This window comes from Chiloscyllium punctatum, chromosome 27 (assembly GCF_047496795.1).
Source record: "Chiloscyllium punctatum isolate Juve2018m chromosome 27, sChiPun1.3, whole genome shotgun sequence".
In the NCBI taxonomy this organism is placed as follows: Eukaryota; Metazoa; Chordata; class Chondrichthyes; order Orectolobiformes; family Hemiscylliidae; genus Chiloscyllium; species Chiloscyllium punctatum.
The window spans coordinates 78135694-78207782 of record NC_092765.1 but is presented as its reverse complement, the minus strand read 5'-3'; the positions used below and the strand labels follow the sequence as shown (position 1 = coordinate 78207782).

The following is a 72089-nucleotide window of genomic DNA, read 5'->3' as shown; positions in this document are numbered from 1 at the left end:
GGAGAATGGAGCATGGCAGCTGGTAGTAATTAGATTTGATGAATAAAACTGGAATATAAACCCGCTCAGAGGAACAGTGACAAAAGGTTTTAATTTGCTGAAAACCCATTCATTCATTTCCCTTCAAAAAGGGAAATCTGCCATCCTTAACGAGACCTGCCAATATATGACTCCAGCCGCACAATAGTACGGTTCACCAATAAATTCCCTCTGACTCAGGTCAAGGAGAGTTAAGGGTGAAAAACAAGTGCTGTTCAGATTATGATGGTCACACTCCGTGGGAGAATAAGGAAGGATAAAATAGATACATGGATGACGGGGATAATTTGGAGTCGTCTCAGCGTGGACTCAAATTTAGCTGCTTATCCAAACTAAACTGACACAAGGATACCCACACCGTAATGAAGTCAGGTCCATGCGGGCGGGGTCTGCAGGAAGGGATTCAGTTAAAGGCTGAAGTGTAATCTCACTTGCTCAGTCACAACTTGGACAGGTTATTCACCACTCCCACATGTAAGAAGGAATCAGTCAGGAGACCAACCTGCAGAGTCACCATCAGGTTTACAAATGACAGCAAGGGTCCGATTCTGCTGTTATTTTAGGTATTCATCCCATCCAAAAATGCTTGGATGCCTATTTCCAGTGGAGTACCACTGTTTTTAGAAGTTTACAGAAGATACAACAATTGTTTGTATCGTTGACTATGATGAATAATTTCAGGGACCGCAGGGATGTAACAATCAGGTAGAAAGGAAAAATGGCGAACGTAACTGAATCCTACCAATAAGTGGGAATGAATTTGGTGAGTTGAAACAATAACAGTGGGGATTCTGAGTGGTGTACAGGAACAAAGAGATCTTGGAGTGGACATTCACAGATCTCTGAAGATTGTTGGACAGGGAGATCAGTTGATCGAGAGGATTTTTGGATATTTTCTTTTGTTGACCACAGGCTGAGGATGATATTCGATCTTTAGCAAGTTCCAGTTTAGGAAACAACCAAAGGAATGTGCACAAGTCTGTTCAATGCAATGGTCATTTTATTAAAAATTGTATGATAAAAGGTGGAGGGCTGAAGTATAACTCTTTGACCATCAAGACCGCTTCATCACTCATTGAATTTACCACAGACTCCTCTCCAAGTCATGCTGATATGTTCCTTGGCGGGTAATTTGCAAACGGTGACGTTTCAGTGCATCTTCAAACTTGTATTTTAGTCGGTAAAGTTTTTGAACTTTGAAGGTACTGTCAACACACCTGAATGACGTACTCCAGTGAATCTTCTAGGTGGTGCACTCTGCTGCAATTGTGCCTTCGCATTTAAGAGAATAAATATTCAGGTATTGAAGGATGTGCAGTTAAGTGACTGCATCATCGTGGAGGGTGTCCAGTTCCTTCAGTGGTATTGAAGCTGCACCCACCTCGGTAAATGAGTGAGTTCTGTTAAAAATCTAATTTGTGCGTTGCGGACAACGCAGGCTTCACGGAGACGAGAATTGAGTTAATAATCAAACAAAGTCGACCAACGGACATATTATTGTAGTCAACTTCTTCATATGGGCGGTCAGGTTCCATTTCTCCTAAATACTCCCTCCCAGGACGATTTCACGGAGGAATTCAGTTACAATGAAGCCATTGAATTTCAATCGAATATGATTAGATTCTCATTTGTCAGAGTTATCATTGCTGCATTTGATCCTTCTGTGGATCAATCCGATTTCAATCGCTTTCTGATTTCAAGTTCCAATTCCCATCTGCGCCTGAACTTTCAACCCGTTTCCTCACCGAAATTTCTCCACCTGTCTTATAACTTCGTAATGACGCTGTAAGGGCCAGCAGAGATTTACAAACATGTTGCTAACTCTGTATAAAATGGAGCTTCGTGGAATGATTGTTTAGGCTGGGATTATTCTACTTGAAACAAAGGAGGTGGAGGGGAGCTCTATAATCACATAATAACAATTATAAACCTTCAATATATACTGGATGTTGGCAGGGTAGATACAGGCAGGTGGCTTGCCCTATGGTGTGAGGAGAGCACCAATCGAAATGAACACAGAATTAGGTATTGCCAACTTATTTCAGAAATGATGAAAAATTTCTTTGCTCAGGGGCCAGAAAGTCAGTGGCAATTTGTGGCACCCACTGTTGAGGTTGAATTGTTGGGTATTTTCAAACTGTGCCAGATAGTTAATCAGAAAGATGATGAAACTTTGTCGAGGGAAGTGAGCAGAATCGAGTTGTAGATTATCAGATCAACCATGAGTTCATTGAATATTGGGGCAGACTCGAAGGGCTGAGTGGCATACTTCCACTTTGTTTAACATTTGGTCTAATGCCTTATTTTATTCATAAGCTCAGAATTGTGAGGGGATGAGCTGAAGTGATAGGAAACATTTATCAAACAGATCAGACAGATCAGGAACAAGGCTCAAAAACTCAGGAAGAAGAAATGTGCTGTGGCCTGGGTGCAACAAATGACACTGGGCACAACACAGGTGGCTGTGTCCAGAAGCTGTGATTGCTGAAGAAAGTTGGTAGACCTTATACAGTTGGCAAGTCAGTGATCACGCTGGATGATGGATCGTTGTATGGTTCACACACAGCAGAAATTTGTGGAAGAACGAAAGGTTTATTTCATTGGAGAAGCTTTCTGCGGTTCCAATTCCGAGTGACTATTTGAAATACTGATCAAATCATTTTGTGAAGTGTTAGGTTAAAATACTCATGTGCAACCCCATTGGATAAAGTTGTGCTTCTGATCTCTTGTTATCTGTTTCTCTTTCTTTCGATGTAACTTCACAGAAAGAAAAGATGGAATGTGGGGCAGAAAGAAAAATGCTTTCACTCTTATTACAACAATTTAATGCACAATTGAATAGAATTACTGCTCTCGCTCTTCATTTCGACTTTAATGTGGTGTCGATTGCGCGTCAATCTCCCGTGCAGTGAAGGGCAAGAACAAGATTCTCGACACAATCTGACGTGCGAAGGAAAACTGCTGGAGCGGTTCGTGAAGTTAGCAACCAGAGTGTGACTCGAATCCGTGAATGTGGAGAACAACAGTATAATAACCCATCACCATAATCGCTCGGTCTCCTCAGCAGATTTTGTAAAGCGGTGACATGTGACCTCATCAGGTTACATGCAGTGAAAGTCATGGATGTGAAATTTCCAGAGCGGAATCGAATCCACGCCAATGTGTTTCTGCTTTCACCAGAATTGTAATGACAGCAAATTCCAATAAATAGCCATGCTGGTCAGAATGAATAGCTGTGATTGATACATTCTGAGTCTGAACTGTGTCAGAATCAAACAGAGAACAAGACGTTTACGTCATATTCTCACCTTCATTTGACTCATAATTTCTTCAATCACTTTCTCTCTCACGTGAAGAAGCAGCCGTGGAGAGGGAGATAAAGACGATGTTGCGGCTCAATGGCCTTTCTGATATGGCTGAACCTGGATTGAATTAAACCGCAAGAAACGCTGTTTGTTCGTTTCATCTTAATTTTGCTGCAGCCTGACAATATTCATTGTAATATCACAAGTGAATTAGATTTATCTCATTGGAACGTTTAATGTTGTATTCAAATTTACTCCGACTTTATTTCAGCTGAAGGAGAATACTTCTTAGAAAAGCAAAGGGTTAAAGTGCAGTTTTGTTGCTCGTTACTTCGGCAGATTTCACCGAAAATTAAATGGACCAAACATCCTGGTTTTTGTCCTCACATCTTTAACGCATGTGATTAAAGCACGAAGTCGATCTCCAAGCAACTGGTCACTTCTTATTCATTATGTAATATCTTCCCATCGCAATAAAAAAAATCCGCTCAGTTCCATTTACAACGCTTGAAGTGGCATATTATGCCAAATCTTTCTCAACTTAGAGTTTTGGAATCGAATCTTATTCAGCTGCACATCTTCACGAAATGTCTTTACATTTAAAGTCAACCAAATTAGACATTGTTTCCCTGCAACTTCCGACCGACTACACCCCAATCCTACTCCTTTACCTCGCCACACGCTGTCTCTCTCCTTGTGAAATTTATTCCTTGTATGTCACCAAATGTACCTTTTCGAATATTTTGAAAAACAGATTCTCGGAGTGACAGCGATTCTGTTCTCATCACTTCTTTGTCCTTCAAAGGTTTTATTCAAAGGATTTGAATTCCTGACATCTAGAAGTTTAATTACTTGAAAGAGGGAATTTTCCACCCAGTTAATCTGTCCAAACTATTCATAACTGGAAAAACACCCACTAAGACTTCCTTGGTTCCGCGATAACTGTCCTCAATTTTCCAAGAAGACAAGTGAATAAAATCTCATCCTCACTACACCCCGTCAGCATCTTCTCTAATGGCTTTACACCCCAGTAAACACCAACATTATCCTCTCCGATCGAATCACAGAATCCTACAATGCAAAAAGGGCGTTTCAGTCAATCGAGCCGGTGTCGACTCTCTGAAGGTCATCTCACCCAGACCAAGCTCCCCTCCCTATTCCCATATATTTCACCTGAGGAAGAGTGATCCCTCCCCCTTATGGTTTCAAATAAACCTGTTGGACTATAACCTGTCGTCCTGTGAATTCCGAACTTGTTTCCACGTTACCCATGGCTAATTCACTGAACTTACTTAATTCGCTCCCTGGACACGAGATGGCAATTTAACTTTGTCAATCAACCTAACCGTCCCAATGAACAGTAGTGCAAATTACTGAGACAATGTTCCATCAGAGTGAACAACTGCTGTTTCATTTTTTAATGGCTTTATACCCTGGTAACTCAGCCTCATCAAAGCAAATCAACCCAAATTCAATGTATCGAAACGCTACTCTGTCCTTTAGAATTTCATTCGTGCTGCGGGATATGTTTCTGCAATCATATTTAAATGCGTTTATGTTGATTCTTGCTCAGCTTCCTGCTTCTAGTAAACACTTCAATCCGGAACATTTCTGTCAAATGCTTTTCATTCCAACACAGTCACAAGGTGTAGTTTGCAGAAGTCACGTGTTTGGCCGTTCACTGACACTCTGTCTCCCTGAGAGCTGCAGTCCTTCCCCACCTTGATTCAGTCAACACTGTCCCTCCCGTGACATGCCCCATCGAGAATGGAAGGATAGGTATCAATACACGCACTTGGGAATGGAGCGACAGTTTTAAAACATTTACACTGTCCCCAGCGGAAAATTGAGCCCTGTGACAGGCGGGGACACTAACCATTATACTACCGAGGACAAGAGTGTCAAAGAAGGGCCTTCAACCAAATGTGTCCACACTTGTCAAAAACAACTGCTTAATGAACTGAATCCCCTTTCAAAATGCTTACCCCAGAGCCTTATATGTTTTTGCATCAAAAATACACATCTGAATATTTATTCAGATAGGTTTCTGCCACTCTGAAAAATGCAGACAGTGTATTCCAAATTCCAACCACCCACTGGCTGATAACACTTTTTCGCACATCTTCTCAAACCTTTCTGTCTTTCTCCTGAAGTCTCTGGCCCCTGCTGATCGATCACTCCATCAATGGGAAACTCGTTCAGTCTACCCTGTCCATACCCTAACTCAATCATGTCTTGTCCATGTCTCCTTTGCACTGCAGCAAACACTCCACTCTGTCCTCTCATTCTTCACAACGGAAACTCTTCAGCCCAAACAGTATCCCAGTAAATATCTCCTGCAATTTTCTCAGTGTGATCACATCCCTACGATAATATGACTTGCAAAACTGCACACAACACTTGCTTGAGCCTAATAAGCATTTGTTTTAAAATTTCTGCAATAGTATAAGCGCGATTCTGGCTAAGCAGAATTTATTACCCATTACGAATTGCCCAGAGGGCAGTTGAGATTCAACCATATTGCTATGAGTCTGAAGTCACATGCAGCCCAGACCAAGTAAGGATAGCAAATTCCATCCCGAAATGACATCAGTGAAACAGTTTTTGTTTCAACAATTGTCAATGGATCTATAGTAGTCATTAGATTCTTCCTTGCAGATATTTTTGAATCCTAATTTGACATCATGGCATGGTGGGATTCACGCTCGAGTACCCAGACCATTACCTCGGTCTCTGGATTATCAGTCCTACAAAATTATCACAAGACCAACGCAGAAAGCCATAAAAGCTGATCTTTTCCGATAAAATGTCTTTTCACCAAAACTGCCCTGGGTATTTTCCATGGGCCTGACGCTCCAATTGTCTCTGTCCTAAGTCAGTAAAAGCAGCAATTTGGGGATTGATTTCACAACCGCGGTATCCAAATGGATCGACTTGTTTGGAGGTCCCGATGGTGGGATTGAGGCACGTTCACCCAACAACAGTGACCGCAGCAGCACAGACAGAACAGTATGAATGTGAAAGAGAGTGATAGGTTGTGCATTGCCTCAGAGAACTGGGGGGACGGACGGAAAGGAGGTTTAATGATCGTGGGAAGGAGAGAAATCTCCGACAACGGGTGTGTTTCAATCTTGATATATGAAACGCAGAGATGTCAGAGAGCGATATTTGAAGGTAAAACAATTAATTTCTTAGCATGTGTCACAAAAAGGACAACGGAGAGAACGCTTAGTGCCGTGATTTGGTTTCAAATCGAGGTTGCTGTGGTCACAATGCACGACAGCCACGATCACAGTAACGACAGAACAGGATGCTTGCAAGCAGCAATAAGTATACGAGCAGAGGATATGTTCGGTAGAACAGCAAATGTACAATATCAGTGCTCAGCGAACAGTGACAGACATGTGGGAACTGAGAATGAGCTGAATCTTTCAGTTCGATGTCCTCAGAGGCTGTGGTGATCCCTTCAATGAGAATGTTGAAAGATGAGCTTGATCGATTTCGACAAAATATCAAAGACTCGGGGGACAGTACAGGGTATTGTTGAAATGTATGCTTCAATAGCATTTTAGCTTAACATCGGCACAGCCGCCCAGATCCACCCGGAAATGGGGATGGGAATGAGTGCACAGAGTTACTCTCTGTCTCTAGTGATGCAATAGGTGAGCGTCCTGTCCTTCTGTGATGGTATAGAGGCGCACAAAATTTCTCGGTTGATTGTGCTCCTGCTCAAGGGAATGGTTATACCCGTTTACAGTATCATATCGATTTACAGTGGATCTTTCTAAGACAGCTGTGTGGCACAAGTGGATCGTGTTGAGCCCTTAACTTTGCAGTGGTGGGTTTAAAAGATGATTTTGCTGTTTGGATCTGTGTTTCCGACACTGGCGATGGCAGCTACATTTGCTCGCATCAGCTCAGTATCAGTTTCTTCCACACAGTCAAGACTTCAACCTGCAGAAGGTAGTGTTGGGGTGATATTTTAAGCTAGTCATCCTTGGGGGTTGGGACACGGAAAGGGTGATGTTTACGTTCGACGAATAAAAACTGAAATACAAGCCTGACCTCAGAAACAGAGATAATTACTTTAATTTCCCGAAATCCCATTCATTCATATCCCTTATGCAGGGGAGACTACAATCTTCACCCAGCTCTGCCTACGAGAGACTGCAGGACCAGAAAAAACATGAGCTGACCCTTAATTCAGGAATCCCCACCATGTGGGGAAGCAGGCTTGTCGGCCCTTCCAGTCCAGACGGTACATCCGAAGCGCATCCCACCAGACCCCACGGTATTCCCTGACCCATAAGCCTGCATTTCCCATTGTTGATCCCTGTAACTGGCACATCTTTGGTCAGAGGGAGAAATAAAAACGCAAACACACAGAGAATGTGCAGACTGCCCACAGACTGAACCCGAGGCTGGGATCGTACCTGGGTTTGTGTGTAGCCAGACAGCAACGAACGAGGGGCGAAAAGTAACTGTTGTCCTGACCAGTGATACTCCCACCCTGTGGGTGAACGAGGAAGAATGAAAACACATTCACAACATGGAAAACAGGATTTGTAACTGTGTGTGGACACAATTTGAAAGGATAGTTCACCCTGTGTACAAAAAAGGTCACAGATACCACAGAGAAAGCAGGGCAATGTGGGAACCACTGGATGGGATTCAATTAACCACAGAAATGGAAACTCATTTAATCAGTAACACTGGGGAGAGACCGTTCACCAGTCCTGTGTGTGGGAAGGGATCACTGATCAAAACAACCTTCGGAGCCTCCAGCAGGATTACATATCCCATCAGGTTTTCGATTATGCTGTAAATGCAGCTGTTAATCCCAACCAGCTATTTGTACCATAACGTCAATCATAGAGTCATACAGCATGAAGGCATATGGGGCCGTCAGAACAACCAATCCATGCTGAACATACTGCCAAACTAATCTCGTCCCATCTGCCTCCTGCTGTACCCGCTGAGTGGTATTAATGCCCTTGTAATTTTATTACTGTGTTGTTAATCCAAAAAAAAGGTAATATTTTGGGGACAAAGGTCCTGGCGTGACAGATAGTGGAGTTTGAATTCAATAAGCACCTGGAATTGAAGACTCTTGTGATGGCCTGAATCAGTTGTGTGGAAAATCCCATCTGATTCACTCATGCCAGTTCGGGAAGCAAACTGTCATATTCATCTGCTCTGTCCCACAGGAGACTCAAGATGGATAATACCGTGGTTGACTCTTAAATGTCCTCTGGGAAATAACTGATGTACGAGGCATGAATAAATTTATCTTAAAAATTCCACTTTCCCATTCATGTTTGGAATGAATTGTCCATTAAATGTTGCAAACGTACCCTCATCCATCACTTCCTCAGCAAGTTAATTGCACACGTAAAACACCTTCCCTAAAGAAAATGCCTCACATGATTTTTTTTTTAAATCTCTCTCTTTTCATCTTAAACATATGCCCTCTCACCTTGAAATCCATATCCTGGGAAAAGGCAGCAATTGTTAACTCTAACTTGCCTCTCAATAATTCATAAACTTCTGTTAGGTCGCCGTTCAAACTCCTAACCTAGACTGAAAACAGTCTCAACTAGGAGAAAGTGAGAACTGCAGATGAGAGATCAGAGTCGAGAGTGTTGTGCTGGGAAAGCACAGCAGGTCAGGCAGCATTTGAGGAGCAGGAGAATTGACGTTTCGGGGAGGAGCCTGATGAAGGACACTTGGACAAAAAAAATATTCTCCTGCTCCTCGGATGCTGCCTTACCTTTTGTGGTTTTCCAGCACCCCGATCTTGAATCTGAAAATAGTCTCAGCATATCCAGCCTTTCATTATAACTCAAACCTTCCACTCACGGCAACATGCGTGCATACTTTACTGAACGTGCTCCAGCTGAATAATATCATTCCTACAACTGGTCGACTCTAACTGGACATAATATTCCAGAAGAGGCCTTATCAATGTCCTGCAAAGCTTCAACATAACGTCCCGACTCCTATACACAAAGGACTGACCAATGAAGGGAAGAATGTTAAATTTCTTTGAACCATCTTGTCTGTAGATGATGCAAACTACAAGGAATTATGCACCTGCACCCCTGGCTTCAGTGCTCTCCAACACTACGCAACTTGTTGTTGTACCAAAATGCAGTACCTTCCATTTATCCAGATTGAACTCCATGTTACATTGTTCAGTCCAACGACTCATTGGATTAAGATCCTTTTGAAACTTAGATAATCTTCCTCACTGTCTACAATTCTGGCGTTGCCTGCAAACCGACAAAGCATGCCTGCAGTGAGTTCCACTGTTTTCTCATATAGATCAATGATTCATATTTACTTGTAGTGGCCGTGATTTTGCAGTGTGCAGATCACACAACAGTTAGTCATGCAATTAACTATGAGGAAGAAAGCCGCAGACTGCAGGGAGATATTAAACAATTGGAAATGAAAATGGTGAAAGCTATTCATTCCAGGCAAGTTGGTGATAGTGAAGCAAGTTCAAACTTCAAACCAGCAGCCCACACTCCAGTTGTGGCATTCAACTGTCTCAGCAAGATGCACTGTAGATTGGTATAAACGGGAAAAAATTCCCTTCTGCCCCGCCTTTGACCAGGAGCACTCCCAACCTCGGAATTGCTTGCTCCTCGAAACCGTCATAGAAATACCGTGCATTCACCGGTTGTGTCACGGTCGTCCTCGAGTATCTATGCGACCTCATTCCCATCCCGACTTCCAGTTAGATCTTCCCGACTGCACCACTCAGTTCCTCCGATTCTGGGGCTGGGAATTGGGACTATGTGGCAGCAGTGGTTCCTGCCTTGTGGGGGGTGGGGGGAAACTCGTGAAATAGCCGATGTTAAACTGCATTACTTTTGAAGCATACATTTCAACAAAACCTGCACGTTCCCCGGAGTCTTTGATGTTTTGGAGAAATCTATTTATCTCAGCCTTCAGCATAATAATGATGGAATCACCACAGCCACTGGGGGAACCCATATTAAACCGTCAGCCCATTCTGAGTTCCCACATATCTGCGACTGTTCGCTGAGCACTGATATTGAGCATTTGGTGGGCTGCCTAACATTTCCTATGATACTGTACTTATTACATTCTGTCAGTGTGCGCGTCTGTGGAATGACGTGATCGTATAGTGGTTAGTACTCTGCATTGTAGCCACAGCAACCTCGGTTCGAATCTGTGTCACAGTAGTAATTGTGCTAGCTGCCCCAGTTTTTGTGAAACACAAATGAATCAGTTGTTTTAACATGTTAATTTTCTCCAAGGTGATGATCTTTTCCCTTCAAATTCTGCTCGCTCGCATCTCTGTGGTTCATATGTCAGAATTCAAATCCACCCGTTCTCAGAGATTTATATCCCTCCTTCGATCATTAACTGAACTTTCCGTCCCACACCCCCATTTCATTAATTTAGAGATGCCGGTGTTGGACTATGGTGTACAAAGTTAAAAATCACAATCCACCAGGTTCGAGTCTAACAGGTTTAACTGAGCACTAGTTTTCGGAGCGCTGCTCTTTCATTCTGTGCTTGTGGAGTCTTCCTATTTCATTTAGGCACTGCAGAATCTAACACTGGCTCTCACATTGATACTGTTCACTCTGTGCTGCTGCGGTCACTGTTGCTCGGTGAACGTGCCCCAACCCCACCATCGGGACCTGCAGACCAGTTGATCCATTTGGTTACCGCTGTTGTGAGGCCAATCCTCAGGTAGCAGCTTTTACTGATATGGATTTGCGATTATTGGGGGTCAAGCTCAGAAAAATGACACTGGACAATATCGAGGAAAAGCGACTTCATTGGGAAAGATTAGTTTCACGGGTTTTCTGCAATGGCCGAGCGCTCTTAAAACTGAACTGTTAGTTCTGGTGTCAAAAGAGTGAAAGGATTTTGTTAACATAGTATGCTTTGTCACCAATGAACTACTTTTCAAATGTAGTCATTGCTGTAGTCGAGAAAGCAAGGAATCAGTCCTGGGCGATCGAATATTTGATTGTCTCTGATTCAGCATGCAGCTTAGAGAGAGAAATAATTGGAAGCAACTTCAAGGAGAGAATTGTTCTTTTTTTAAAAAATATGAAATATAAAGCAAAGTCTAGTGCTAAAGTTAATTCAGATTCTGTAACATTAGAATTTGAGAGTTAATACTTGGAACTGTGTAAATAGTACCTGTTATAAGGATGATGTAAGAGAACTGATGAATGGAAGACTTAGAGGAAGAATGCTCAGGTTTCAACAGTGTAAAACCTATTCATGTGAGCTGTATACAGTTCCTACAATTTATAATAAACTAGTTGTTGCTTGAAAAAAAAACTGGACTGTTAACTCAGATACCAAGCAAATGAACCAGGAACCCGGGTTTGACTCCAACCATGCCAGGTGTTAGAATTGAGATTCAATACGTATCTGGAATTCCGAATCTAATAAAACCTATAAATCCACGGTCAATTGTTGAAAAAGCAAAACCATCGGGTTCGCTGACGTCCTTTGAGGAATGAAACTGCCATTCTTACCTGGTCGGGTCTCGATGTGACTCCAGACTCACTGAAATACAGTTGAGTCCCAACTGCCTGCTGTGCAATTAGGGATAGCAATAAATACTGCCGAACCAGCGACGCCCTCATACTGTAACAGAATGGAAAAAAAAAGTTCATTCGGCTCTAGCTGGATTACTGTGTGCAGTTCTGCAATTCAGAGTACAGCTTGGATGTGATCGCACTGGGAACGTTGCAGGAGAGATTCAATGGGATATTGTCTGGGCTGAAGATTTTCAGTTACGAGGAGAAACTGGGGTTGTTTGTCGCCGAGGAGAGGAGATTGGAGAGGACATGACTGAGATGTACACAATAATGAGGGATATGCATAGGATAGACTGAAAGAAACGTTTGTTATTGATGGAGGGAACGAACACTGGGGCCAAGAGATTTCGGAAAAAGGCAGAAACGTTTGAGTAGATGTGTGGAAACGGTCAGAGAGGCGGAAACTCTTTTAACCTGAAAAAAAATGCAGATGTGAATTTGTGATGCCAAAACAAAAAGAGTATGGGCTAAATAATGGAAAACTTGATTCAGGTCGTTAAGCAGTTGTGTTGGACAACTGCGGCCACAACAGGCTGAAGGGCTTCCTTCGATGTTGTTGTCCTCCACAGTGTCGTGGTTAGTGTCCCCGCCTGTCACAATTCTCCACTGGGGACATCGTAAATGTTTCAATCCTGTCGCTCTGTTCCCCAGTGAAGGTTATTAATGGTTGGCCTTCCATTCTCGATTGGATATGTCACAACAAGGACAGTGCTGTCTGAATAAGCGTGGAGACGGACTGCAGCTCCTGGGGAGAGAGTGTCAGTGAAAGTGCAAAGACGTAACTTCTGCAAACTACACATTGCGTTTGTGCTGCAATGAAAACCATTATATAGAGTTGTTCCTGACTGATATGTTTTTTTAAAGCAGGAATCTGATCACGAAAACAGAGTAAACACATTCAGATCTGAGTGCAGAAACATTTACAGCTGCACTAATATGGTTGTACAGCGCAGAACCGCGTTTGGATGCATTGAATTCGCGTTGATGGGCGCAGCTTGCTTTCACCAGGCTGAGTTACCAGTGTGTAAAGCCATTACACATGATACAGATAGTGTTGAATGTGTTGGTACATTTGCTCAGTGGTTCGCACTGCTGTTAAGTCTGTAGGTTAGGTGGATTGGCCGTGTTAAACCGCGCTGATGTGATCAGGGCGTGAATTCAGTAAGTTAAGTGAATTAGCCATGGGTAATGCAGTGATAAGGTCAGCATTCACACGATGTCAGGTTTCATTCCAGCAGGTTTATTTGAAATCACAAGCCAGAGGCCTGCGGGGATAGAGAGGGGAGCTAGGTCTGGTTGAGATGCTGTTCAGAGTCTCCCTACAGACTCGATTGGCTGAACTGCACTTTCCGCATTGTAGGGAATCTGTGATTCTATCAGAGAGGACACTGCCAGCGTTTACTGGGCTGCTAAGACATTAGAGACGATGCTGACGGCGTTTAGTGGGGATGGAATTTTATTTAGGTGTGTTTTGGAAAATTTGACACTGAACTAAGCAAAACGGAATGGAAGTTTTCCAGAGAATTTGGAGAGTGTAAATAGGTGGTAAATTTACTCTTTCAAGTTCGTAAATTTCTGAACGTCAGGCGTTCAAAACCATCGATGTTGGACAAAGAAATGAAGGGAGCAGAATTTCTGTTACTCAGAGAATCCGTTTCCAAAATATTTGGAAAGGCACATTTAGAGACACACAAGCAGTGAGTTTCACCAGGAGAGAGACATCCTGTGGCCAGTTAAAAGTGTAAAAGTGGGGTGTTGGGGTTGGAGGGTGCGAGGAAACAGTGTCTAATATGGACGACTTTAGATGTAAAGAAATATCCGAAACGTATGCAGCTGAGTAAGATTCAGCAAAAAAGCCTCAGAGTTTTTAAAAGATTTATATTAATATTCTACATGAAGCATTATAAATAGAACTGAGCAGATTTTGTATAGTGCCAAGGAAAGATATTCTAGAATGAATAGAAAGTGATCCGTCTCTTGGAGATCAATTTCCTGCTTTCATCCCATGCCTTAAAGATGGGAGTACAATCGCCATGATGTTGGGTTCATTTGATACCCACTGAAATCTGCCAACGTAACTGCGCATCAAAACTGGCATCTTGTTTTGTAGTTTAACCTTCTGTTTTTCTCATCAGTATTTTCTTTAAGCTGACATAAATTCGGATCAAAATTGAATGCAACATTAAACGTTCCAATCACAAAAATCCAATTCACTTCCGATCATTGCAATGAACAGATTGAAGATGCAGCAAAATTAACAAAATGAAACCGTCTACATTCCACCCCACCACCTTTATCTAGCCACACGCTGTCTCTCTCTCCTTATGAAATTTATTCATTGTATGTCACCAAATGTGCCTTTCCAAATATTTGGAAAAACCGATTATCGGAGTGACAGCGATTCTGCTCTCATCATTTCCTTGTCCTTCAAAGGGTTTATCAAATGTGTTGAATGCCTGACGTCGAGATATTTACTAACTTGAAAGAGGGAATTTTCCACCTATCTACTCTGTCCAAACATTTCATAACCTGAAAAAGCCCCATTAAGTCTTCCTTATTACAGGGATAACTCTTGTAAATTTTCCAAGGCAACAAGTGAATAAAATGTTATACTCAGTACACCCCGTCAGCATTGTCTCTAATGGCTTTACCCCCCAGTAATCACCGCCATTGCCCTCTCCGATAGAATCACAGAATCCTAAAGTGCAGAAAGGGCATTTCAGTCAATCGAGCCAGTGTCGACTTTCTGAAGAGCATCTCACCAAGACCTTGTTCTCCTCCCTAGTCCCGCATATTTCACCTGAAGAAGGGTAGGCCTCCCCCTTACGATTTCAAATAAACCTGAAAGACTATAACCTGGCGTTCTGTGACTTCTGACCTTGTCCCCGCGTAACGCATGGTTAATATGCTTCATTCACTCCCTGGACACGAGAGGGCAATTTAACTTTGCCAATCAACCTAACCCTTCGATTGAACTCCAGTGCAAATTACTGAGTCAATGTTCCGTCATAGTGAGCAAATGCTGTATCATTTTTTAAATGGCTTTATACCCTGGTAACTCAGCCTCATCAATGCAAATCAACACAAATTCAATGTATCGAAACACTACCCTCTACTTTACGATTTCATTCGTGCTGAGGGAAGTGTTTCTGCACTCATATTTGAATGCTTTTACCCTGTTTATTCCTCACCTTCGTGCTTCCGGTAAACACTTCAATCCGGAGCAAGTCTGTCAAATGTTTATCATTCCAACACAGTCACATAATTCAGCTTACAGAAGTCACATGTTTGAACGCTCACTGACACTCTGCCTCCCTGAGAGCTGTAGCCCTTCCCCACCTTGATTCAGGCAGCAGTCTCCTTCCTGTGACATGCCCCATCGAGAATGGAAGGAAAAGTATCAATAGCCGCATTTCGGAATGGAGCGACAGTTTTAAAACATTTACACTGTTCCCAGCGGAGAATTGAGCCCTGGGACAGATGGGGACACTAACCATTATACTACCGTGGACAAGATTATCAAAGGAGGCCCTTCAGCTAATTGTGGCCACACTTGTCAAAAAGAACTGCTTAATGAACTGAATCCCATTTCACTATGTTTATCGCACAGCCTTATATGTTTTGGCGTCACAAATTCACATCTGAATATTTATTCATGTCAATAGGGTTTCTGCCTTACTGGACAATACAGACAACGTATTCCAAATTCAAACCGCCCCCCCTTCCCCCCGCGCTGGCTGATAATTCTTTTCCGCACATCTTCTCAAACTATTCACCCTTTCTCCTTAAATCTCTGGCCTCTGCTGATCGATCCCTCCATCAATGGGAAACTCGTTCAGTCAACCCTGTCCATACCCGAACTCATTCATGTCTTCTCTACATCTCTTTTGCCATGCGACAAACACTCCACTCTGTCCTGTCTTTCTTCCTAACTGAAACTCCTCAGCCCATGCAATATCCCGGTAAAAATCTCCTGCAATTTTCTCAGTGTGATCACATCCCTGCGATAATGTGACTTGCAAAACTGCACAACAACACTCTTGTGTGAGCCTTATGAGCAATTGTTTTAAAATTTCTGGATTAGTATGAGGGCGATCCTGGCTAAGCAGAATTTAATACCCATTCCGAATTGCCCAGAGGGCAATTGAAACTCAACCATATTGCTATGAGTCTGAAGTCACATGCAACCAAAAACCAAGTAAGGATAGCAGATTCCATCCCGAAATGACATCAGTGAAACAGATTTATTTTCAACAATTGTCAATGGATCTATAGAAGTCATGAGATTTCTTCCTTGCAGGTAGTTTTTGAATCCAAATTTGACAATCGTGGCATGGTGGGATTCAAGCTCGAGTACCCAGACTCTTACCTCGGACTCTGGATTGTCAGTCCTATGAAATTATCACAAGACCAACGCAGAAAGCCACAAAGCTGATCTTTTCTAATAAAATGTCTCTTCACCAAAACTGCCCTGGGTATTTTCCATGAGCTTGACGCTCCAATTGCCTCTGGCCTATGTGAGTAAATGCTGCTACATGGGGATTGATTTCACAACCACGGTAACCAAATGGATCAATTTGTTTGAATGTCCAGATGGTGGGATTGGGGCACGTTCACCCAACAACAGTGATCGCAGCAGCAGCACAGACAGAACAGTATGAATGTGAAAGAGAGTGATAGATTGGGCATTGCCTCAGAGAAATGGGGGGAGGGACGGAAAGGAGGTTTAATGATCGTGGGAAGGAGAGAAACCTCCGACAACGGCTGTGTTTGAATCCTGATATATGAATCTCAGAGATGTGAGATAGCGGAATTTGAAGGTAAAACCACTAATTTCTGAGCTTGTCTCACAAAAAGGACAACGGAGTGAACACTTAGTGCTGTGATTTGGTTTCAAATCGAGGTTGCTGTGGTCACTATGCAAAATACTGACAACCACGATCACAGTAACCATAGAACAGGATGCTTGCAAGCAGCAATAAATATACTAGCAGAGGAAATGTTCGGAAGAACAGCAAATGTATAATATCAGTACCCAGCGAACAGTAACAGACATGTGGGAACTGAGAATGAGCTGAATCTTTGAGTTCGATTTCCTCAGAGGCTGTGGAGATCCCTTGAATAAGAATGTTCAAAACTGAGATTGATAGACTTTGACAAACCATCAAAGATTCGGGAGACAGTACAGGATATTGTTGAAATGTATGCTTCAATAGCATTTTCGCTTAACATCGGCGACTTCACCAGCTTCCTCAAGTTGTAACCAGTGTTGCAGGTAATCACACATAATCCCAGTTCCCATTTTCGGAATCTGAGAAACTGCAGCACAGCCGCCCAGATACAAACGGAAATAGGGATAGGAATGAGTCCCGGAGTTACTCTTTGTCTCCAGTGATGCAACAGTTGAGCGTGCAGTCCTTTTATGATGGTGTAGAGACGCAAGAAATTCCTAGTTTGTGTGTGGTCCTGTTCAAGGGAATGGTTGTCCCCGTTTAAGCTATCATAGCGATTTCTGGTGCATCTTGAGCGTGTTGAGCCCTTAACTTTGCAGTGGTGGGTTTCAAAGATAATTTGGCTGTTTGGAGCTGTATTTCTGACACTGGCGGTGGCAGCTGCATTTGCTTGCATCAGCTCAGTATCAGTTTCTTACACACAGTCAACACTTCAACCTGGAAAAGGGGGTGGTGGGGTGATATTTTAAACTTGTCATCTTTGGCGACTGGGACACAGAAACGGTGATGTTTAAGTTCGATGAATAAAACCTGGAATGCAAGCCTGACCTCAGGAACAGAGATAATTACTTTAATTTCCTGAAATCCCATTCATTCATCTCCCTTATGCAGGGGAGTCTACAATCTTCACCCACTCCTGCCTACGAGAGACTCCAGGACCAGAAAAACATGAGATGACCCTTAATTCAGGAATCCCCATCGTGTGGGGAAGCAGGCTTGTCACCCCTTCCAGTCTACACAGTCCATCCGAAGCGCATCCAACCAGATCCCACGGTATTCCCTGTCCCATAAGCCTGCATTTTCCATTGTTGATCCCTGTAACTGGCACATCTTTGGTCAGAGGGAGAAATAAAAATGCAAACACACAGAGAATGTGCAGACTGCCCACAGACAGACACTGAGGCTGAGATCGCACCTGGGTGTGTGGTGCAGCCAGGCAGCAACGAACGAGGGGGGAAGAATAAATGTTGTCCTGACCAATCATACTCACACCCTATGCGTGAATGAGAAACAATTAAAACACATTCACAACATGGAAAACTGAATTTGTATCTGTGTGGACGCAATTTGAAAGGATCGTTCACCCTGTGCCCTGTGTTGTAAAAACGACACCGATATGACAGAGAAAGAAGGGCAATGTGGGAACTGCAGGAAGGGATTCAATTAACCACAGAAATTGAAACTTTTTAAATCATTAACACTGGGGAAAGGCCGTTCGCCAGTCCCGTGTGTGGGAAGGGAGCACTGAGCAAAACAACTTCCGGAGACTCCAGCAGGATTACATATCCCATCAGGTGTTCGATTATGCTGTCAGTGCTGCTGTTAATCCCAACCAGCTATTTGTTCCATAGCGTCAATCATAGATTCATACAGCATGAAAACAGGCACGTCAGTCCAACCAATCCATGTTGAACGTCCTGCCAAACCAATCTCGTCCCATCTGCGTCCTGCTGTAGCCGTTGAGTGGTTATAATGCCTTTGTAGTTTTATTAGATTAAATTAGATTACTTACAATGTGGAAACAGGCCCTTCAGCCCAACAAATCCACACCGACCCGCCGAAGCACACCCACCCATACCCCTTCCCCGACATTTACCACTACGGGCAATTTAGCGTGGCCAATTCACCTAACCTGCACATTTTTGGACTGTGGGAGGAAACCGGAGCACCCGGAGGAAACCCATGCAGACACGGGGAGAATGTGCAAACTCCACACAGTCAGGCGCCTGAGGCGGGAATTGAACACAGGTCTCTGGTGCTGTGAGGCAGCAGTGCTCACCACTGTGCCACCGTGCCGCCCATTACTGTGTTGTTAATCCAAAAACCCAGGTAATATTTTGGGGACAAAGAGTTCAGGTCCTGGCATGACAGATGATGGAGTTTGAATTCAATAAGCACCTGGAGTTGAAGAGTCTCGTGATGACCTGAATCAGTTGTGTGGAATCTCCATCTGATTCACTCATACCAGTTCGGGAAGCAAACTGTCATATTCATCTGCTCTGTCCCACAGGAGACTCCAGATGGATAATATCGTGAATGACTCTTAAATGTCCTCTGGGAAATAACTCATGTACTAGGCATGAATACATTTATTTTAAAAGTCCCACTTTCCCATTCATGTTTGGAAACAATTTTTCATTAAATGATGCAAACGTACCTTCATCCATCACATACTCAGCAATTAATTGCACAAGTAAAATACCTTCCCAAAAAAAATACCTCACATGACTTTTTTTTTAAAAAAACTCTGTCTTTTCATCTTAAACATATGCCCTATCATCTTGAAATCCCCATTCTGGGAAAAACCAGCTATCGTTAACTAACTTGCCTCTCAATAATTCATAAACTTCTGTCAGGTCGCCGCTCAAACCCCTAACCAGAGTGAAAACAGTCTCAACTCGTTGAAAGTGAGAACTGCAGATGAGAGATCAGAGTCGAGAGTGTTGTGCTGGGAAAGCACAGCAATTCAGGGAGCATCTGAAGAGCAGGAGAATCGACGTTTTGGGGAAGAGACTGATAAGCGACACTTGCGCGAAAAAAAATGTTTCTCCTGCTCCTCGGATTCTGTGTTACCTGATGTGGTTTTCCAGCACCCCAATCTCGAATCTGAAAATACTCTCAGCCAATCCAGCCTTTCATTATAACTCAAACCTTCAACACACAACAACATGCGTGTATACCTTTTCTGAACCTGCTCCAGCTGAATAATATCATTCCTACAACTGGGCGACCAAAACTGGACATAATATTCCAGAAGAGGCCTCATCAATGTCCTTCAAAGCTTCAACATAACGTCCCAAGTACTATACACAAAGGACTGAGCAATGAAGGGAAGTATTTTAAATGCCTTTGAACCATCTTGTCTGTAGGTGATGTAAACTACAAGGAATTATGTACCTGCATACCGAGCTTCCCTGTTCTCCAACATATGCAAAGCCATATTCTTTTTGCTGTACCAAAATGCAATACCTGCCATCTATCCAGATTGAACTCCATGTCACATTTTTAAGACCAACGACTCATTGAATGAAGATTCTTTTGAATCTTAGATCATCTTTCTCACTGTCTACAATTCTGGTGTCGCCTGCAAACCTACGCAGCATGCCTGCACTGAGTTCCACTGTTTTCTCATAGAGATCAATGATTCATATTTACTTGTAGTGGCCGTGATTTAGCAGTGGGCAGATCACACAACAGTTAGTCATGCAATTAACCATGAAAAAGAAAGCCGCAGTCTACAGGGAGATATTAAACAATTGGAAATGAAAATGGTGAAAGCAATACATTCCAGGGAAGTGGGTGATAGTGAAGCAAAATTAAACTTCAAACCAGCTGCTCACGCTCCAGTAGTGGCACTCAGCTCTCTCAGCAAGATGCACTTTAGATTGCTGTTATTATAAACGGGAACACATATTCCCTTCTGCCCCGCCTTTGACCAGAAGCACTCCCAACCTCGGAATTGCTTGCTCCTATAAACCATCTTAGAAATACCGTGCATTCTCCGGTTGTGTCACTTGAGCCATCGAGTATCTCTGCGGCCTCATTCCCATCCCGATTTCAAGTTGCATCTTCGCGACTGCGCCACTCAGTCCCTGTGATTCTGGGGCTGGGAACTGGGACTAGGTGTCAGCAGTGGTTACGGCCTTGTGTGGGGAAACTCGAGAAGTAACCGATGTTAAACCGCATTGCTGTTGAAGTATACATTTCAAGAAAAGCTTGGTAAAAACAATGACTGCAGATGCTGGAAACCAGATTCTGGATTAGTGGTGCTGGAAGGGCACAGCAGTTCAGGCAGCATCCGAGGAGCAGTAAAATCGACGTTTCGGGCTAAAGCCCTTCATCAGGGATACAGGCAGAGAGCCTGAAGGGTGGAGAGATAAGTGAGAGGAGGGTGGGGGTGGGGAGAAAGTAGCATAGAGAACAATAGGTGAGTGCGGGAGGGGATGAAGGTGATAGATCGGGGGGATTGTGGAGTGGATAGGTGGAAAAGAAGATAGGCAGGTAGGAGAAGTCAGGTCAAGCCATGGGGACAGTGCTGAGCTGGAAGTTTGGAACTGTGGTGGGGTGGGGGAAGGGGAGATGAGGAAACTGTTGAAGTCCAAATTGATGCCCTGGAGTTGAAGTGTTCCGAGGCGGAAGATGAGACATTCTTCCTCCAGACGTCTGGTGGTGAGGGAGCGGCGGTGAAGGAGGCCCAGGACCTCCATGTCTTCGGCAAAGTTGGAAAGAGAGTTGAAATGTTGGGCCACAGGGCGGTGTGGTTGATTGGTGCGGGTGTCCTGGAGATGTTCCCTTAAGCGCTCTGCTAGAAGGTGTGCAGTCTCCCCAATGTAGAGGAGACCGCACCAGGAGCAACGGATACCATAAATGATATTGGTGGATGTGCAGGTAACAAAAGCTGCACTATCCTCGGAGTATTTGATGTTTCGGAGGAATCTATTCATCTCAGCCTTCAGCACATTAACGATGGAATCACCACAGCCTCTGAGGGCACTGATGTTAAACGGTCAGCCCATTCTGAGTTCCCACATATCTGCCACTGTTCGCTAAGCACTGATATTGTGCACTCGGTGCTCTTTCTAACATTTCTAATGATACGTTACTTATTGCTGCTGTCTCGTGCGTTGGTCGGTCGGGTGTCGTGGTCGTATAGTGGTTAGTACTCTTCGTTGTGACCGTAGTAACCTCACTTTCAATCCGAATCACGGTAGTAATTGCTCTTTGTGTTACAGTCTTTTGTGAAACACAAAGGAATCAGTTGCTTTATTGTGGTTATTTTCTCCAAGGTGATGTTCTTTTTTTCCTTCAGGCTCTGCTCGCTCACATCTCTGTGCTTCATATGTCAGAATTCAAATCCACCCGTTCTAAGAGATTTCTTCCCACTTACGATCACTAAGTGAACTTTCCATCCCATACCGCCATTTCATTAATTTGGAGATGCCGGCGTTGGACTATGGAGTCCAAAGTTAAATATCACCCAACACCAGGTTATGGTTTTACAGCTTTAATTGAAGGACTAGCTTTCGGAGCGCTGCTCTTTCATCATGTGTTTGTGGAGTCATTTCCTCTTTCACTAAAGTACTGCAGAATCTAATACAGACTCTCACATTGCTACCGATCAGTCTGTGCTGCTGCGGTCACTGTTGCTCGGTGAACGTGCACCAATCCCACCATCGGGACCTGCAGACCATTTGATCTATTTGGTTACCACTGCTGTGAGATCAATCCTCATGTAGCAGCTTTTACCGACATGGACCAGAGATTATTGGGCGGGGGGGGGGGGGGGGTGTCAAGCTCAGGAAAATGGCACAGGACAGAATCGGGGAAAAGCGACTTCATTGGAGAAGATTAGTTTCACTGCATTTCTGCAATTGTCGAGCGCTATTACCACTAACCACTGAACTGTTAATTAAGACACTAGGGACCCGTGGTTGACTCCGACTATGCTAGGTTTTAGAATTGGGATTCAATAAATATCTGGAATTACGAATCTAATAACTCCGACATATCCTTGTTCAATTGTTGAAAATACAAAACCATTTGACGTCGTTTAAGGAATGGAACTGCCATTCTTACCTGCTCGGGCTTCCATGTGACTCCAGACTCACTACAATATGGTTGAGTCTCAACTACCCGCAGTGCAATTAGGGACAGCAATAAATACTGCCGAACCAGTGACGCCCTCATACTGTAACAGAATAGAAAAAAAGTTCATTCGGCTCTAGCTACATTGCTGTGTGCAATTCACAGTATAGCATGGATGTGATCGCACTGGGAACGTTGCAGTAGAGATTCACTGGGATATTGTCTGGGCTGAAGAGTTTCAGTTATGAGGAGTGTTTGGACAGATTGGGGTACTTTGTCACCGAGCAGAGGAGATTGGAGAAGACTTGAGTGAGATGTACAAAATGCTGAGGGATATGGATAAGATAGACTGAAAGAAGCGTTTCTTATTGATGGAGAGATCGAACACTGGGGCCAAGAGACTTCGGAAAAAGGCTGAAAGGTTTGAGTAGATGTGCGGAAAGGGTCACAGAGGCGGGAATCGTTCTAACCTTAAAAAAATTGAGATGTTAAATTGTGATGCCAAAACAAATAAGACTATGTGCTAAACAATGCGAAACTTGATTCAGGTCGTTAAGCAGTTGTGTGATTTCCCTTTGTGCCTCTCATCTTTAGTGTACACTGGATGGAGAATCTTGCTCTTGCCTTTTATTGCACAGGAGATTTATGACAAATCGATACCACATCAAGGTCGAAATAAAGCAATTTGATTCTGTTGAAAGTTAAATCGGGATAATGAAAAGGAGTGCAAACGTTTCTTTCCTCTTTTCATTCCATCTTGACTTTCTCTGTCCTTACATCGAATGAAAGTGAAACAAATAAGGAGAGATCGGGTGCAATAGTTTATCCAGTGGGATTGTGAATTTTAATGTAATACTCCACACAGCGTTCTGATCAGTATTTTAAACAGTCAATTGGAATTGGAACTGCAGAAACGTTTGCAATGAAGCGAATCTTTCATTCTTTCACAACCTTTTGTTGTGTGAATCATACCGTGATGCATCATCCAGCGTGATCACCAAGTTGGCAACAATATAAAATCCACCAATTTTCTTTAGCAAGCATGACTTCTTCACATACCCATCTGTGGTGTGCCCAGTGCAAGTTGTTGTCCCCAGGCCACAGCATATTTCTTGTTCATGAGCTTATGAGCCTAGTTCCTGATCTGTCTGATCAGTTTGAGAAACCTTTTCTATCACTTCATCCAATCCTCTCAGAATTCTAAAGGTATCAATAAAATAAAGCGTTAGACGAAATGATGTAGGACTGGAAGTCGGCCATTCAGCCAATCGAGTCATGGCTGATCTGATAATCCTCAACTCCATTCTCCAGCATTGCCTTGACAAAGCTTTATCGTCTTTCTGTTTAAATATCAGTCTGGCACAGTTTGAAAATACACAACAACTTAGCCTTAACAATAGTTTTGGTAAAGAGTTCCACCGATTCACAGGCCCCTGAGCAAAGAAATTACTCCTCATTTCTGAATTAAATAGGTAATATCTAATTCTGAGTTCATGTCCTCCGGTAGTCTCCTCATACTGAGGGTGAACCACCTGCCCGTATCTACCCTGTCAAGATCCCATGAATGTTGAGCGTTTATAATTGTTAATATGTGATTATAGAGCTCCCCTCCGTCTCCATTGTTTCAAGGAGAATACTCCCAGCCTAACCAATCATCCCACTTACTCCATTTTCTACAGTGTTGACAACATGTCCGTAATTCTCTGCAGTCCCCTGCAGCGTCCTTACATATTATTAAGGCAGGTGGAGACATTTATGTGAAGAAACGGTTGAAATTTCAAGCACAGACTGGAATTGGAACTTGAAGTCAGACAGGGACTGGAATCAGATTGGTCCACACAAGGACGAAACAGAGTAATGATAACTCTGACAAATGAGAATCTAATCATACCCCACTGACATTCAATGGCTTTACTGTCAACAAATTACCCCGTGTAATCTTCCACAGAGCTAGTATTTCGGGAAAAAACGGATAGAAACAGGTTACATATACACTTGGACAACAACATGTTCTTGAGACATTCTTTGATTATAAACTAAACTCATTGCTCAGTGAATCCTACATCGTTTGCAAGACGTGGAACAGATCTCTCTCCATTTGCCTAGATGGGGGTAACTTTAATAACACTGAAGGAACTGGACACCGTCCACGACAATACAGTCACTTGAGTGTACCCTCTTCACCACCTGCAATATTCATTCCCTTCACTGCTAAGGCACAATTGCAGCAGAGTGCACTAACTACAAGATGCACTGGAGTAAGTCATTCGGGCATTTTTGACAGAACCTTCAAAGCTCAACAGCTGTACTGACTATAAGGACAAGGTTGGAAGATGTAACGAAACGCCAATATTTTCAAATTACCCTCCAAGGCCCATAGCACTCTGACTTGGAAAGGAATCAGTGAGAGACTCATTGGTGAAACGGTCTTGATGGGCAAAGTTGCATACTTCAGCCTTCCATCTTTCATCTTACAGTTTAAAAAAAATAAGTTGACATATGCGGTAATCAGACTTGTGCTCAGTCCTTTAGCTGTTCCCTGACCTGGTGGTTGCTAAAGTTCTTCTATCATCCACAGCCTGTGGTCAACAATAGAAAATATCCGAAAACCCTCTCAATCAAATGTTTCCCCTCAACATTAGAGTGGTGTTGGAGAAGCACAGCAGGTCTAGCAGCATCTGAGGAGCAGGAAAAATTAATGTTTCAGTCAAAAGCCCTTCATCAGGAATGAGATTGGGAGCATATGGGACGGAGAGATAAATGGGAAGGATGTGGGGCTGGGGAGAAGGTAGTGGAGAGTGCTGTAGGTGGATGCAGGTGGGGGGTTAAAGTCATATGTCAGAGAAGAATGTGGAGTGGATAGGTGGGAATGAACATGCACAGGTGGGACAAGTCAGGCGGACGGTGTTGAGCTGGAAGGTAGGAACTGGGGTAAGGTCGGCGGAGGGAAAATGAGGAAACAGGTGAAGTCCAAATTGATGCCATGGGGGTTAAAGGGTCCCGAGGCGGATGATGATGCTTTCTTCCTCCAGGCATCGAGTCGTGAGGCAGTGATGATACAGGAGGCCCAGGACATGCATGTCCTCTGGAGAGTGGGAGAGGGAGTTCAAATGTTTGGCCAGGGGGCACTGCGGTTAGTTCTTGCGGGTATCCTGGAGATATTCTCTGACGTGCCCTGTAAGAGCACATCTCCTCTCTCCAACTAAGAGGAGAATGCACCGGGAGGGACGTATACAAGAAATGACATGTGTGGAAGTGCAGGAGAAACGTTGATGGATGTGGAGGCTTCCATTAGAGACTTGGACAAAAATGAGGAAGTAGATCTGAATGCAGGTTTTGCAATTCCTGCAGTGACAGGGAAAGGTGCCAGGAGGGAAGCGTTGGTCACTGGATGGCGCGGACTTCACGAGAGTGTCACAGAACGAATGGTCTTGGCAGAATGTGGATAGGGGTGGGGAGGGGAACATATCCCTGGTGGTGGGATCCGTTTGGAGGTGGTGAAACTGTCAGAGGATGATGTGATTTATGTGGAGGTTGGTGGGATAGAAGATGAGGACCGGGGGTTCTCTCCTTGTTGTGGTTGGAGGTGTGGGGTTCATGGGTGGAGGTACGGGACATAGATGAGATGCCTTGGAGGGTATCTTCAACCACATAGGAGGGGAAGTTCCGGTCTTTAAACATGAAGGCTCTCTGGTGTGTTCTGTGGTGGAACTGAACCTTTGGGAGCAGACGCGATTGAGGTGGAGGAATTGGGAATACAGGTTAACATTTGCGCAAGAGGTGGGGTGGGAGGAGGTATAATCCAGATAGCTGTGGGAATCACTGGGTTTGTAAAGGGTGTCAGCAACACTGACCTGAGAGATATATTTCCCTCCCCACCCCATTCACTTTTCACAAACACCGTTTCTTCCACGACAACTTAGTCAAGTCCACGCCCTCCAATGACCCACCCTCAACTCGCGACACCTTCCCCTGCCACCGCAGGAATTGCAAAACCTGCACAAACATCTCCCCCTCACATCCTTCCAAGGCTCCAATGAGCCTTCCATATCCATCAGATGTGCATGTGCACATCCAAACATGTCATTTATTGCATCTGTTGTTCCGTGCGGTCTCCTCTACATTGGGGCCAACATGCACCTTCTTGCAGAGGGCTTCAAAGAACATTTCCTGGGCACCCGCAACATTCAACCCCAATGCCCCATGACTAAAAACATCAACTACCCCCCGCCCCACCCCCCGGCTCTCCCGAGGACATGCAGTTCCTGGGCCTCCTCCACCGTCATTCCCTCACCACCAGACGGCTCATCTTCCAGTTCGGAACCTTTCATTCTCAGGGCATCAACGTGGTCTTCACCAGTTTCCTCATCTCCCCACGCCCACCTAATCCGAGTTCCAACTTTCTAGCTTGGCGCCATCCTGCTGACCTGTCCCACCTGTCTATCTTTCTTACTACCTATCCACTCCACCCTCTTCTGCGACCTATCACCTTTAACCCCAACTCCATCCACCTCTTGCACTCTCAGCTAAATTCTTCCCAGACCCAGTCCTCCCGTTTATCTCTCGACCCTCGAGGTTGCACAGTCCTTTGAGTGTAGGGGTTGGGACGTTACGTTGATGTTGAATAGGACATTGTGTGAGTTCTCTTCTGGAGTACTGCGTCCAGTTCTTGTCGCCCAGTAATAGCAAGGAAATTATTCACCTGGAGTAGGTTTAGAAGAGATAAACCAGCGTGTTGGTCGGGGGAAGTTTCGACTTATAACGAAAAGCTGGATAGGCTGAGAATATTTTCACTTGAGCACTGGAGTTTGAAAGGCGACCTGATAGAAATGTATAAATTATTGAGACTTCGGATAGAGTTAACTGCAACTGTCTTTTCTCCAAGGGGGGCGGGGGGGGGGGGGGGTCTTCAAGACGAGAGGGCAAATGCTTTAGGTGAAAAGAGAGAGATTTAAATAAGACATGAGAAGCTTTTTTTTAACAGGGGATGGTTTATGTGTGCAATTCACTTTCTGAGACAGTGATGAATGAAAGTACATTTACAATAATTACAGGATATTTGGATCGATAAATTAATTGGAAAGTTTCCGTGGGATTAGAAAAAAAGCTATTCATTTATGCCGAGTCCATTATTTATTGCCCAGAAGGCAGTTCAGAATCAACCACGATATTATGGATCTGGAGTCACATACCAGCCAGACCAGATAGGTATGGCAGTTTCCTTCCCTATCAGGCATTAGTGAATCAGATCTACAACAATTGATTCAACATCATCATTAGACTCTTCAAATCTTGGTATTTATTGAAATAACATTCCAACATCTGCCATGCCAGGATTTGAACTGCTGTCCATAGAATTATATCTGGACATTCATATTAACAATGCAGTAATAATATTACAAGGGCATTACTAACCCTCAGCAACTCCAGGAGCCGTCAGATGCGACTCGTTTAGTTTGACATTATGTACAGTATGAGCTGGTAGGAGTGAAAGGCCTGTTTACATGCTGCGTGAGTCTATGACTTTGACGCTATGAAACTTGAAGCTGGTTTGGATTAACAGCAGCATTGACAGTTTAATTGATCTCTTTCTGGGATATGAAATCTTGCTGGTTACTATGGAGTTTTTATTGCTCATTGAGCCTTTCCCACATACGGGACTGTTGAACAGTCTGTCCTCAGTTTGACTGAGTAAATGAGTTTCAACTGCAACAGGTAATTGAATCCCGCAATGCCCTGCTTTCTCTGTGATATCGGTGTCCTTGTATCTACCCAGGATAAACGATTGGTTCAAATCATGTCCACGCAGACGTAAGTCCTGTTGTCCATGTTGTGAATATGTTTTTATTCTTCCTGATATGCCCACAGGGTGTGGATGTCGCTGGTCAGGACAGCATTTGTTGTTCATCCTGATTCGCTGCTGCCTCGCTGCATGAGAGACATGGATTCGATCCCTGTCTTGTGTGATTATTTGCAGTTTGCACAGTCTCTCTTTGCTTGTGTGAGTTTCCTCCCACAATCTGAAGGTGTGCGGGGTACTGGGATCAGCCATGGGAAATGAAGAGGAATGGAATATTTATGGAGTGTGGCCACGTCTGATAGGATGTGTTTTGGAGGGATGGTGTCGACTGGAATTGGCCGAATGGCCAGCCTACCCACAGTGTCGGCATTCTCGGATTAAGTGTCAGCTATGTTGTTCTGGACCTGGAGTCACAAGTCGGCAGTATTGGGTAAAGATGGTAGCATCCCCTGTATTAGTGACATGCATGAATGGGATTGCAGGAAATTAAAGGCATGTTCACTGTTCCTGAGGTCAGGCTCCCATTACAGGTTTTATTCGTCGAACTTTAACATTACCAGTTCCGTGTGTGAGTCCCCAAGGATGACTAGTTTATTCTATAACCACAATACCACCTTCTCCAGGTTGCAGTATTTACTGGGAACCATAAGCTGATCTTGGGCTGATGCAAGCGTGAGCAGCTGCTACTGCCAATGTCATGAACACTAATCCAAATAGGAAAATGAAATTTCTAACATTGATACTCCAAAGTTAAAGATTTAACACGATTTAGATACGCCTGTTGGCTGTATCAGCAACATGTACTGCTAATAGCTATAATATTATAAATGGGGGCAAGTATTCCCTTTCGCCCCGCTTTTGACCAGGAGCAGTCCCAACCTCGAAAAACACACGCTGCTCTCCCGTAATTCCATCCCAACTTCCAATTGGATCTTCGTGGCTGCTTCACCCAGTTTCCCTGATATCGGGTCTGGAACTGGAATTAAGTGTGATTGCGTGCAGCAGTTGGTACTGCCTTGTGTGGGCAAAGTGATGAAGAGGCCGATGTTAAACTATAATGCGATTGAAGCATACGTTTCAACAATGTCCTGCACTGTCCCATCAGTTTGGAGAGTTTCATTAATCCCATTCTCCAATACTCTCATTCATTGAATCTCCACAGACTCTGGGGGCGTTAAAGTTAAAAATTCAGCCCATTCTGAGTTCCCACATGCCTGTCGCTAAGTCCTGATATTGTGTATTCTTCCTGACATTTCCTCTGCTACCATACTGGCTGCAGTTTGCAAGTGTGGTCTGTGGAGTACTGTAACCATTTAGTATTTCGTGTTCTGCGTTGTGATTGCTGCGACTTCACATTGCATCCACATCATAGCGGTCAGTTTTCTAAAAGTTTTACTTTTGATGAAACACGGTAAGAAATAACTCGTTTTTGCCTGATAATGATCTCCGAGGTGATGATTTGTTTTCAATCGAATGTCGTTCTCTGATATTTCAGCGTTTCATGTATCAGGATTTAAACCCAAAAGTTCTCGAAGACGTCCCTCCCTCCCACTCGCCCTAACTCTCTTTTCCGTCCTTCGTCCCATTTGACTGAGGCATTGCACAATCTAACAAACACTTTCACGTTGATACCATCCAGTCTGACCCGTTGCACTCACTGTTGCTGGGCGACCATGCCCCAATCTCTTCATTGGCACCTTCAAATCATTCGATCCGTTTGGATATCGTGGCTGTGAGATCAATTCTCTTTTAGCAGCTTTTACTGACATGGACCAGAGATTATTGGAGCGTGAGGCTCAATAAATGGACACAGACAATCATTGGGGAAAAGAGACTCTATTGGAAAAGATCAGCCATGATGGCTTTCTGCAATAGCCTACTGGTGTTATAGCTGGATTGTTAACACAAAAGGCCAGGTCACATTCTCACCAGACGGGTTCGATTCTCACTACACCACGCCGGTGGTAGAATATAAATGCAAGAAATACCTCCAATTAAGGATACGGTAAACCCGTTGTCTGAAAAGCCCATCTGTTTCACTAAAGTCCTTGAGGGAAAAAAAATCAGCCGTCATTAACTTAGCTGGCCGCCATGTGACTCCAGACCGCTTGGCAATATATGCTGCAGAGCCACACCACGTGCTGGTGCAGAATGTTAAAAAAGGTTCATTTGACTCTACCTCGACAATTGTCTGCAGTTCACATAAGTCCAGGGATGTGATCACACTGGGAAAGCTGCAAAAGAGATTCACTCGGTTAGTGTCTAGGCTGAAGAGATTTGGTCATGAACAGAGACAGGATAGACTGGGGTTGTTTGTCATGGTGCAGAGGCATTTGCGAAAGTCATGGAGGCAGGAACCCTTAGAATCTGAAGAAATATTCAGATGTGAATATGTTCTGCCAATACTACAAAGCTATGTGCTAAACGATTCGAGTCGTTAAGCTGTCGTTTTTGACAAATGGAGTCACAACGGGCTGAGGGGTCTCCTTTGAAACTGTTGTCCTCGGTAGTATAGTGGTTAGTGTCGCCGCATGTTATGCGGGAGATAGGAGGTCAATTCGACGCTAGGGCAGTGCAATTTTTAAAAAATTGTCGCTAATTTCTAAAGTGCGGGTTATTAATGCCTGTCCTTCCATTTTCCATGGGGCATGTCACAGGAAGGACAGTGCTGTCTGAATCAGCGTGGGGAGGGCTGCAGCTCCCGGCGAGACAGTGTAAGTGAAAGTACAAACACGTGACTTCTGCAACCTGCACCGTGTGTCTGTATTTGGAATCTAAACCATTTAATAGAAAGAAGAAGGAAGCTGAAGAAGAAACAGGGTAAACCAATTCCGATGTGAGTACAGAAAGATTTTCCACAGCATCTTGAGGAAAACTGACAAACGGCTCTGAGAAAGAGTTTCACTCTCAGAACTGTTAGTTCACAGAGGTGTTTTTGTTCCACTTAAGCTCTTAAGAAATTGAATAACAATTTAACTGAAGACTTGAAATGTTAGAAAACACCAGGCGATGAGTCATGTGCTGGAAACTGTGTTTACAAGCCAGATGTTTGATGACTGATAATGATACAATAGGCTGAAAGGCCTCTCGCCATGCTTTTAAAAACTCAATGACTGTCATTTTTCAACTGAATCAATAAGGCAAAAACAAAGTCACCAAGAAAATTTGCTAACCTTGCATATGTCTTCCTTGGTGCAAAATTGTTCAAATTCAGCTCTCTCACTGCTATTTCCCAACGTTGATTTCCACTCAGGGGAAAATATTTGTTGTTCCTTTTGAAAGTCGTAAATTGAATATGAATTCCTGACATTACAAAATAGCAAACATATCAGTGCTGTCAGAGCCAGTGAGAATTTCATATCGGAGATGAATTCAAATGGAAATAAACGTTGAAAGCAGTTGCCTTTGCCTGCTCAGACTCAGTACGACAAAAATAATGCTAACTGAAACATTCAGGTTTTTTCAAGGACTTAATAAGTTGAATGAACAAAGGTTGGTTCTGTGACCAGAATGCCTTGGATTGAATGACTTCGAGATGCAGGTTTTGGACTAGGGTATGCAAATTTGAAAATCACAGAACACGAGGTTATAGTCCAGCAGGTTAAATTGGAAATACTCGCTTTCGGACTGCTGCTCATTCATCAGGTTGTTGTGGAGTACACAGTTGTAAGACACAGAATTTAAAGCGATGTTTACAGTGTGATGGAACTGAAAGTGCACGTTGAAAAATACCTTCATTTTTGCTAAGTTTCCCATCTGTTAGAATAACAGACGTTAGCTTCACTTCTTTCATTTGTAAAGGGCAAGACTTTTGATTTTAAAGTTACATTCTCAGGTGAGCATGAAGAATTGGTGTCAGTCCCCGTGTGCTGTTGTCTGTTCCATAATGTTTAGATTGATTCTAATTTTATAAAATGAGTTAACAGAGACTGACATGGATTCATGCAGTTTTTGAGCAAAGTACAATGTAACTCTGGAAGTACAAATTCACCCCACAAACGTATATATGCATGTGTGTGTGTGTGTGTAGGAGTGTCGCTGTGTGTTGATAGGGCAATGGGATCACCTGTACTGTGACATGAACCCAAGGTCGCAGTTGAAGCCATCCCCATTGTTACCGAAATTTGCTCACAGCCTCTGCTCGGGCCCATTTAGCTGCTGCCTGTGTCGAAGTCCGCCTTGGAGGAATGTCACCTGAAGGTCCGAGGTCGAATGTCCTGGACCACGGAAGTGCTCTCCAGCTGGGAAGGGGCACACATGTCTGATTCACGTGCAGTTCCATTCATCTGTTGCTGTACCCTTTGCTGGGTTTCACCATTGTACCATACCTCAAAGAATCCTTGCCTGCAGCGTTTTTTTTAGATTAGATTACTTACAGAGTGGAAACAGGCCCTTCGGTTCAACAGGTCCACACCAACCCGCCGAAGCGCAACCCACGCAGATCCATTCCCCTACACCTAACACTACGGACATTTTAATATGGCCACTTCACCTAACCTGCACATTTTTGGACTGTGGGGGCAAACCGGAACACACCCACACAGACACTGGGAGAATGCGCAAACTCCACACAGTCAGTCGCCTGAGGCGGGAATTAAACCTGGGTCTCTGGCGCTGTGAGGCAGCAGTGCTCACCATTGTGCAGAGATTAACGTCAGCCTAAACATTATGCCACGGACACAGCACACAGGGACTAACACCTTCAAAATATTATCAGGGCTGACACTAATTGTTAAAGTTCACCTGAGAATGTAACTTTCAAAGAAAGTTTTGCAAATTACATAAGAAACAACTGAAGCTAACATAGTCATTCTAACAGATAGAAGATTTAACAATCAATCAAGATATTTTTCAATGCATAATTTTAATTACATCACACTGTAAACTTTTGCGATAAGTTCTGTATTTTATAACTGTGTACTCCACGAACACCTGATAGAGAAGCAGCTCTCCAAAAGCTAATGCTTCCAATTAAACCTGTTAGACTATGACCTGGTGTTGTATGATTTTTAACTTCGTATTAGAATATGGATCTCACAATTAAAACAGAGGGGAGGAAGCATTTCATCTCTCAGACAGTTCAGGATCAGTGGATTTTCTTGTAGCAGATGGCTGTTGAGGAAGGGTCATTAGCTGTAATGAGGCTGAGATCGGCAGATCTTCAAACCGCAAAGACATCAAGCGTTATGGGTAAAGGAAAGAAAGTGCAGTTCAAGGTTATCAGATCAGATATGAAACCACTCAACAGCGTAGCAGACTTCATGGTCTGAATGGTGTCTTTCTGTTCTTCAAATTGTTTGCCTTAATATGAAGCTGCAAAACAGACCTGAGTAAAATGTACCAAATTTAAAAAAATGCGTGCCCCACCGTAACACTGAACCGAGGTGAAATGAACAAAGAACAACACGATATCCATTATCTGCATTGAACCTGACTCCATGAGGCATGTAGTTAACTCTCACAAACCACCATTCCCCTTCCATTTTAGTGTCGCCCCCTCCGTTCTTGATTTAAACTGATTGAACGTTAGGCAATTGCAGCTGACGTTGCTGATGCGGAACTGTAACATACAGGGAAGCGGTTCTGACTGCTGCACAACATCATTCTGCTTCGAAAGCTCAGGCAGTATTTCATATCGATTACTGTAAAGGTTAACATTTAACAAGCCATGACAGTGAAAGAATTGAATCCTCATCACTATACCACCAGGGAAGATTTCTGTTAACACCAACCTGGACACCATCAGGTTCATCATTCTATTCTCTCATCCTTCTGTGAAGATGCCCTCGCCTCGATTCCAGTCTTGTTGTTTGGCTTACAACACTAAGGCTAACCAATCATCTGTTGCATTGAAGTTTCTAATTTATGAGACCTTACCTCTGAGCTGGCAATGTGCTGGTCAGTGGTGATAACACTGGCCTTGTAAACTAGAAAAGTGTTTGAAATATCCCATTCCTGTTTTTCAGTCCAAGAACTTGAGGAAAACCGTTCGGCAGGACAGGAAATAGGGGGCGTGAGCCACGATCTAGTTTTGCTGCAAGAACGAGTTGAGGCAGTATAAACAACAGAGTAATGGGGAAACATGTGGCAAGGAACACTGGGACGGGACGGGCTGAATACTTCCTTTCTTTGCTGTAACCAGACACTGGTGTTGAAGTCTGAAATTGGACAATATCAGCCAAGCGGGCGAAATCTTACTTTCTGTTTGTTTTCTCCCGAGGCCGGTTTCATTCTTGGGGAAATGTGTCTGCGTGCCTCATTTTGTGCGTAAAAATGGGCTTCAGTTCCCCGACTGGGTGTGAACATATTTTTCCCATCTCAAACTTCAATCCCATTTATTGCATCTTACAAGATTAAAACGTTCCAGGGTAATTAGCATTGAGATGAACACGTGAAACATCAGAGTTTACAAGATTACAGACCAGGTGCTGGGAAGGGAAATGATGGGACCCATTTCTGTGCTGTAAACACTTGATTATTTATTCATATTTGAGGGGAAACATATCTGCAGTGACATAATTTTAAAAACTGTGTTATGAAGAAACGGTGCAACAGTTTCTGCCCTCATCCCTGGTGGTCTAGTTGTTAGTATTCGGCGCCTTAACTGAGTGGCCTGGGTTTCATTACCGTTCAGGAAATCAGGACTTCTTGTTCCTGACGCAGAGAGATCAGCTGTATCAGGAATCTGTTTAATGCCTTAGATCAGTCAATACCCTAGCCCTTGAAAGAAGTGAAAATTGTCTTCCTCCTCTCTGTGCAGTGGGACAGTTCATTCTTCATTCTGCTCTGATTCCACTTCCCAAAGATTTTCAAAATACTGTCAAAACTGGGTCTCAGCTATTTCCTTTCTGTGCTTTTCATACACAGAAGCTGCAGTGATTGAATGGGTTGGTATCTGAAAATGAAACGTACCTATGAACAATGTGCGTTGCTATTTCAGGATTGTTTTCTCTGACAGCGCTGGGACATGACTGATGTTCTCTATGATATGGAAGTGGCAGTGTTTGAGTTGGGTAGACAAAGTAAAAAATTACACAACATCAGAGCATAGTCCAGCAGGTTTATTTGGAAGCACGAGCTTTCAGAGAGCCGCTCCTTCATCAGGTGGGTGTCTTTCTGCCGACACTTGATGTATGTGTCAACGTGCGTGATCTTTTGGAAGATCATCTGGACTTTAACCGACCGTTCGTGGTGTCGAGGGTACCCCTGACTTGGATGTGTTGGTGTTGGACTGGCGTGGACAAATTTGAAAATCACGCGAAGCCAGATTAGAGTCCAACAGTTGTCAACCGTCTGACGAAGAAGCTGTTGGTTCCAAATACGCCTGTTCGATGTAACTTGGTGCTGTGGGATTTTTAACTCTGATTGTCCTTGGTCATGTTTACCTTATCGAAGACAGTGAAATAATTTTCGTTCGTAGAGATGAAAATTCCAAATATTATCCACCTCAGTGTAACAAAACAAAAAGCTTGGATGTACTGTGAATCTCCACAACGCTCTTGCGCCAAGTAAATTTCGAACCTATAACCATCTGATCCGTAGCCAGGTATACAAATGGTTGTAACACTGGCCAGATGCACAGCTGAGATTTTACACTCTGCAGACCTTTGGTGTTAACAAGGACATGAGCAATAACAGTAACAGTCCCAAGGTGAACAAAAATCAAACATAATCACCATCAATTATTCACTTCAATTTGTCCTCAAATAAAACTACCATTCACAATCTGATCAGCCAATCAACGACGTCACTGCTGATCGAGGAAATTTCAACTTATTTTGCTGCGTTTCCACTATAATTCGAGGTAAACTCCAGCCGAATGACAATATCGCATTTCCCACAATTTTCAGATTTAGATTGCGTCAATGACCTGTTCATATTTGCAGGAAATAAGTAACATAAAATGAGTGAAGAAGTCCTTTTGGTGATGTAATCCAGTATAGAGTCGGTCAGAAAAGAAAAGTCAAAGACCTGAAACATCACTCGCATTTCTCTCGATATTAATGCGTGTTCCTGAGTTGAATATTTCCAGGACTTGTCTTCAATATCTAAAGATTTTTTTTCCCTACGACAGATTCTTCATAAATCATCTAACATCTGAGGTGTTGAGACTTATTTTACTTCAGATTAAATTGGTTGAATATCCTTTCCCCCAGCCTAATATCGCAATCCTCCCTCCTCTTCCATGGAAATACAAGCTGCTCCAGGTGAGGTTGCAGCTCCCAACCTGACGTTCCATTGCTCCTTGCTGCTCCATGTCAATAGATGCTGCTGCAAGTAAAATTGGAACTCCCACTCTGATGTCCCAAATGCTCCCTGCTGCGCCATGTCATGAAAAGCTGCTCCAGATGAGGGTGGAGCTCTCAGACTGATCTCGCAATGCTCCCTGGTCCATGTCAAAAGATGCTGGTACAAATGAGGTTGGATCTCGAAGTCTGAAGTCCCAATGCTCCCTGCCGGTCCATGTTAATAAAAGCAGCTCCAGGTGTGGTTGGACCTCCCAGTCTGATATCACAATGCTCACTGGTCCATGTCTACAGACGCTGCTCCAGATGAGGTGGTAGCTCCCATCCCTGGCATCTCCCTCACCTCTATACCATCATAGAAATATTGCCCACTGACCATTTCCACCACTGGAGCCATTGGTGGAATATCTGCACCATGAAAACCTAATCTTATTTCTCATCACCGCTGAATCATACTAAAATACTTCCATTCGTAAACCTTATTTAGCATGTGCATATTGCAGTCAATGGGAAGTAAGATAATGGTGTTAATTGACGGATGTTCAATAAAAATTACGTCTTATTTTTCATGTTGAGTAACTGCTACTTAAAAAGGACAATGCTTGTAATGAAATCATAGTTTTATTCCGTGTGAGCGAACGTGATTTGTATTATTTAAATTGAACTTTGTCACTGTGTAAAATGATGAAATAGACCTCAATTTCAAAACAACATTGGTATTGTTGCCATCCACCTTGAAATGTGGTCATAGAGATGTCACTGAAACAGACCCTTCAGTCCAACCTGTCCACGCCGACCAGATATCCAAACCCAATCTAGAACCACCCGCCAGTACCCGGCCCATATCCCTCCATACCCTTCCTCTTCATATTCCCATCCAAAAGCCTCTTAAATGTTGCAATTGTACCAGCTACCACATCCTCTGGTAGCTCATTCCATACACCTACTACCGTCTGTGTGAAAACGTTGTCCCTTAGGTCTCTTTTATATCTTTCCCCTCTCAAACCAAACCTATGCCCTCTAAGTCTGGACTCCCCGATTCCAGGGAAATACTTTGTCCATTTATCGTATCCATGCCCCTCATAATTTAGTAAACATCTATAAGGTCAGCCCTCAGCCTCCAATGCTCCAGAGGAAAAAGCTCCAGCCTGTTCAGACTCCCCCGAACGCTCAAATCCACCAACCCTGGCAACATCCTTGGAAATCCTTTCTGAACCCTTTCAAGTTTCACAATATCTTTCCAATAGACAGGAGACCAGAATTGCACACAATATTCCAACAGTGGCCTAACCAATGCCCTGTACAGCCGCAGCATGTCCTCCCAACTCCTGCACTCAATACTTTGAACAATAAAGGAAAGCATGCCAAACGCCTTCTTCACTATCCTATCTACCTGCGGCTCCGCTTTCAAGGAGCTATGAACCTGCACTCCAAGGTCTCTTTCTTCAGCAACATTCCCAAGCCCTTATCCCTATTTTTATAAATCCTGCTAAGATTTGCTTTCCTAAAATGTAGCACCTTACATTTATGCGAATTAAAGTCCATCTGCCATTTCTTAGCCCATTGGCCCATCTGGCCAGATCCTGTTGTAATCTGAGATTACCCTCTTCGTTGTGCACTGCACCAACAATTTTGGTATCATCTCTAACTTACTAATTGTACCTCTTATGCTGATATCCAAATCATTTATGTAAATTATAAGAAGTCGAGGACCCAGCACCAATCGCTGTGGCACTCCACTGGTCACAGGTCTCCAGTCTGAAAAAACAATGCTCCACTGGCACCCTCAGTCGTCTACCTTTGAGCTAGTTCTGTATCTAAGTGGTTGGTTCTCCCTTTAGTCCATGAGATCTAACCTTCCTAATCAGTCCTCCATGAAGTCCATATAGATCACATCTTCTACTCTGCCCTCATCAATCTTCTTTGTTATGTCTTTAAAAAACACAATCAAATTTGTGAGACTTGGTTTCCCATGAAAGCCATATTAGGTATTAGAACGAAACGTCTGTTAATGACCTTCGTTTAAAGACACTTTAGATGTTTATGCTGATTTAATCTGTGGTTATTGATCCACAGTTTACGTTCACTTCCTGCAGTTAACATGCTGATTTCTCCAGTTGTTCATAGTTCAATGTGATGCATCCAGTGTGTGCATAACGAGAGGGAGCTTGCTTCCCACATCTTGTGTTTATCTGTGTCTTATATCAGCCTTCATCAATGGCAAGAGCAAGGGGGAAAGGGCGAGATCAATGTGTAAGTCTGTCCATGCCAATCACGGCACCCACATCGGCAATTCTCTACTGTGCATTCACAGCCAGTTTTCTGTGCTGCTGCACCCACCCCCTGCACCTTTTGAAATATCTCTATTATTTTGTGGTGTCTCTCTGTGCTCTTACCACCAAGATGAATCACTTCTACCCAACCTGCTCCAGATTTCATGTGACAAAACACTCATTAAGAATCCCATAGCATTAAAGATGCACATCGCATCTCTCGTTATTTGGTTTCCCTGGATCACTTTCATAAGATTAACGTTCACAGCAACTTGACTTTGAAAAGAAAATCGCGTTCCTTTTCATTATCCCATTTCAGTCTACATTTCGTTAAATTCAGGCATCAGTCTCAAATTATTCTTTGAGGTTTTATAATCTGGTCGATGCAGATAAACTAACCATTGGAGTTGCAGTTTCAATAAGACAGTGTGATAATCAGAAAATAGCGACGAGAGTGGGATTCGAACCCACGCGTGCAGAACACAATGGATTAGCAGTCCATCGCCTTGACCTCTCGGCCACCTCGTCGCATATGCAGGAAAGGATATGACATAATCTCCCAGAGCATCACAATCTCATCACCTTTGGGGAATCTCCCATTCACAGCCTCCAACCTCATTGTCCATGAACCCCACACTGCCCGATTCTACCTCCTTCCTAAGACCTGCTGTCTCTGACTGCGCCTGTTTGACCCGACTCATCTCTTCCTACATTAACACCTTCCTGTCTCCCCAGTCCAGGAAATTCGCACCTATGTTTGTGACACCACTTATGTACTTAATCTCACTAAAGACTTTTATTTCCCTGGTCGACAACGCGTCATCTTCACCTTGGAGATCCAGTCCCTCTGCACATCCATCTGCCATGACGAAAGTCTCCAAACCCTCTGTGTCTTCATCTCGTTCCATCCCAACCAGTATCCTCCCACCGACACCCTCATCCAGCTGGCTGAACTGGTCCTCACCCTCAACAACTTTTCCTTCCAATCCTCCCACTTCCTCCAAACCAAAGGGCTAGCCATGGGCACCCACATGTGACCCAGCTATGCCTGCCTGCCTGTTTGTCAGATATGTGGAATTATCCGTCTTTCGCAGTTACTCTGGCACCTCTCTCCACTTGTTCCTCTGCTATATTGATGAATGTGTTGGGCGTCACGTCGTGCTCCCACGAGGACGTTGAACAGTTCACCATCCAACACCTTTCACCCCGACCTCAAATTCACCTGGATCTTCTTGGCAACTCCCTTCCATTTCTTGGAATGACCAATGAGAGACATATATTACAACCCCACCAACTACCACAGCTAACAATACGACATCTCCTTCCACCCCACCTCGTGTAAAAACAGAATCACTTATTCCTTATTCCTCCGCCTCTCCTGCATTTTTTCCCAGGATGACCAATTACGCCTCAGAAAGTCCAAGTTGGTTTCCAACCCACGTGTTTGACGATGCCCGCCAGTGCATCTCCTCCACTTCACTCACACCACTGCCCTTAAACCCCACCCCTCCCGCAACAAGGACAGAATCCCATGGTCCTCAACGTTCACCCCACCAAACTCAGCATAAATCATATAAGACTCCACCACTTCTGCAATCTCCAAACAGACCCCACTATCAGGTATATATTTCCCTACACACCCCTATCAGCATTCTGAAAAGACCATTCTCTCCACGAACCCCTAGTCAGGTCTACAACCCCCAATAAACACACACCCCACTTCTGGCATATTTCCCTGCCACCGCAGGAAGGGTAAAAGCAGTTCCCACACCACTCCACTCATCTCCGTCTCAGGCCCCAAGGGATCCTTCCACTTCAGTTAGAAATTCACCTGTACAACTTACAATGTCATCTACTGCATCTGTTGAATCCAGTGTGGTCTCCTCGACAGCAGGGAGACAGGACACCTTCTTGCAGATCATTTCAGAGAACATCTTTGGGACACCCGCACCCACCAACTTCACCATCCAGTGACTGAACACTTCAACTCCCCCTCCCACTCCGTCAAAGAGTGCAGGTCCTGGGCCTCCTTCACGCAAAACCATAACCACCCAATACCTGGAGGACGAACGCCATATATTGCGCCTTGTGACTCTGTCACCTCTCGGGATAAGTGTGGATTTGAACAGTTTCCTCATTTCCCTTGCCCCACGTCCCAAGCCTCAAACTTGGCACCGCCCTCTGGACCCATTACATCACTGCTCCTTCTGAACTATCATCTTCTCCCTCACCTTCATCCAACCACCGCTTTCCCCCATCCTGAAACGTGGATTCTCCTGCTCATCAGATGCTGACTGACCTGCTGTGCTTTTCCAGCACCACACTCCAGACTCTGATCTCTAGTATCTGCTGTCCGAACGTTCTCCTAGGAATAATCAATGACTACGGAGTGAAGATGTCCCTGGATTGCATTGATCACAGTGTGTCTGAGTTTTGAGTTTATTTTGGGTGAGGGCAGGCTGGATCTGAGACGAGCACTTAACACCCAGACAACGGGAATGGTATCAGATACCGACGTTAGGACGGGCTGAAGTGAAGTGGAAAATTCTGTCAGAAGGTGGATCAGTACAAATGCATCATATCACCCAGACTGTAAAACACACGCAGAAGGAGCAAATCAACTTCAGTGCAGGCACAATAACAGGTAAAGTGGAAAGAAGACAATACAATACTTTAAGATGGAGTCGAATTATTTATGAGAAAGAATTAAATATTTAAGGTATTTTACATAAAGACTGCCCTCACATTGTAAAAAGGAATTTCCTGCAGTGTAACGGTGATATTTGAATGTGCCATCACAATTCCGAGAGACACTGACATATTATCAACTGTAGTGGCTTGGCCTAGGGAAAGTATGATCGGCCCATCAATCAGAATTCAATACTTCAAAGCTCTCCTCTGCTCTGTACAACCTATTTGCTGCTCCTGTCGTCAGATCCCAATCGCTTCACAGTGTATCTTTTTCTGCTTCCTGCCTCGCGTAAACACTTGAAACATGATCCAATCCCCAGTGTTTCTGCTTTAATCCATAGTTTGTATATCCCGAGCTGACACAGGTATTAGTGACCAATTGGCCTTTTCGAGCGCTCTCACTCTGTATGATCTATGCTCTGTGTATGATCCGCAGGACACACTGCAGAAATTATCCCATCTCAGCGGACTGAGCTGCCTCCATTGATAGAGCTGTCTCCATTGGTGGAGTATCACACAGTAACAGCGAACAACTTTTGATGTCATCCTTGAAGGTACTTGCTACAAAAAAACGGAAGACTGCGGGAAACTGCTGTCGTCAGCGCGATGTACAGAGGCCCAGAGGGAGCCTAGTTGGCCCATAAACCAGAAATCAATGGATAAAAAGATTCTTCTTTTTGGAAGAATCCAATTCAGACAATCAAGTGAACATTTCCTGGGGAGAAAATGGATGTGGGAGAGCTGACAGTCTCAACTGGTTCCAGCATTTACAATCTTGGTCCTTGTGACAACAAAAGCAGAAACCTGGAACTGTTTACCTTGCTTCTGAAAAACAGGATATTAAATTTTGAAGAGCACTGATATTTCTCCCTGATGTTCATGAAATAGTCAAGAGCAGAGTACGGTTCCCTGAGTATGGTCTGACTTCTGGGTTATGGACTGTGATATTCTGCTCACATGATCTGAACACATACAAAGAAATGACTCAGTGACAAGATCTGCTGAATCGGATTTAGTGAAGAACAGAAGCTGATGTAATGAAAAGAGCCATAAGAGTGGGAATGCAGCAAATTATTTTCCACACTCGAGAACAGTGCACAGTGATTTTTCCAGGGGTCAATATCTGTGCAAGTTGACCGAAACAGCGTTGGGTGTTATTGTACTGCATCTTTTGTATAATGGTGCAAAAGCACGGAACTTTTGTATAGAGAGGCTAACTTCAAAATCCCCAAAGAGGCAAAACACACAAATGAGGTAAACAACAAAGTTAGCACGCAAATTGGTGTTACGCCATGGAGTAAACTTCCCTGCTCAAATTTCGTTCAAAATCGCTCTCTGTCTACTTCCTAAGACTGATATTCGAACAGTGAATGGCCTATGTCAATAAAAAATGCTCTGACCTCACAACGTCAGCATTTCATACCCAACCGCTTAAGTATGACTGGCAATAGTAATTGATCCCTCACTGTGTTACTTCAGCACACGTAGAGAACAAATAACTATAAGAACAACAGTCATGTATGTGACTGGGATTTGACCCGATTCTGTTGCAACCAATCGATTCAGCTATAATTGAAATTGTTTCCACCGTTCCTGTGTCGGTTATAAGTTTGCATATCTTAGTGGTGAGTTTTCATTCATTGAATTGGACCCAGCATCCTTTCTCAGGCTGAAATATACAGGGCTATAAAGACATGATGAAAGACACGGGCAGTATTTACTGGACTATAAAAGGTCTAGGAATGACACGGCTATGATACCATGTCGTTATAAACGATGGAAATGAGGTTTACTGGCAGATAAAGCCTCTAGAAACGAAAAGAGGGGATTTAAAGGGATGGTAGCATTGAATAAGGAATAATGCGGGAGAAATCAGGAAAGACTTAGTTGTGTCCGAAGAGAGGTTATTCAGCTGATGTGAAGTTGTTACGAGTAAACACGAGGGAAATTCCGTCGTTTAGATGAGTAGAACCTAGACGTTAGAACTTCAAACCCATCGGGACATGATAAAGAAGTTTGGAGTAGGTATTTTTATTCTGAGAGTTATTGATTTCGGAGATGAATTTTGAGAAATAGAATCATTTCAGGAGCTGATTAAAGAATATTTGAAAAGCGAATGCACGCATACAAGGAATGAATTATATTATATTAGATTAGATTAGATTAGATTACTTATAGTTTGGAAACAGGCCCTGTTGAGCAACAAGTCCACACCGACCAGCTGAAGCGCAATCCACCCAGACCTATTGCGCTACATTTACCCCTGCCCCGAACAGTACGGGCAATTTAACACAGCTGATTCAACTAACCTGCACATGTTTGGACTGTGGGAGGAAACCGGAGCACCCTGAGCAAACCCACTCAGTCACAGGGAGAATTAAACAGCGACAGTGATTCTGGACTTCCTGGATGGGGATGCAAAATGGAAACATTCTCGAATTGGTTAACATTCATAGGAAGGAAATTGCATGACACCTGCAACTGAAAATGTTAAGTATAAGAAGAGCTGGTGGAGTTGGAAGGTGTAGCAACTCATTCGACATGAAATATTTAATACTGTAAATGCACTGAGCTGTTTGGTTTAGCTCTACATTAAATGGAAGTCAGTTAGCTCAGTCCACTGACTAACTGGTTTTTGAGGAAAATGAGACCAACAGCGTGGGATTAATTCTCTCACTGTCTCAGGTTTCCACAAGGATCATCATGTCCCTCGCTCACCTGGTCTGTAATACTGTGGTGACTCTAGTGAACAAGATTTGGCCTGTCGATGTAAAACATCATTGTCATTGCTTTCTGTTGTCTTGAACATTTGGACATAATCAACCGAAAGGGGAGTGAGTCCATTTAATACTCTTTTATCTCCGCTTGAAAAATCCTGCGCTAAGACTCAACGTTATTCCAGTTTGACCCTTTGTTCCTCCCAACAGCAAAACTACTTGCCCAGATACTTTACCAGGTTTACTGACAACAGTCAAACTCCACAAGGAGTTAAATCTAATACTTTCGATTGATTGAATGAGCTGTGCAGCTTGCAGGAAATTGAATGATGTGAAACGATTTTTACAGACTTTCCCAGGATGTAATCCAGTGCTAGGTCAGCAATTTTGGGAAGGTCATCACGCTAAAACTTCACCTCTGGTTCTCTATACATAGATGGATATTCACCTGGGGAATATTTGCAGATTTTCTGTTAATAATTGGCATATTTACCAAAGAAAAAACATTTCCCCACGTCAGAAACTGGAATTTCCAAGCAAATGCTACTTCACTCAACATTGTTTCCAACTGCGCTTCAGTCTGATGCTTCAATAATCCCTGGTAAATATCAGTAACAGCATCTTTAGATAAGCATTGAACTTACAACCTTGGCATGTTATGCACCTTTAGGTGTTCGGCGCTGACAAATTGCGTGACTGGAGCCGCAGACAGCGAACCTGTCACGTGACCTTCACGTACCTTGGGAACTGTAACTCGACTACTCTAGTTTTGCTGTGATTATTATATTCCCTACAGTATGGCAACAGACGCTTCGGACCCAAAAGTCCACACCAACCCTCCGAAGAGTAATCCAACCAGAAACATTTCCCCTCTGACAAATGTACTATGGGCAATTTAGAATGACAAACTCACCTGACCTGCACAACCTTTGGACTGTGGGAGGAAACTGGAACACCCGGAGAAAACCCACACATTCACGGGAGAATGTGCAAACTCGACACAGACAGTCCACCGAGGCTGGAATCGAATTTTACACCTTGTTGAGGCAGCAGTACTAACCACTGAACCACAACAGTGTGGGATCTTTGGTGGTGATGTACTTCCCCACTGGTACCTCAGTCACTCACCCTACTTCATTTCCCTGAACTGTCTGGTTCTGAAATTAAAGCTATTGCAGGCAAGGTGAAACAGACATGAACCTCTGATTATTGAAGCATCAGGTTCACGAAAAGGATACAAAACGGACACAAAAAAATGTGAAAAAAATACAGGACATTGAAAACTGGGTTTCTGTTGGTTCCTCCGTTGCTTACAGACAATGTTACATTGCCGCTGTCGCAGGGCATTTCCTTCGATCGGCTTCATTCGGCACAGAATTCGAATCAATGAAACTTTGCCAAATTCCTTCTGAAAATTCATAGACGTAAAATGAAATATTTTGCGTTCAGTAATAATCTTCACTAATCCTACATCCAAGAACACGTTGCACAGTTTGCATGAATACTGAAGATGTAAGAATGTTATGCAATAACAAAAATCAATTACAGTTTAAATCGTAAAGTGGGAAGAATACACAGAAAGTCGCAGCATTGACAAAAATTCACGTGACCAGAACTGCAGCCCAGCAGAATGGAAATCTGTCCCTGAATCCCAATATCCACACGTTTGCTTGCTCCATGTACCCAGTTGGAAACCTGTGTGAAGGGGCATGCAGTCTGACAGAGCACCTGAGAGATACCTTCGCTGTCTGATCTAAAGCAGCAATACGAGCTGTCTGTTCTGGCTGTGAGAACGGTGGGGTAAAGGGAAGGACTTTGATATTCCGTAGTGTAGATTCACATTGCCCCCATCAGGTTAATTTTGAAAACCTTCTGTAAGAAACAGCACAGAAAGACAGGAACAGGAGGAGGCTTGTCCAAACACGTGTCCAACATACCGTTTGATATCATCATGGCTGACCAAACACGTCACTGTCTTTACCCAGCTCATCCACAACAACCTGTCACACAACGGCATAAAGACATTTAAGCAATCGAACAGTGCATTTGGGAGGGAAATGTGTTTAGAGACAATGGGTTTCTGCACGAAATTTGCAGGTTTTGCGAGTGAGAATCTGGTTCTGGTCTGATCATGATTCCGTGAAAACTCACAACCAAGAAGGTAAGGAATTGCCTCTGGTCAGTAGCAGGGACAAGAACTCCAGAAGACAGGAATTGGCGATGAATCAGCACAACAGTCAATGATTCAGATGAAAACTGAACTAAACTCCAATTCTGGTGCGGTTCTAATTCACAAACCTTGTGGTGCAATGAAAAGCCTGTTAGATTTCTACAAATTTGTTAAATTTGCTATTCTCAGTCGTGATCACACTGCAGCCCCATCTCCACAATCCCAGCTCAACCTGACTGGGTTCACACGATTTAATGCTACCATTTCACTGGCCTTATTGAAAAGTTCCCAGCTTCATTCTTGCCCCATTGAAGGCTGCTCTCAATCAACTAATGTTTCTCCATCTCAATTATTGCACATCATTCTCTACCATCATCTTGAACTTTACAATACAATGATCGTTGTGCCCCAAAACCATCCCCTACCGACAGTGGATCCACTTGCACCACCTCTTTCCCAAATAGCAGGTCTCTTGAGCTCTCTTGGACTGGACGCATACTCCTGCAGTCAGCTCTCTTTCATGTAATCCTGGAACACTTGCCCCTCGTGACTCTTCACCACCAGTATCTCTGTCTATATCTGGATAAATTAAGTTTCTCGGTAGAACTAATCTGTAGTATTGTCATCGCTCTGAAATGACCCTGCATATTTATTCTCTCCATCATTTCATTGGTTGCTGGCTGACAGACTGTACCTCACAGTGTAATTGTACACTTTTTGTTCTGTAGCTCCAGCCAAATTCATTCTGTCCTTGGACGGATCGCCTTTCTCTTGGACTCCTTAACTAATTCTAATCTAAATCAATACTTCTACCTTCATTCTTTCCCTTCCCTTCTATCATTTTGGAATCCTTTATACTCAGCAATATTTAACACCCAGTCCTGCCATTCTTGAGCCAGCTCTCGGTGATCAGTACATCAGATTTCCACACACCAATCTGCATCTGGAACTCCCCGCACTCCGGGTATTCATGTCCATGCACAGTACCTCAGATTAAGGCTTTCTTTCTGACTCCATCTTCCACTGATAAACTTGTGGTTGTAAATTAGTACCAACTGCATCTCCCATTATTTTGAGAATCCTGGTAGGCTGCTCTACTATTCCTGTTTGGATCCTAAGCACACACCAGGTTATTTTCAACCCCTCCCAAACATCCCGTATGACATTTAGTCCCAGCTCTGTCACGTTAGCCCATCCAGCTTGTACAGTTGCTGCCTTCCCCAGAACCAGCCCCAATATCCCAGGAATCTGAAACTCTTCCTGCTGCATCATCATTCCAGTCACACTGTCATCTACCTAAAACTCCGAGTACTGTTCTCACTTAGACACGGCACTGTGAGTATTCCAGCGATTGCCACATTTGAGGTCCCGCTTGCTAACCATCCACCTAGCTCCCTAAATTCTGATGCCCTGACGACTTCACCCTTCCTACCCAGGTCATTCCGACCAACGTGGACATGACATTTGACTGCTCACTGGCCCTCGGACGAATGTCCTGCAGACACAGTGACATTCTTACCCCACTACCCTGGAATTACATACATGCTGACATCTTCTTCAATTTCCTCTCTCCCGTGTGTCTTTTACTCCTCCTTCCTTCTCCTTCCCCTCCTGTACAGTTAGGCTGCTTGTGGTACCACAGACATGGCTCTGACTACACTCACCTGAGCAGCCAACACCTACATCAGCTTCCAAACTGGGAAACTGAATTGGGTGGGAGATATCAGGCTATTCCTGGATTCCCTCACTGTTTCTCTTCAACTGCCTAGTCCCCCATTCCCTTCCGTATTCCATGCCATCATGTCTGCAGTGTGATCTGCTCTGTGTGTGTGCTACCCCCCTAACTCTCAGCATAACACAGTCTCTAGTCACTGTCTGAGCTCCAAGACCCAGTGTTCATCTAGGACATCAGCAGGGGCTATGACTTCCCAATGTAACAGAATACATTTTCCATCTGACAAATATGTCTTGCCATGTCTTAAAATGCAACATGCCTAGAGTTAATTACTTAATTAATTACTTAGAAAGAAGTTAACATCAGGGAAATAACAATATGGTAAAGTCCTTCAATCAACTGTGGCTTACTAAGGGAAATTTACTATACGAGCTCAGAATTTCACTTCTCCCTCTTATTTCTGTGTTCAACCCTTATTTCAGAAGTTGAAAAAATAAATTTGCTAACTTATAGCAATTAACGGACAGTTGCTTATTACGGTCAATGAACTCACAGCCTTTTCTGTGATGGCTCTTGCACTTCTTCCAAACTCAGTGCAGGCAGGTCCCAGCAGCAGAAAGTTATCTCTGCGACTCCCAGGTCCGTGAAATCCTCCAGCTCCCATTCCACTCTGCTCCCTCACAGGGTCACCGTCTCTGTGACTCCCAGGGACGTGTAATCCTCCAGCTCCCACTCCACTCCGCTCCCTCCCAGGGTCACCGTCTCTGTGACTCCCAGGGACGTGTAATCCTCCAGCTCCCACTCCACTCCGCTCCCTCTCAGGGTCACCGTCTCAGTGACTCCCAGGGACGTGTAATCCTCCAGCTCCCACTCTACCCTACTCCCTCACAACGTCACCGTCTCTGTGACTCCCAGGTTCTTGTAATTCTCCAGCTCCGACTCCACTCTGCTCCCTCACAGGATCACAGTCTCTGTAACTCCCAGGTACGTGTAATCCTCCAAGTCCAATCCACTCTGCTCCCTCACAGGGCCACCGTCTCTGTGATTCCCAGGGATGTGTACTCCTCCAGCTCCTACACCACTCCACTCCTTCACAGGGTCACCGTGTCTGTGACTCCCAGGGATGTGTACTCCTCCAGCTCCCACTCCACTCCACTCCCTCACAGGGTCTCCGTCTCTGTGACTCCCAGGCACAATTAGGCCTCGATCCTCAGTGCTGATTTATATCCTCCCACTTTGCTGCCTCTGTAACTCCAAGGTGTAAGTTAGCCTCAAGCCTCTGCTCCAAGTTACTCCCTCACACAGCTCGGTGCTCATTTTCAGCCTCCTGCTCTGCTGTGTCTCCAACTCTAAGTCCCAGTCGGCCTTGATCCTCGTTGCAGATGTATATTTTTCCTCTTTGTGCTGCTTTCACTCAGGTTCCCTCCCTTTGCGACTCCCAGGCAATGTTAGGCCTCAAGCCTCAGCTGAGATTTATAAAATCCCATTCCGCACTGTTCCCTTATAGGATCGCTGTTGCGCCTGGAAAACAGTGGAAACGAGGAGGATGAGACAGAGCAGTTGGTGTTACAGTGATTGAGCAAGCTATATGGAATGGAACAGGTTATGTGGGGAGCAAGGCAGACCTGCAGCAACTAAAGAAGTTTACTGAAGAGACAATGAGAGTTTCAAACATCGAAGAAAGCAAAGAAAATAGAAAGATGGTAGCTTGTTCATGTCGGAGCTTTATAGAGCCTAAAGGGCTTTTTCAGAACTGCTTACAGAGATGTGCAGACTTCAACAAATGCAAATTGACATCCAGCAAGTGTTGACTGGTTCTGGAGACTTGGATGTGACAGACTTGGAAGTGACAGACTTGGATGTGACAGAGTGAGAAGACTTGCAGTAACTGGGGGTAATATAAACCATTAGGGCACTTATGGTTTTCAAACACCCTCAGGAAATGAGGAGGTGCAGAGAATGGGAGCATTCCAAATAGTGAGATTGTGGGGGATGGAAGTCCTGAGATGGATAAGGAGGATGAAAAATGTCAACTTTACACACACAACCGTTGTAATTATAGAGATTTAAGGAAGGGAACCTGTGCGGCCATTGATCACAGTGATATGGAGAAGAAGGGGTTACAAATTTTAAAAAGGAGAGCGTTTGGGCGATCAGATGTTTAAACAAGAATAAAGTAATTTTAGAGATCTCACGCACAGATGTGAATGGAGGAGGTGAGATATTGTGAGGAATTGTCAGGTTTATAAGTCGGGGAGGATGTCAGATACGAAAGGGAGAGCTGCATTCTCTCTCTGCAGTTACAGCCATGAGGAGTGTTGTAGCGCCTGCTGGAGGCTACACAGATAACAAAAGTTCAAACGGCTGGTGCAATGGCTCAGGAAGGCAGCTCACTACCACCTTCTCAGGGACAACTCCAAATCAACAATAAATGCTGGTCCAGCCAACAAAGCTCATGTTCATGAATGAATGAATGAATAAAAGATCTACAAGTACCACTGAGGTCACTCAGGAAGGGTGTTTCAAGAGCACTTCACAAACCTGGAACCACTATTCCCTGGAAGGACAGGAGCTCCAGGTGCACGGGAACACCAGCATTTCCAAGGTGCCCAACAAGCCATGCTCAATCCTCCCAGCACTGTGTCTGTCCCTACACCCAAAGGACCGCAGTGGGTCAGGAAGGCAGCTCCCCACCACCTTCTCCAGGGAATTACAGATGGGAAGGTAATGGTGAAACTCTGCTGTTTACAGCCAGACAGAAAAATAAATCCAACAGTGGGTGTGAAATGAAATGTCCCTGTCAGAACAACAAGTCTGATTAGCACAAGGCAGAGAGTGTGAAGAAAGGGGTCTTTTTCACGATGGGAACTGGTGATGAGGGGAGCTCCGCAGGAATCTGTGTTGGGACTACACTCTACACGTTATTCATTCAGAGTCTGGACAAAGGATGTGAAGGGGTACGAGAAATGTGTTTACAAGAAATATCCCAAGGATGAAATTCGTGCCATATGAGGACCAGGTGAAGTTTCTGGGTCTGTACTTCATGAGGTTTCAGAGGGGGCGGCAGAATCTCATTCAAACTTACAGAATACTGAGAAGCCTGAATGAAACGGACGTGGGGAGGATGTCTCCACTAGTATGAGAGACTAGGGTCCAAGGGCACAACTTCAGAGTGAAGGGATGACCATTTGGTATGTAGATGTGGAGGAATCTATTCAGCCAGAGGGTGATGGACCTGTGGAACTCACTGCCTCATGGGGCTGTGGATGCTAAGTGATTCAGTGTATCTAACTCAGAGATAGTTCGGTTCTTGATGAGTGAGGGGATCAAGGGTTACAGTGAGTAAATAGGAGAATGGCGTTGAGAAACAATTAACCCATATTCGAATAGTAGAATAGACCTGAATGAATGGCCTAATTCTACCCCGATACATGATGGTCTTATGGACTGCGCTTATTCCATGGGTTTCTAAGTGTGCAGTTAGCATTTCTGGCATATCTTTTACCATACATTCCAGGACTTTCCTGTTTATTGCTGTCACCTCTTGGTTTCAGATCAACGGCAGAAAGCTCCACCACTGAGTAACGTGGGAATCCTTGTGTTTAAATCTCAGAAAAGTGGAATACAGGGACAACAGATCATAGAGAAGGTAAATGGAATGCTGGCATTGATTTCAAAGGGAATGGAGAATAAAAATAGGAGAAGCTTGTAATAAATAGAGAGGACTCCAGTCAGCCCACACTGACAATACGGTGAACAGGTTTGGTCCCCTATCTCGAGGGAAAATGTCCTTGCATTGGTGGCAGCCCAGAGAAGGTTCACCAGGCTGATCTTCAAAATGGAGGGATATTTATGAGAAGAGGTAGAGAAGGTTGAACTTGCAGTTGTTAAAATTTTGAAAATGAGGCAAATTTATTGATAGACCAAAGATTCTTTTGTTCTTACAGATTCGGTACTGAGACATTGTTTCACAGAGCAAGGATCTGTAAACGGAAATGAAGGGAAATACAGATATCAGAGAAGCTAACAGAGAAAAGCTGGGCTGTAGAGACTGGACGATGTTACAGAGTTCAGGTGGTTTGAGATCACTGTTGGTGGTTAGAGATCAGATCGGTTGTCGGGCTGAAAGATGTCAAGGAGAGTTACAGGGTTATCAGTTCTGAAGGATTTACAGAGATCGGGAGGAACATAGGGACTAGAGATTACACAGTACTAGTTGGAGATACAGAAGTGTTTAGAGAAAGGGAGGGTTATAGGCAATGTAGATTAGACAGATTGGGTGGTATGTGGAGCGACAGGAGTTTATAGAGAAAGCGAGTGTTGGACGGACTGGGAATTACACTGATATGGACAATAGTTGAAGCTGCAGGAGTGAGTGAGAAAGGGAGGGTTGAAGGGGCTGGAACAGCTCACACAGCCAGAGAGAAGTGTAGGGATTGTAGGAGCCAGAGATACTGAGGGTTGTACGGCTGCAGGAGTTCAGAGAGTTAGTGAGGACTGTGAAGGCAGGTTTGCAGCATTCCCATCAGTTACAAAAATCGAGAGGGTTGCAGATACTGGAAGATATTACAAAGACAGTGAGCTGTAGTATTTGTGGAGGTTACAACGACAGGATGTATTGAGGAGTTGGAAGCTGCTACAGGTGTTAAACCTGCTGTAAGGGATCAATAACTTTACATCGACCAGGTGGATTGGAAGCTCTGGAGATAAAGAATGAGAATTGCAGTAACTGAAGAATATCACAGAGATGGGGAGTAACATATGAGTTAGAGGAGTTATAACATGAGATGGGCTGTATTCAATGGAGTCAGGGAAGATACAGGGAGATCTGAACGGACCACAGGTGATCAAAAGGACAGTGAGGCTTCTCACTGTCGGATTGCGGTAGTTTACACAGACAGGGAGTATTTTGTGGAATGTTGCTAGTTACAGAGATTAGGAAGTTGTATGGAATTGAGGAGAACAGAGGTAAGAAAGCTGTCGTTAATGAAAACATTTGTTGATGTCAGATGCTGAGGTTCTGGAAATTAATTGGAGCGGAAAGCTGGACAATCTGTCAGAGCTTACAGAGACAGGAACAGCAATAGAGACTGGAGACACGAACACAGATAGGGAGCATTGCACACACTGGAGGAGGATTCTGCTTTAGCGATGGTTGTCGGGGAGTGTAACGTTTACACAGATAGGGGTGTAAGAGCTAGAGAAGGTTATGGAGGTGATTAGATTAGTGATTAGATTGGTGGGGGGACCGGAGGAGCTTACATTGACAGGATGGGTGATAGCGACGGGAGAATGTGACAGAGATAGTAAGGCTTGTAGAAACTGATCGGGAGAGACACAAACATTGGAGTTGGTTCCACATATCGGGGGTTTTACAGGGACCTGAGAGGATTACGCAGATGGGGAGGATTGTAGGATGTTCACATTTTCAGAGTGTTCCAGGACTGGAAAAGTTACACAGTTGAGGAGGGATAAGTGGGAGTTCACAGAGACTCGGAGGTTTGAAGGGTTTGGGGCTGTTTATGGATAGATGGATATATTTAGGGACAGTAATATGGAACGCAGAGGGAGAGTTTAGAGAAGATTCGCTTCAGCATGGGAACAGGTACTTCGGCCGTACAAGTCCACAAAAACTCTCCAAAGAGTAACCCACCCAAACTCACTTCTCTCTGACAATGCAACGAACATTATGGGCAACTTAGAATGGCCAATTTACCTGTCCTGTACATCTTTGGCCTGTGGGATGAAACCGGAGCACCCAGAGGAAACCCACACAGACACAGAGAGAATGTGCAAACACCACAAAGTCAGTCATTCAACGAACCTTGGTCCCTGGCGCTGTGAAGCACCATTGCTCATCATTGAGTCACCGGGCTGCCCCAAATTGCAGAATTACACAAAGAGAGGGTGTTTGAGGTGCTGGGAGTGATGTAGGGAGTGGAGGAGCAAACAGAAATGTGGAGTGCTGTTGTTGTTTGAAAAGTATTTGGAGATGTTTATGTTGATAAGGAGCGCGGTAGGGATGGGAGAAGGTTACTGTGATCGTGTGGTGCTGTAGGCCAGGAGGCAGGTGCGTTATAGGGCCTGCAGAACGTTACAGTGATATCATGTTCTCCTGGGGCTTGAGGAAGGTAGACAGGTGGGTATCTTGGTCCAGGCTGGAGTATTTAATAGAGACGGGAGCACTATAAGTATTGTTCAAGACTACAGAAATAGGGATTATTGTACCGAGTGCAGAATGAGATTATTGAAATTGGGCATGTTACCGACACTGAAGCAATTTACACATAGGGAGAGTCGTCAGCATTGGAGTAGATTTGAAATATACAGTGGGAATATGGGAGGGTGGAGATTATAGAAACATGAAATTTTCTGGGAAGTACAAGTATTCAAGACACTGGCGCAAATGAGTTGGACCGAAAGGTATGTCTCCTTGCTGTATGACTCTATCACACGACAAGAGACAGCGTGAGGGGGAATATAGAACAGAAGGATCCCAGGTTTCAATGCCATCTACTTAGGGGAAGTCTGCTTTCCCCTCTGTTGTACAGATTCTCACTAAGACAGCACAGACCTGGATTGATCACTGTCAACTTCCCATATTGACATGGGAAGGCTCAGTACAGCAGTGATGAAAGTAAACAAGAGGGTGGGGATTGAGCCTGGAAACCATCATACTCTGTGTTCGTGCTTCAACACTGTATCGATGTCATGTTTTCCGGACCAAAGTTCGATATCTTACATGCACTCTGCTCGGTTCACTGTGAGTAATCTTACCTATCTGCAGAATTAGAAGGCTCCAGATCTCTATCTCTCCTTCTCTCTGGCTGACCAAATATCTTCAGTGTGGTGATGAACGAAACAGGAATTGGGAATTTTGCTGAGTCAGAAACATCCTGATTACCTACAGGAGACAGCTAAATAGAGAGAATGGGAAATTTGACTGCTGCAGTGAGGGTTACACATGGAGAATGGCACTGAGCCCCACAGAGATCTGGAATATCCCAGTTTCCGTCTCTGGCCTGTGCTAACTTGTCTCCCTGGAGTGGATAGATATATTGGCTCAGGATCTTGAGTAACTGCAAAACTGCAGTCACTGGCATCAATTAAACCCTCACTGTGACAGATATCACATGGAGAGCTATCACCAGAGTGCAGAAAGTTATCACGAGCAAACCATGGTCACAAAGATGGTGCACTGGAATCAGAACTCACGGATGAGGGAGTTGTCAGTGGGCGAGGCAATGGCCTCGGGTAACTCTCACTCGACTGTTCATCCAGAATTTAATCCCGGTAGCAGGGATACCCCTCCGACTACTTAATACCCTTTAAGTAAGGAAATCTGTTCTAGGTTGCTGGTCTGGCCAACATATGAATCCAGACCCAGAGCAAAGGGTTTGACTCTCAAATTCCCTCTGAAATGATCTGGCAATCCATTGACTCAAAGGTTGGTCAGGGTGGGCCTGAGATGCTGCTCAGCCAGAGACAGCAACATGTAAAGATGAGGCCAGTAGAAGAAAGGATTGGGAGGATGATTCAGGAGAAGAGTGAAAGTAATAGGGTGATTGTAATGGGGGACTTTAACTTTCCTGATATTGATTGGGAAATCTATAGCTCGAGTTCGTTGGATGGGTCGGTGTTTGTCCAATGTATGCAGGAGGGTTTCCTGACACAAAATGTATACCAACAAGATGTGAGCCCATACTGGATTTGGTATGTAAAGATGAGGCGTGAAGGTTCAATTGGGGCGATTGCGTGTTATAATGTAGCCAGGAAGTATCTGAAGAGAGAGCTAAGAGAAGCAAGGAGGGGACATGAAAAGTCCTTAGTTGGTAGGATTAGGGAAAACCCTAAAACTTTCTATAGGTACGTCCTGAATAAAAGAATGACTGGGGTAGGAATAGGTCCAGTCAAGGAGAGTAGTGAGAAGTTGTGTGTGGAGGCTGAAGAGACTGGGGAGATACTGAATGAATACTTTTCGTCAGTATTCACTCAGGAACAGGACATTGTTGCCGATGTGAATACTGAGTCACAATTAATTAGAATGGACGGCTTTGAGGTATGTAGGGAAGAGGTGTTGGAAATTCTGGAAAGGGTGAAAATAGATAAGTCCCCTGGGCCTGATGGCATTTATCCCAGGATTCTCTAGGAAGCAAGGGAGGAGATTGTCGAGCCATTGGCCTTGATTTTTATGTCCTCGTTGTCTCCAGGAATAGTGCCGGAAGACTGGAGGATAGCAAATGTGGTTCCCTTGTTCAAGAAGGGAAGTCGGGCTAACCCTAGTAACTATAGGCCGGTGAGTCTCACTTCTGCTGTGGGCAAAGTCTTAGAGAGAATTGTAAAGGATAGGATATACGAACATCTGGACAGGAATAATGTGATCAGGGATAGTCAGCATGGTTTTGTGAAGGGCACGTCGTTCCTCACAAACCTTACTGAATTCTTCGAGAAGGTGACTAAGGAGGTGGACGAGGGGAAAGTGGTAGATGTGGTGTATATGGATTTCAGTAAGGCGTTTGATAAGGTGGCCCATGGTAGGCTACTGCAAAAAATTCGGAGGTTAGGCATTGAGGGTGAGTTGGAGGTTTGGATTAGGAATTGGCTGGCTGGAAGAAGACAGAGGGTAGTAGTTGATGGTAAAGGTTCATCTTGGAGTACCGTTACTAGCGGTGTTCTCCAAGGATCTGTTTTGGGACCATTGCTGTTTGTCATTTTTATAAATGACCTGGAGGAGGGGCTAGAAGGTTGGGTGAGCAAGTTTGCGGCTGATACGAAAGTCGGTGGAGTTGTTGACAGTGATGAAGGATGTTGCAGGTTACAGCAGGATATAGATAAGCTGCAGAGCTGGGCAGAAAGGTGGCAAATGGAGTTCAATGTAGCTATGTGTGAGCTGATTCACTTTGGTAAGAGTAACAAAAAGATGGAGTACTGGGCTAATGGTCGGATACTTGGTAGTCTGGATGAGCAGAGGGATCTTGGTGTCCATGTACACAGATCTTTGAAAGTTGCCACCCAGGTAAATAGTGCAGTGAAGAAGGCGTATGGCATACTGGCTTTTATTGGTAGAGGAATTGAGTTCCGGAGTCCTGAGGTCATGTTGCAGTTGTATAAGACTCTGGTGCCGCCGCATCTGGAGAATTGTGTGCAGTTTTTGTCGCGATACTATAGGAAGGATGTGGAGGCACTGGAACGGGTGCAGTGGAGGTTTACCAGGATGTTGCCTCGTATGGTAGGAAGATCGTTTAAGGAAGGGCTGAGGAACTTGTGGCTGTTTTCATTTTAGAAAAGAAGGTTTAGGGGTGACTTGATAGAGGTGTACAAGATATTTAGGGGTTTAGATAGGGTTGACCATGAGAACCTTTTTCCACGTATGGAGTCAGCTATTACGAGGGGCCATAGCTTTAAATTAAGGGGCGGTAGGTATAGGACAGATGTAAGGGGTAGATTCTTTACTCTGCAAGTCGTGAGATCGTGGAATGCCCTGCCAGTAGCAGTGATGGACTCTCCATCTTTATGGGCATTTAAACGGGCATTGGATAGGCATATGAAGGATTGTGGTCTAGTGTAGGTTAGGTGGGCTTGGATCGGTGCAACATCGAGGGCCAAAGGGCCTGTACTGCGTTGTATTCTTCTATATTCTATGCCATGAGTACCATTAAAACCAACCGTGCTGGAAGCAGTGTCCTGGCCAATCATGTTGGTAGGTTTATGGACAGGGCTTTAAACTGACAGAGAAGATGCAGCGAAAGGGTTCAGGTGAAGGAGCTTTCCAAATCCAAAGAGAAAAGGTGAAGCATCAGAACAACATGGGGATGTGGCTGAAGACAAGCAGAAAGGAAAAGGAAGGGACAGAGTCGAAAGAAAACTGTACACCAGCGAATAGGATTGTATCAGGACATTGTGGGAAATGTAAATTATAATGTGTTTTTTTTTTATAAGGACGAAGTATCTGCATTATGGTGATTTGTGACACAGAGAACAATGAGATTAAGTCACCAGACAGACGTGGTTACAGGGTGAACAAAAGGTGGAACATAAATATTCAACAATAAACAGCCTTACAGGATCTCAGGGAGAATGGAAAAGCAAGATGGGAACCCTGACACTAATGGATAACAAAGGTATTACAGAGAAAGCATTTGGCCTCAGATTATGCAGCTGAATCAGCCTAAATGCACATTCTGGATGCAACGTGTCAAAAACAAAAGCAAGAGAACAGTTTTTAAACTGCATTGCAGTATTTCGTTGCTCATCCCTGCATTAAACAGGAATTCATTGCACTCTGTTACTAAGGTTGTGTGATAATTTTTGGAGACCTCAATCTTTGTATAATCTGGAACAGACTCATTGGCAAGAGTGATATTATCCGAGATCCTTCTTGAATGTCTTAGTCAGTGTTTCTTTGAATAACACATTGTGCAACTGACTAGGGATATAACTGTCTCAGATCGACCGTTGGGTGATGAAGCTGAGTGAATGAATAATATTGCATCGAGATCCTCTAAGAAATTATACCGGAATTTAAAGAGATTATGACATTTTAAAGTGACCATAAAGCATACTAAAGCATCAGTAACAAAGCCAATTACATGATATTGAGAGAGAAAACTGACCAAGGTTAACAGGGTAAACAGACTGAAATGTCAGGCTGTAAATGAACAGTGGAACACATTTCGAGCCAGAGAGACCTAGAGATGTCCAGCACATAAACGGACCCTTCGGTCCAACTCGTCCACGCCGACCAGATATCCTTTCCGAATCTCATCCCATCTGCCAGCACTTGACCCATATCCCACTACTTTTTTTTTATTCATATACCAATCCAGATGCCTTTTGAATGCTGCAATTGTACCAGCCTCCACCACTTCCTCTGCAGTACATTCAATACATACACCACACTCTGCGTGAAAAGGTTGCCCCTTAGGTCCCTTTTAAAGCTTTCATCTCTCACCCTAAATCAATGTCTTCCAGCTCTGGTCTCCACCACCACATGGAAAAGACCTTGCCTGTTTATCCTATCCATGCCCCTCATGATTTTATAAACCTCAAGCATGTCACCCCTCAGCCTCTGACGCTCCAGGAATAACAGTCCCAGTCGTTTCAGCGTCTCCCAATAGCTCAAATCTTCTAACCCTGGCAAGATCCTTGTAAGTCTTTTCTGAAACTTTCAAGTTTCACAACATTTTTCCAATAGTAAAAAGACCAGGCTTGTACACAATATTCCAAAAGTATCCGAACCAGTGTCCTGTACAGCTGGAACATGACCTCCCAACTCCTGTAGTCAATGATCTGACCAATAAAAGAAAGAATACCAAACACCTTCTTCACTATCCACTTATTTGCGACTCTACTTTTAAGGAACTCCAAGGTCTCTTTTTTTTCAGCAACACTCCCTAGGACCTAGACATTAAATGTATCAGTCCTGCTCAGATGTGCTTTCCCAAAATGCAGCACCTCACATTTATCTGAACTAAACTCCATCTGTCACTCCTCAACCCATTTGCCCATCTGATCAAGATCCCGTTGTAATCTCAGGCAACCTTCTTCACTGTCCACTATATCTCAAATGTTGGTGTGATCTGCAAACTTTTTAACTGTACCTCCTACATTCACGTCCAAATCTTTTATATAATGCTGAAAAGTAGCGGACCCAGCACCGATCTTTGTGGCACACCATCGGCCTCCAGTGTGAAAAGCAACCGTCCGCCACCACCCTCTGTCTTCAACCTTCGAGCCAGTTCTCTTTCCAAACGGCTAGTTCTCCCTGTATTCCATGAGATCTAACCTTGCGAACCGATCTTCCAGGAGGAACGTTTTAGAATGCCTCGCTGAAGTCGATATAGATTATATCCAATGATCGCCCCTCATCAATCCTTTTTGTTACTTCTTCAAAAAACGCAATCAATTTCTTGAGAAATGTTTTCCCACACTCAAAGCCATGCTGACTATCCCTAGTCACTCCTTGCCTTTCCAAATACATGTAAATCCTATCTCGCAAGATTCCCTCCAACATTTTAACAACTACTGATGTCATGCTCATTGGTCTATAGTTTCCGAGCTTTCCCTGACCACCTTTCTTAAATAGTGGCACCATGTTATCCAACCTCAAAATTTCAAATACCTCACCTGTGATGACCGATTTTACAAATTTCTCAGCAAGGCACACATCGATCATTTCCCGAGCTTCCCGCAAAGTTCCAAGGTACACCTGATCAGTTCCTGGGGGGTTATCCACTTTTATGTGTTTCAAGATATCCAGCACATCCTCCTCTTTAAGATGAATGTTTTCAAGTTGTCACCATCTATTTGCCCACATTCTTTCTCTTCCAGTTCCTTCGCCACAGTAAACACTGATGCAAAACACTTGTTTAGTATCGGACCCATCTCCTGCGTCTGCACAAAAAGGCTGCCTTGCTGATCTTTGAGAGACCCTATTTTCTCCCTCCTTACCTTCTTGTCCTTTATGTATTTATAAAATCCTTTTGGATTCTCCTTTACCCTATTTGTCAGAGCTATCTTGAGTCCCCATTTTAACCTCCTGATTACCCTCTTAAGTACATTGCTCCTGCCTTTATCGTCTGAGGATTCACTTGATTTCTCGAGTTTGTACGTGACAATTTTTTCCTTCTTTTTCTTAACCAAAAGCTTAGTTCTCTCGTCATCCAGCATACCCTACACCCATCAGCTTTTCCTTCCATCCTAATATGAATACTGTATACTGTCTCTGGAAAGCCGTAAACTCATTTTTGAAGGCTTCCCATCTTTCAGTGATAAAGGTTTCATTTTCCCAATCCCCAATTCCAGCATCTCACGCAACTGCCATTTGAAAATAATGAAAAAATTAAGCACATTCTAAATGAAGGCTTTGACGAGGTGAGCTCTGGTCAGCCATGTAGATCTGGAGACCACCAGATGCACGGAGAGTGCTTTCCAACAGAGCAGCACCAGGTCAGTGTCAGGCACACAGACAGAATGGGAAAATAGATACACATCTGAACTCATATCTCCCAGCCTGGCAATCTGAAGCTGTACACAGACATTCTGGTAAACATCTCCAAAATTAGGTCATCAAGGTCGGCCTAAAAGTCTAATCAAAAATAAATCAGTCATTCAGACTAATATATCCTTCAGGTTCCACAGCCCATTCCCGGTATCATCCTGCAGGTTCTATGAATCTCGCTCCATCGAACGTGTTGCAAGATCCCTATCCCCTCCTATATTTGGACCACCCTCCAGATTCTGCAGTCCTTCCTACCTCCTATCATGACCCGTACTATAAAACTCTTCTTTCTTTTGCAATATTCCCTGGAAGGGTACTGTAGGATGGTGGAGGTTACAGAGTTAGGGAGGAATATCAGGATTGGACGATTTTGTAGTTATTAGTAATATTGAAGTGGCTAAAATTGGCTTCGATAATTTTAACAGTTCTCGCTAATAAAGGAGGTTACAGAGCTAAGGAGGATTGCAGGGACTGGAAGACGTTTCACAGTTTGTGGGTTTTGTGGGGATTGGAGGAAGGTACCAAAATAGGGAAGGTTTAAGATTGAAGGTTCCTGCTGAGAACATCTATTGGGTTAAAGGCAGGGTTCTAGGTAGTGTGGAGTAAGAGAAGAATCTTGGGGTCCACGTGCATAGATCCTTCACATATGCCAGCCATGTTGAAAGGGTGTGAAGAGGGCATGTGATGTCTTAGCATTCTTTATAAAGTGGATTGAGCTTAAGACCTGTGACGTGAGGCTGCAGCTTCACATAGCCCTGGTTAGTCCACTCTTGGAATATTGTGTTATGTTCTGGTCGCCTCATTATAGGAAAGTTGTGGAAACTTTGGAGAGGGCGCAGAAGAGATTTATCAGGATGTTTTCTGGATTGGAGGGTAGGTCTAATGAAGAAATGTTAGGGAAGCCAGTGCTTCTCCCAGTGGAATGAAAAGCATGAGAGCTGCCTTGATTGAGGTGCACGAGATGATGCGAGGCATACAGAAAGTGGGTGTCCCGAGAATTTTCCCATCGTGAAAATGGCTATTACGATGGGGCATAATTTTAAGGTAATTGGAGGTGGGTTTATGGGCGATGTCAGTGGTAGTTGCATTATGCAGAGTGGTGGGTGTGTGGAATGCACTGCCAGCGTTGGTGGTAGAGATGGTTACATTAGGGACATTTACTTAACTTTTGGACATGTACATGGATTATAGTAAAATGAATTTCTCAAAATGGAGACCAGTGTCCCATGCTGTTCCACAAGGATCCGTGCGGGATCCACTGTTATTTGTGATATACATAAATTATTTGGAGGAAGGAATAGTTTGCCTGATTAGCAAGTTTGCAGATAACACTAAGATTGGTGGAGTAGCAGATAGTGAAGGGAACAGTCAGAGAATACAGCAGTAGAGAGATGGGCAGAGAAATGGCAAATGGGGAGCCCAATCTAGGCAAATGCAAGGTGATGCATTTCAGAAGATCCAATTCAAGACCAAAGTAAATGGAAAAGTCCTGGTGAAATCTGACGTACAGAGAGATCTGGGATTTCAGGTCCATTGTTCCTTGAAGGTGACAACGAAGGTCAGTAAGGTGGTTAAGGCAGCATATGGCATGATTTCCTTCATTGGATGGGTTATTGAGTAAAGGAGTTGGCAGGTTATGGGACAGTTGTATTAGACTTTGCTTCGAAAACATTTGGAATAATACATGCATTTATGATCACCACATTACCAAAAGGATGTGGATGCTTTGCTTTGGAGACGGTGCAGAGGAAGTTCACCAGGATTTTGTCTGATATGGAAGGGGCTAGTTATTTAGGAAGTTTGAATAGATTCGGATTATTTTCATTAGAAAGACAAAGGTTGACTGGGGACCTGATTGAGGTCCACAAAATCATGGGATGTACAGACAGGGTGGAGAGCAAGAAGCTTTTTTTTTCCCCAGAGTGCGGTGAATGGATCAGATGACAGAGATAAAACGGGTTATATAGACTGGAGGACCAAACAGAGATAGGGAGGGTAGTCGTGATTGAAGATGTTCATAGATATAGGAAGGTTTACTTTTGCAGATTATTTAGACATGGAGGGTGTGGAGTCTGAAGGATTTTTCAGAAGGACGGTAATCTTGTTTGGAGACAGTTTCACAGATAAGGGAGCATTAGTAACCATCTCTAGTTTGCTCAAAGTGGGAAGGTTTGTAGGGGAGGGTGACATTTACACAAGTAGGGGTGTAAGAGCTGGAGAAGGTTATGGAGTAAATGCATAGAGATACAGGAGGAACTTCCATTGATAGGGTGGGTGCTGGCCACAGGAGGATGTCGCACAGATAGTGAGTCTTGTCAGAACTGGATTGGGAGAGTCACAGGCTTTCACTGGTTTCTGAAGATCGGGAGTGCTGCAGGGTCCTGAAAGGATTGTAGAGTCTCCAGCTAGTGATCCTGTCTTTGGGACTGGAAGACGTTACGTTGATACAGAAACATTGAAGACAATGTATGCCGTTTTCTTTTTTCTTGAACAGAGCATCAATATCCCTCACGATCCAGGGATCACTAAACCTGCCAGCTTTTCCCTTCACACTGACAGGGACACACTGACCCTGGATTCTTGATATCACACTTTTAGAAGTCTACAATTTGTCAGTCATTCCTTTTCCTTCAAGCAGACTCACCCAGTTGATGAGAGCATGATGTGGAGCAGCCTGTGTTGGACTGGAATGTACAATGTTAAAAATCACACAATACAAGCTTCCAGTCCAATAGGTTTATTTGGAGGCACTAGGTTTCAGAGATCAGCTTCTTCATCAGGTGGTTGTGGAGCCATAGAATTTAGAGCAACAGGGTCCTAGTGTCGTGGAATGTAAAATCAAACCAAGCTAGTGTTAATTTTATCTTTTAGGTTGATCACCTGCGCTTTGAAAGCTCGTGTTTTGAAATAACCCGGTGTTGTGTGATTTTTAATTCACTCAATCGACCCCTGCTCGATCCTGCCTAATGGCCCCAAAACTGGCCCTGCTCCAGTTAAAGACCTTAATCTGTGGAGATGTCTGATCTTCTTCCATAACTATGTTAAAATGAAGACAGTTGTGGTCACTGGACCCAAAGTGCTCTTCGATTGACACTTTAGTCACTTGCCCGACTTCGGTTTCTGAGGGGAGGTCCAGTGTTGCTCCCGCCTGATTAGAGTGGGGCCTCCTTTATATTGATCTGGGGAAATTTCTTGGACACATTGAACAAATTCCACCCGATACGGGTCTTTTACACTCTGAGTGTCTCAGTCAATACAATGGAAGTTAAAATCTCCAAACAGCACTATTCTATTATTTCTATAGGTACGTGCAATCTCTCTACACATCTGCTCCTCTAGTACTCGCTGGCTCTTTGGGGGTCTAGAGCAACATCCTAGTAGACTGACCATCCCCTCTTTGTTTCTAACTTCTCACCATATGTCCTCATTTTATGACCCCGTAAGAGTGTCCTCTCTAAGCACTGTTTTCATGTCCTCCCTTATTAAATGGACAACTCCCTCCCCTCACTTACTTGTCCCTCTGTCACGTCTGTAGCTTCTGTATCCTGGGACAATGAGCTGCTAGTCCTGCCCTTCTCTCAGCCCTGTTTCTGTTATGGCTATAATATCCCAGTCCCCACAGTAATCCATGCTCTGAGCTCGACAGCCTTACCAGTCAGTCCTCGTGTGTTGAAATGAATGCCCTTTAAACCAAATGTCATTTCCCTCCCTTGACTGTGCCCCAGAATATCCTGAATATGAAACTTGCTCTGATGGCTAATATATTTTCCCCTGACTTTTCAATTGTCTCTCTCTTATTAAGAGTCCCAAACTCCTGCCTAACTAGTTAATACATTCCAGAGTAACACTACCAAGTCTCCCTCCAGTGATACTGGTGACCCTCTGGTTCAGTCCAACCCATCCTCTTGTCCAGGACACCCCTAACCCAGAAGAGATCCCAATGATCCAAGATTTGAAAACCCTTGCCCATACACCAGCTCCTCAGCCACAAATCCATCCGACCTATCTTTCTATTTCTCTATCCACTGGTGAGTGACAGTGCGAGCAATCTGGAGATCACAACCCTTGGTTAGGTAAGAAGCTTTTTAACTTCTTACCTAACGCGTGATACTCATTTCACAGGATCCCATTCCCTTTGTCTACCTCTGTCATGTGCACTGATGTGCACAATGACCTCTGGCTGTTATCTCTCCAATTTCAGAATGTTCTGTAATCGCTCAGAGACATCCTTGACACTGTTACCCGCGAGACAGCACACCGTCCTGGTTCTGCAGCCACACAATTTCTTGTCTGTACTCTTCACAATAGAGTCTCCCGTCATTGCTGCTATCATTAGACAGGATCTGACAAACAGAGACTGGGAGGAAATGCCTGCAGTTGTGGCTTTATTTGCAAAGTGGGAGTATTTTGAAGTGATACCGTGAGGATCCATGGCCAGTGTGTTCCTTGAAGAGTGAATGGCAAAGGCAGAAAGTTCAGCAAATACTGACCAAGTGATATCATGAGTTTGATAAATAAAATACAGTGCAATAAACACAGGTGAAGCCCTTTACAAGTATAGACAGGGCAATGGGGGTCCTTAGAAAAGAGGGTCAAACAATGGTCATGAAATATCCTTGGCAGATAGTGTTATGGAAAAGCCACAAGGTATTTTACCAGTACAGTTAGAATCAGAGGATTACTGGTGAAAGAGTGAGGCCTGTTATAAACCAAAGGGACGATCTGTGCATGGAGCCAGAGGAAGTAGGTGAGGTCTTCAATGAATACTTCCCATCTGTATTCACACAGGAGAAAGGCATTGCAGCTGTGGATTTCAGTTGAGATGGTGAGGTTGTGGAACATGTAAAGATCAATCAGGAGGAGTTATTAAAAGTTTTAACAGGCATAAAGGTGGAGGAATCCCCAGTGCTCAATGAGATGAATCCCAGAGTGTTGTAGGAGGTAAGGGAGGAGATTGCTAGGGCCCTGGTGGATATATTTAATACTTTACTGGCCACAGGTGAAGTGCAGAATGACTGGAGGATCGCGAATGTGGTTCAGTTGTTGGAGAATGGCAGCAGGGATAGGCCAGGTAATCACAGAGCAGATAGTCTGACTTCAGTGGGAGGGACATTATTGGGAACAATTCTGAGGGACAGGATGTATCAACTTTTGGAAAGGCAGGGATCAACTTGGCTGCATCATCACGGATTTGGTAGAGGAAGATGCTGCCTCAGGAATTCAGTTGAATGATTTGAAATGGCCTCTCCAAATATTGAGGAGAGCAGTGCCGATGATGTGGGTTACATGCAGGTCAGTAAGGTCTTGGACAATGTCCCACATGGAAGGCTGGTCCAAAAGGGAAGAGTCCATGGGATGCAAGGCAAGTTGGCAAAGTGGATCCGCACCTGGTGGAGGCCTGTGTTTGTATTTGGAAGCCTTTCACCAGCCGGTGTACCACAGGGACCTGTGCAGGAACCATTGCTGGTTATTATGTACATTAATGACTTGGATGTGAAAGCAGAAGGTATCATTAGTAGGTTTGCAGATGACATAAAAGGTGAGGGTGTTGTTCACAGTCAGGAAGATGGTCTCACGTTCCAGTCTAAAATCGATCAGACGATAAACCGAGCAGAGTAAATTCAAATGTAGTTTACTTCTGATCAGTGTGAGGTCAAATCCTGTGGAAGGTATGATAAGCGAAGGATGGACAAAATGAACAGAAGTCCTTGTGAAGTATTGAGGAACACAGGGGTCTTGGTGTCCAAGTCCATAGATCCCTGAATGTGTAAGCATAGATAGACCTGGTGGGAAAGGCACCTGAACTGGGAGCGGGAGGGTGATCCATATCTTGATGGGGTGAGTTGCTGGAGTTGCTCGAGAAGATTTAAACTAGTCTGGCAGTGTTGTGGGGCCCTGAACACTTAAGGCAGATAAACCCCGTGCACGGATGGGGTCCTGGAAATTGGGATATAATAGGTATTGTAGAATTGCACAACAATTGGACTGGCAGCAGCTCATTGTTCCATGGAATAGATGCTGTAGGAAGGATGGAACACGAGGCAGAAGAGGAGCAGCGGTGATGGGTTTGATTGGGGGAAACATCACAGCAGTATTTAGACAGAATATTCACACAGAATCACCCATTTAAACAATATTAGTGGAACTGAGAAAAAATGTTCATCAGTTTGCTATGATTGTACTTAAATTGTACTACAGCGGTAGTTAGTGGGAGATAGAGCAGCAATTCTGTCAGGAGATCTCAGATATCTGTTAGAATAAAAGAGTTGTAATCGGAGGGGATTTCAACCTTTCCAAACCTGGACTCGCATTGCTGCAGTGTTAAACATTTGGATGGAAAGAATTTGTTAAGTGCGTTCCAGAAACTCCAGTCAATATGTAAACGGCCCAACTGGGGTATGGGTCTAAACCTGCCCGCTCCTTGGTAAACAAAGTGGGGAACGGGACTGAGGTGTTAGTGGGGGAGCACTTTGGAAAGTCACCACAATTGTATTAGTTTAGAAATAGCTTTGGTGAATCACAGGGCTGGTCCACAAGTTCATATTAGAAAATTGAGCAAGACCAGTCTTGATGTTATTAGACATAATGATTTTTAAAAGTGAAAGCTATTTGCAGGTAAAGGGAAGTCTAGCAAGTGGGAATATTTTAAATGAGAGATAAAATGCATGGTCCCGTTTGTGTGCAGCTCTATGCTGACAGAATTAGGAAACACTGGCTGACTGTTCATGCTCTGGTCAAGAACAAGAGAGCACATGTCGGGTAGAGCCAGCTGGATCAAGGGATTCCCTGAGGATCACAGGGGCTGCATGAATACACTTTGTATTGAAATCAGAAATGCAAAAAGGGTCATGAGATAGCTTTGGCAGATAAGGTTAAGGAAAATCCAAACAAAGTTTACACATGTGTTAAGAGCAAAAGAATAGCAAGCGACAAAACCAGTATCCATAATGATCAATGAAGCCAACGGTGTGTGAAACCACAAGATCCGAAACAAATATTTCACTTTGCGACTTACTGTGGATAAAGACTGAGGAGCTCTGACAACTAAACAGTGTTTGGCTTGACCACTTCTGGAATACTATGTGCAATTCTGGTCTCGGTGCCATCAGAAGGATGCTGTGGAACTTGAAAAGGTTCAGAAAAAATGAGCAATGATGTTGCCAGGGTTGGAGAGTTTGAGGTACAAGGAAATACTTAATTAACTGGTCGATTTTCACTTGAACATGGGAGGCGGAGGAGTTATCTTAGAACGGTTTTTAAAATCATGATGGGCGTGAATAGTCAAGACATTTTCTCCCGACTTGGGGAGTCCAAACTACAGGGAATAGCTTTAAAAGTATGCGTGGAACTGTTAAAAGCGACCTCAGAGACAGCTGGTTCCCACAGAGGGTGGCACATGTATGGAATAAGCTGCCAGAGGAAGTAATGGAGGCTGATACAGATTTAATAGGCATCTGGATGGATATATAAACAGGAAGGGTTTACAGGGATTTTGGCAAAATTCTGGCAAATGAGACTAGAAGCATCATGCAGGAGTTGGTACGAAGGGTCTGTTTCCATGCTGTCCATCTCTATGACTCTATGTTTTGAAATGAGTCCACATTACAGAAGAGGAGGTGCTGCAGGCTGTAAAACTCAAAGGTAGATGAATTCCCAGGACTGATCCAGAGTATCTCAGGACATTTGGCAAGCTGGGAAAGAGATTGCGGCAAGATGATCAAAGATATTTGTACCATTGATATCACGTGCGTGATGTACTGGAAGACTGGAGGGTGAAATAGTGGACAGTGAAGGAGGTTTGCTAAGATTACAAAGGGATCTTGAGGATATGGTTGAAATGGCTGAAAACACTTGGATGGAGTTCAATCTGAATAAATGTGAGGTAATACAATTGGTACAATAAACAAGGGTAGATTCTATTTAATAAATGACAGGACCTTCAGTAGTATTGTAAAACAGAGACACCTCGGGTTCAGGTACATAATTCTTAGAAGTGTGCGACATGGAGAGACAGGATGGTTATGAAGGTGCTGCCACACTTGGTTTCATTGCTTAGTCCTTTGGGTATAGGAGTTGGGAAGTCACGTTTAGATTGTACAGGCCATTGGTGGGGCCTCTTCTGGAATACTGTGTCCAGTTCTGGTCGCCCAGTTACAGGAATGATATTATTAAGCTGGAGTGTGCTCAGATGAGATGCACCAAGATGCTGCTGGGTGTGGAAGGTTTCAGTAATAAGGAACGGCTGGATAGACTGGAATTTTTCATTGAGGTCTGAATGTTGAGAGGCGACCTGATAGAAGTTTATACAATAATGAGGGAGATAGATAAATTTATCTTTTACCGTGGACAGGGGAGTTTCAAAACGGTGTACATTTTTAAGTTTAGAGGAGAGACATTGAAAAGAAAGACATGAGAGGAAAATTGTTGCACATGGGAGGTTTGCATGTGGAATTAATTTTGCGAACAAGGGGTGAATGTCAGGTCAATTACTATATTGAAAAGACATTTGGATTAGTACAGGAATAGGAAAGGTTTGAAGGGATATGATCCAGAAACAGGCAGGTGGGATGGGATTAGTTTTAGATTTTATTCCGTTGACGCTGAATAGCGTCCATACTGTATGATTCGAAATATAATGTGTCATTATTTGATACGGAATGCAAGGAAAAGCCAGGAACAACAGATCGATGAGGGTGGGTAAGTTATTGGAGATCATTCAAAGAGGTAGGATACCCATGCATTTGGAAAGACAAGGACTGAGCACGGACAGGCAGCATGGCTTTGTGAATGGGAAAACATGTCTCATAAACTTAACTAAGTTTGTTGAAGATGTGGATGGGTATATGAATAGGAAGGGTGAGGAAGGACATGGGCTGGGTACTAGCCAGTGGGACTAGATTGGGTTGGGATATCTGGTCGGCATGGACAGATTGGACCGAAAAGTCTGTTTCCATGCTGTACATCTCTATGACTCTATGTGAGCAAGGAAAGAGATGAAGACAGAGCAACAGACACCCTTTCTCGATTCAGCAAAGGAATGAAAACGGTTGAGCATGATACATTGGTTATTTAGGTTGGATCGCAAGGGATCAGGGAGAGCTAGCCATCTGCATACAAAATGGGATGACAGTAGGAGGCAGATTGTGGTGGGAGAGGGTTGTTGTTCAGACTGGAAGCCTCTGACCAGCGGTGTTCCATAAAGACTGGTGCTGGGACAACTATTGTGCATCATTTACATAAAAGATATGAGTGAAAATATAGGAGTCCCTGTTAGTATGTTTGTGGATACCAGGATTAGTGGGAGAGTGGGCAGGTATTACAGTTATCGAAAGAGGTCTTAATCCACGGGGCCACTAGGCCAAGGAGTGAAAGATGAAATTTAATTCAGATGTTGGATTTTTGTTAAGACAAACCAGGGAGGACTAACACAGTTAATGGTCGGGCCCTGGCAAGTGTGCTCGAATGGAGAAAGACCAAGGGGTGCAGTGACATTGTTCCTTGGAAGTGGCATCGCAGGTGGACAGCGTGGTGAAAGCAGCATTTGGTACACTTCATGGGTCAGAGCATTGAGTACATGAGTTGGAGATATTTGTAACATTGTCATCAATATTTCTCCTAGGCAGAGGAGGCTACGGGGTGTTCTTATACAGGTTTGTAAAAGCGTGCTGGCCATAAGTAAGGTGAACAGCCAAGGATAGGTGAGTCCAAAACTAGAGGGTATAAATGCGAGGTGAGAAAGCAAAGATTTAAGGAAGGAGCTGAGGAACAACATGTTCCACAGAGGATGGTGCATAGACGGAATGGACTGCCAGAGGAATTGTTAAAACCAAGTACAATGACACCATGAAAAAGACACTTGGGCAGGAACATGGAGAGGAGATGGTTTGAAGGGCCATGGGCCAAATGCAGGGAAACGTGACTTGTCACATTTAGGAGTGTTGGGCAGCATGGACAAGTTCAGCCAAATAGTCATGCAGCACAGAAACAGACCCTACGTCTCAGTTATTGGAGGAGAGACTATCAAGACAGACATGTTGTCAAGACTGAAGCATGTTAGAGAGATATGGATGGTAGCCTGGACTGGATCAAAATTCAAATATGTGAAGGGATTGGTGAGAGGGGAGGAGAAGACAGAGATAGGAACTGTTTTTGGCGTTAGAATGATTAAATTCACTGATCCACAAGACATGCATAGATAGAGCATTGGCGAGGGAACACAGAACAGAAAGTTCCCAGGCAACATTCCCACCCTCTCGTGGGAGGTCTGCTTTCCTTTCTGTTGTACTGATGCTCCCTAAGACAGCTCAGGCCTGGATTGAGAACTGTGATACTCCCAATGCTGTCCGAGCACAATAATATTTAAAGTAGGGTTGGTGATTGAGTCTGGTGTGTGTCTCTACCGTGCTCCCCCTCCAGCACTGTATCTGTGTCATGTTTTGTTAGCCAATGTTTGGAGCCCTCTCATTGCTCTCTGTACACTGTGAATGATCTTACCTCACTGCAGGATTTATTGAAGGCTCCAGATCTCCCTGCCCTTCGTACTTCTGGCTGACTAATCATCTTCAATGAGGTGATGGATGAGACACCCAGCAGTTGGGAAGTCTATTGAGTCAGGAACTTCCTGAGTAATTACAGGAGACAGAGAAATGGACAGAATGGGGAATTATCTGATGCAGTGAGGGCTACACTGCGAATGGCACTGTGTCCCACAGAGATCTGGAAAATCCCAAGCTCCATCCCTGACCTATGCAGCCTC

At 44.0% G+C, this 72089-nt stretch overlaps 1 non-coding gene across 1 annotated transcript; it reads right to left on the bottom strand.

Moving 5' to 3' along the window:
* Nucleotides 1-39526: 39526 nt before the first annotated feature.
* Nucleotides 39527-39608, bottom strand: trnas-gcu (transfer RNA serine (anticodon GCU)). The gene has a single exon. It is a non-coding gene; the product is annotated as a tRNA-Ser (tRNA).
* Between the last annotated feature and the right edge of the window lie 32481 nt (nucleotides 39609-72089).